The sequence below is a fragment of the Falco biarmicus genome, chromosome 8 (assembly GCF_023638135.1).
Source record: "Falco biarmicus isolate bFalBia1 chromosome 8, bFalBia1.pri, whole genome shotgun sequence".
In the NCBI taxonomy this organism is placed as follows: Eukaryota; Metazoa; Chordata; class Aves; order Falconiformes; family Falconidae; genus Falco; species Falco biarmicus.
The window spans coordinates 4,311,617-4,383,705 of NC_079295.1; the positions used below are offsets into that span (position 1 = coordinate 4,311,617).

The window sequence follows — 72,089 nt, forward strand, 5'->3', positions numbered from 1 at the left end:
GGTCAGATGTTTTCAAACAGCTGTTTTTGTAGGCAATTATTCCCATCTCCTTATAGCAGCACATGCAACTGACAGCTTTTTTCTTTCTTTTGAAGTTTTACTTGTCTTCCAGTTCACTTGGAAATCCCCCTGCTTGGTGGTATTAGTAATTAAGTAAACAAGCATTCTAATAACAGTGTATGTATGGTTTCATTTTTTTATTTTGGCCATCTAGAGTATTAGATCTTTGATATTTTTACTATAAGTGAAAAACATGGAGATTTTTTATTTGCTTAATTGGGAACAAAGGTTGGCTGATGCCATTCATATAGTCTGAGAACATCGTGTGAGAAAACTGTTTCTCCCCACACGGTATGATCCTGACCAGTCTCCTTTTCTATAAGAGAGGTATTCAGGATATTATTTTTCTAGAGGAACTATTTATATCTTATAGCAAATCTGAGGTCATCCATAACTCTTGAAAATCCCATTCCCTAACATTCAGACCTCTATCAATTAATTTCAATATAACTTTAAGCCTAGTGACTTTCAGGGAACAACTGTAGATTTTTAGGTCATGCTTGATATTTACAATCTGGAAGATGACAGGCTTTGTATTTGCATTTCAGATTGCATCCTGTCATGGGTATTTTTTAAAGTTCACCTTATGACTAAAACTGTAACTTGTTTTAATTGTGAAATAGAAAGCCTCTTGAGCTTATTTGTATTTCACTGTAAACTGCAATTCACTCAGTTCATGGAGCTCCAAAGGGGCCCTGTGAGGACTCATCTTGGTCCAGCTGGCAATGATTTAAAGCTGTGATGTGATGATAATGATAATGTCTCAATTAAGTGTTGCTTTGAGATATTGGGCTTGCTTGAACATGAAGCTTTGAAGGTGTCAGCCCACATGACTAAAATCCAGGAACGGTCCAGTCGACCATTCTTATAACTGAGTTTCTGAGATGATGCCGTTCCTGTAAAAGTTAGGAAAAACAATAACATAAGTCTTTATTGTACTGGAGAAAATAATGAAGGTGTCCTTTCAGAATGTTTTAATGAAAGGTGAAATCTATAAAGAAAATATCATACTCTAGAGCAAAATCTAAGACAGCTGGGATCTTGGGTAGACAGGGAAGGTCCTGGTTCATCTTTGGGGTCTGCATAACTGCCTTCTCATTTTTGCATGTGTTTTACAACACTGAGCCCTTAAAGCATGCCATGCAGAATAGGTAAGGAGATACCAAAACCTTTAAGGATTTTGCCCAAGCCAGTGCAGAAGGTGCATTTAAACCCAGATTATCCAAGATACTCCTTGTGCTTTAAGAACAGAAATGCCCTTTCTCTATTTTTCAGCAACCAATATAAATGGTGTACTGTAGGGGGAAAAATGGATTGTAATTTTGACACGCAATCAGCATAGAGGAACTTGGTAAACAAAAGAACATTGCTGGTGGCAGTCGAGGAAGCGGGAGGAAAGCCTCATTAAGTCTGATTGTTATGGCACACAGTGATAATGGTCCTGTACATCAGATAATGATTTACTTAGTGTCTCCAGTACATATTAGATAGATTATGTAAGTACATTATTTCTTATTGAAAGAACAGCTATCATTACCGGCCAGTGAAATAGTTGAGTAAATCTTCATGCTGCAGAGAGGAGAAAAAGTTAGCAACATTAAAATAATGCAATTTCATCCCAAAGCGAATCATAATTACTAATGTTGAACACGTGACCTTCACAATACCAAACTTTCAGACAACTGTATATTATCTTTCTGTGGCTTTGCAACTTCCAGTAATGTAAAATGATGGTAACATTTAGTGACTTGAGTATAATTCATGCTAATACAGAGCTTACGAGGCTGGAATAATTTCTTAATAAAATCATAGGGTTTGAGTTGGAAAGTAAAGAAGCAGGAGCAAGTCAATTTCAGTCATCCTCCAGTTCTGTATCTGAGTTCATTAAATGAAGACAGAAGTATGAAGGCTGCTGAGCCTACTTCCCTGTGCTTGATCTCCCCTTCAGACCACTTTTTCAAGTCTGGTGACTATCACCTGGTGCCTGTATTGGCTGCAGTAGCTGTGCTCAGTGCCTGCCTGAGGAGGAAGGAGCTGGCGTGAGCCGTTTGTGTCCTGTTTTGCCTGCAGGGTGGGGTGGTAGTTGGGTGTCTTGCTCTGCTTGTGTCTTCTGCTTGCAGGACCACTTTGAGTAGAAATATGGAGAAAAAAAAAAAAAAGTGATTGGAAGGGGTGTCAGATCTGGGCCGTCTGAGAAATGAGGTGGCGTGGCAGTGTCAGAAAGATCTCCTGTCCCTGCCAAGGCAAGGCCAGGCTTGATATGCCCCTTATCTGTAGCAGACTGGGACCTGCTGCCCTGGCAATGGGGCGAGGGGAGGGAGGACTTCATACTGGCTTCAGCAACTTGATCCCAAGTCCGTTCATCTCCCTCTTCACATCATCTTTTCAGAACCCTGCAAGATGTAGTGTTTGCCATTCTTCTCAGCCTACCAAAGGCAATCCCCTCAGTCTTTTGAAACAGCAGCAAATTAAAGCTCTTTTTGAAGCCTGCAGACAAGCTAATATATATTTTATACGTTCTGTATACATACATGCGCTCGCATATCCTTCAAAATTGATTCAAATGGGCTCCTTTCAGAGAAATGAAAATCTATGCAGATCAAAAGAAAAAAATAAACTTTTGTTTCTGGCTTTAAGGGGGAACTTTTAAAGAAATCTCAAATCCTTTAAGGTCTTTAAAGTATTTTCTAAATTGCTGGCAGCTTATCTGTGAAGTCCAGCTCTAAGAATTTGATATGAAATTCACTTATTACTCATCATTTAATCTGTCTGAAGATGCTGCAATTGTAATTAAACAATTGTTACGAATAACTCATCTACAACGCATTGTCAACATGTTTTCCCTTTTCAGATTTTTTTTAAATCTCTAAGTGCCAACAAGCATATTTCTGACTACTGTACATTATGTTGTATAGAGTTATGATTATTCATTTATCAGCCATACCGCCACTAACCATACCATGTGATGATACGAATCCTGCTGCAGTGGAGCCACCTCATGCTGATGAGGGCGCACGTGCTGAAAATGATGCGCGCTGTGCTTTGATCTCAGCGCGAAGACACTGGACAGGGATTTTCAAGGAAATTCCCCTTATTAGCAGTTAATCATCCCGTTGGTTGAACAGGCTTTAATTGACACTTCCACTGGGCAGCTGTTTCTTCTACTTAATTGCTTGGTAAAAATCTACTATTAGGTTTCATAATAGTAGTACCTGCAAACAACTCGGAAAACCCTTTACTGGCACCTCCACACAAAGGACTGATCAGATTTGCATTATAGGCTTAAGCAGAAGTTCCCTAAGCCTTGGGAGGTGAAAATGTATACGGTTAAGAAAGTATTGGAAAAAACTCCATTAAAGGGGGAAAATAAAATTAGCACTCACCTTGAATAAAAATGTAAAAGATAATCTCCTTTTTCTTTAAGATGCTGTCTTGATGTAGAGCACTGATAAATGGGTTTATCCATTCTCCAGAAGCCACCACCATGTAAATGAGCTCAGAATCACTGCTCTTTTATCTCTGAATTAAAAACTGTGGCTGTTAGCAATGCACTCACAGGAAATCTTGCTTAATTTACTGCCGGTTAGCACACTTCTGATCCCGGGGCTGGGTGTTGAGGAAAAAGCCCTGTCCAACCCCTTCCCCAGGCTCAGTGCTGGGTGCAGGCTGCTGCCTACCACACTTGGCTTCCAGCCTCTCCTCCTGCCTAGGTGGAGAGTTTCATTGATGTGCTTGGACTCATTCCTGCGCCGTGTGTATAGCTGCGAGGATGCAGGGTACATGCCTGTGGGCCAGGTCAGTGCATCATGTTGCTGCATTAAGCTGTTCTTTCTCCTCCGTGTGCATAGTCTGAGCAGAAAAAGCTCTTAGTTCCTACACAGAATCACAGCAATAAATAACATCAACAAACTCCAAAGCACATGCATTAATCGCAAATACTAATAGGTTTGCCTGTCTGTGCACAGTAGCCAAAGGCATTAATTGGCAAAAAAGGAGTGTGTGTGTGTGTGTGTGTTTTCACTCATGTCACAGTTGTCAAACTGCTTTGCCCCATACTGTTGTCGTCTTCCAGTTAAGCAGCGAGCTTTGATCCTTGCTTTGTCTCCTGGCTTCAGTAGCTTCTTGTTGGGGGGGGTGGGGTGGGAATACAACATTCTGCTTTCAAAATTATTTCTCTGAACCCACACTCTTTGGGTAATGAAATAGAAACTTTCTGTAAGATATTTGCTGCTGAGGAGAAACTTACATGTTGTCATTCATTTCTGCAACTCTGCCTACTTCAGCTATAGTCCTTTCTGTAGATAAAGGGGTTCAGTTGTGTATATATCTTTGTATGTATGAAATAATATATAGATCAGAGAGTGTTTGTACTTCTGATTCCAAATGGAATTCAAATAATTTGAGTATTGTGAACAAACTCCCACCTGTAAGTTTTTAACCAAACCTGAACTTCCACTTATTTCCAAGTTATATTTTTTTGTTGCATGAAAGGCTGCTCAGTCACCTTAACATAGCAAATTCCTAGTTTTAATCTGGATTGTAGTCTCTAGTGATCTATCACCAGGCAGTTAAGGGTATTATTTGGATAGGAATCAGGCCCTCTGTGTGTATGGCAAGGACAGGAAGCTTATTTTTTTCCAGTTTAGGGTGCTTCAGGTGTTTAATTTTGTTGTCATTCAGAAGACAGAGATTAGAAGTTTAAATTCACTGTATAATTAATGGAGAAAAAAACCCGAAGATTGTCCCTGGGAAGAGGAAGGGGTGAAACAACCTATTGAGATCCAAGACACTTTGGTGAGGACTCACCCAGGTTGTGCATGAAAACTCCTGTGATTCTGCTGGAGAGGACAGTGGTCAAACGGTTCAGGGCTGCCATGCAGCCTGGTGCCATCCTGCAGGCAGAGCCTCAGCCTGTGTTGATTCACATTCTGCTTTGGCAGCTTAAATTGGACTTGAAACACACTTTGTCATATATCTTTTCAAAGGAGTAAGTGGTGTTTGAAATAATGATGAACTTTCTCATGAATTTGTGACATTTAGGTTTCAAGTATATTGAGAAACAAATTGAACGTGTTGGAATAATGAAAAATAGAAAGGGAATGTAAGCATCTCCTAACTGCTAGTGACTGAGTCTGGGCCTGACACTAAAATTCAGAATTTGCTGTTAGTCTATCACCTAGTCCATAGGTAATGCAAGGAGAAGACCTTCCCAGGCTAAAAAAAAAAAAAAAATAAAATATCCAGGAGAAAGGATGAGATTATTTTTTTCCCCGCATCTTAAACAGCAGAAAATAAACATTGTTGTAACAGGAAAATCCATAACAGGGCCATAAAATAAAACATACTGCAAGGGGATAGTGTAAGTTTCTGAGGATCCAGAAGAAAAAAAGCTTTTACAGCTATCTCTGACTGAGGAAATGAAAGAAAAGCTTACATTATTTGCGTTCAACCTGGCATAAAGCTGAGAAAATTAACACACTGGGTGTTATGGAGAAAACTTTAATAATTTTTTTTCAGGATAATGTAAGAACCATCTTAACGTTCCATTGGTTGGAGATGTTCTTCCACTTGTAAGGGGTTAGACATGTTCTTCTGCTCGCAAGGGATTTCCCTGTTCCTACTTTAAGTAAAAACAAAGAAACAAGCCATGAAACTTATATCTTCTTTAAACTTGAGTAGTGGTTTTTTTTTTCTTTTTAATTGTGTGGCATGATAATAGTATCTGAAATTTTAATTAAAAAGCTTGCAGTTAACATCAAAAAGATCAGTACTCTACTGTAGAAAATGTGTCCTTTTCATACACCTCCTTCAGTATGTCATCATGTCCTATGGAGGAGTTTGATCTATATCTAGGTGTTTTCAATTATCTGTTTTTGTACCTTATGCTAAAAGATGCTAATCAGTAGGATTTTGCATGTGCTTGGATCAAAAAATCTTCATCAACCTTTTTAAATCCAGTTTGTATGCTATACGCTGCATTTCTGGGTTCAATAGAAAGGGTTTCAATGCCATTTATATGCAAAAAAACCTCCATTATCCAGTGTCAATTGGTAGTTGAGCTACTGTGAGCAGAGAATCAATGCTGGTAACAGGGATGCTGAGGATCCCTTTGGCAGCTGCTGAGGGGGCTCTGTGCTGTTTGGAGTCTGGCAGGAGGAAGCATTGAGCTGACTTGTTTTGACATGGCTGAGGTGAAATTGGTGCTAATAAGCAAAGACTTGTATTGGCTTCTGTAGAACAGGAGCTAATTACTCATGTGTCTGCATTGCAGGCATTCTTGCGGTGTCCCGGATGCCTCTGCACTACCCTGCCCAGCAGTGGTGTTACCAAGAGGCTTATTTGCTCGTGCCAGGACCCTCCTGGTCCGGCAGCCCTGCACTGTTACAGTCAAGCTGGCAAATCTCTTTGGAGTCTGGAGTACTGCAGAGCAGAGCACAGAAACGGGGAGGGAGTGACTCGGGGCGCAGGATACCCTGTAGAGAACAGACATGAGAAACACAGCACAGCTTCCAGGTGCTGGCTCAATGAAAAATGCCACAGCTTAACTCAAAATTAACTACATCTAGGTGCAGGATTCATGGATGGGGAATTAAATTCTCCCTTGCCAAAGTCATATAGAAAGAGATATGTGTGCTCTCACGAGAATGTTAGACAATGTGCCAACAAACCCTATTAAAATAATAACAATGTTGATGAAATTTTCTTCCAGATGTCACAAGACAATTTTTAATAAAGATTGAGATAAATTTGTACGCAGTCCTGTACTTTCAAAGTATAGGTGTTTTGCAATACCACACTGCTGTTCTCCATTCTTTTTGCTTCTATACAACAATGTAAACATATATCAAAGATCTATGGAGAATGCACACGACCACCACCCTGCTCCACTACATGTTCTCCAGAACCCTGCAACCGAGCTGGCTGTTAAGAGTGCCTTGGAACAGCAGAGTGAATTAAAAAATAAAAAATATTTATTGGATAATTCTGACTCAAAATGAAGAACAAAAACTGCTGATACAAGTAGTAAAACAGAAAAAAAGTCTTGACAAAAATGCATTCAGGTGAGAATTGCAGACATTGGTACTTGTCTCCATGTCAAAGTGATGTACACATCCTCTGTTTCCCCAGTGGAGTGAAATTTTGATGAAACCTTGATAGAAAGAGTTGACAAGTTTCAGAAATGATCTGGGAAGAAATGGGGAGAACAGGACGAGTCCTCTGAACTCAGGGGAGGCCTGAGTGAAGTTGAGGTCCTCAATATTATCACAGCTGGCTAATAACAGCAAACTGCAAGAGTAATATAGTAATTATTCAAACTCAGAATCGCTTTTTCCCATTGGAAAACAACACCAGCTTTAAGTCATGAATAAAAGATGCTGGCCCGAATCTGTTACCTTAAGCATCTCCAGCGGGTTTCTAAGAACTAGGGACATAATGTATATTTACTTGCTTGATGAAAACCTACTCATCACTGATAAATCCTCACCGCTTAATTAGGATGCCTGCTATATTTCAATGCTTGATATATTTCCGCTTGCATATGCTTAAACGGGCCAAATCTTGAACTCAGTTACACCAATATAAATGCATAATGAGATGGATGATTTCAACTGCTTACTCTAATCTATGGCAATGTAGGAAACCAAGCAATACAGCAGAAGCTTTATTGTTTTCTTAAGCAAAATAATATAAGGGAACATCTCTAGACATCTTTCTAAAAGTTCTTAATTGGCATTTCTCTCCTGCCAATAATCTTAAAGCTAAACTTACTTTACAATATAATGGTAAAGTGAATTTGACTTTTTTATTGATTATACAGCTATCTGTTTAGATTTTTGATTACTGAAATTCCTACCTAGTGTCTCTTCAGCAGCTTTAGCAAATTAATGTAATGTGAGTTTGACTTGTAGCAAGCAGATTTTATAGTTGCTTCATGTTCTTTCTTAATTTTGTGAATGAAGTGAGTTACTTGGCTTGCATTCAAATAAATACATTCATACAGTCACATACCTGTGACTATAAAATGAAGATGGTATTAGGTTAAATTAATGCAAATGGAGTAAAGATTATGATTTGGTTGAGCATTGCACACGAATTAATGTGACAGATCTGTTCCTAATCTATATTAGTAAACAAAGTTTCAAGTGTCTGCTTCCTGTGAGTTGTCACTTTTGCAGTATTAATGAACAGTTCATTCTGCCATTGTGTATCTCACTGAAAAATAGGAAAGTTAAATACTTGGTGATGTATAAGAAGTTAAACTATTGTTAGAGCTGGCTTTAAAATGATTTTGATTTTTCTGTTCTCACTAGTCCTAGATTATTCTACTTCCTTTTAAAATTATTCAGAGGATTTCTTTTGATGCTGCTAGTGTTATCTTGTGACAAAGAACGTCTCCACTAATGCCTGAGTTGCCAGTGACTGAGCTGCCTTCCAGCCCTGCCCAGCCAGAATCACCGTGCTGTGAAACCTCACCGGATGGGCCCCAGAACGCCTGCCTGAAAGATGTACGCAACGTATACAGGGACTGCTATGCTCCCAACAAATACAAGCATCTGTACATGGGAAAAGAGAATTCTGTATACCCTATTGGTGCAGTTTCTCAGCTATAAGTACTACATTCAAATTAATGCACTTTGTTCATTATAATTCATCCACACCAATATTAGGATAACACGTTAATGGGCAGTTGCAAATGTGTTGTACAGAAATTTAAGACAAAGTGTTAATCTTGATGGGATTAAGAAAAAACATTAAAATTAATGGAATGATTTCATCTCGATCTGCATATGCAAATTAGGATAAGTTGTATGCCCAACAATAGTCTAAGCAAAAGATTATGATAATTAATTGCGTTATCTGAATTAATGACTGGCTAGTCCTACTTGATAAGGTCATGGTAAGTCCCAGTGCACTTAGTACTAAAATTTATCATTCAAGCCTGTGTATGCAGTTAATTATTACAGCCTATTTTAATGAGCAGATAAACTGTGTGAGCAATGGAAAGTTTTCCTGTCCAGCACAAGTCCATAAAAGAACACTTTTCTTTGTTCAGAACACTTCAGATCTCAAGAACGGAAGATATGTAGAAAGGTAAATAGACATCTGTCCTTATAATTTTATTTAAGGATTAATAAATCAATTAACCCTAGGCTCTCACTACTTTACAGGGATAAAAATTTATGGCTTACGTGGAACACGCGAGAGAGTCAGGGCTAGAATAAGCATGATGAAAAAACTCATTGAGTTTATTTTATCCCTATATCTGTGTTTGTTGATTTCCCAGCAGCCTAGTCTAAAGCCAGGTCTACTCAAGGCAAAGATGTTTTTCTAGCTATCTGCTAATACAGTACCCAGTACAGTAAATAATAAAGTTCAGCATGGGCCTTTGAGAAGCATTGCATTGTAACTAATACTAATATTTTGTAATTTTTATCTAGATATCTCAGAAGGTATAAGAAGACATTATTATTCTGACACTGCTTTCTGGAAAGGGTAATACAATCTTGTTTGAGGTAGACAGTAAAAGATCTCTTTTTCCCTTAGCAAAATGTAATTTTGTGTTCTCTCTTGTTTCTGTGAACGGCAAGTACGCAGTCTGTGTAGGCATTCATACAGCTGGTAAGCAGCTGATTTCTCATATATGGACACTTCAATAGTATTTACTGATGATACGTCTGTTGTGAGTAGAAATATGTACATGACACCATGTTCCTGGAAGTCTGTAGGTGGGGTGTGCTAGCAGGTGAAGGAGACTGTCACAGCAGAAGATTGCTATCAAACTGGGACCAAATGAGCACAAAAACTTTGTGAAAAAAACCCATTGGTATTATCTAAGCTGGAGTTGTGTCTGGGCTTGTGAAGCCATTGTGGAGCATGTTCCTTTAGTAGCTACTGATTAGATGGAGGCCAGTGCCACCATTTCTCTAAACCTTTTAAGCAGAAGCAAATGTGGAGGAAAACTCATGTGTTGATTTGGCAGATTTAAAAAGGAATTGGAAAAACACTTGGTACACCAAGTCAGGTATTCCCATCACTTCAGAAGGACTGCTATGAATCAATAGCCACTGCCCCTACTCAGAGCACTGGGGAGTGATGGCTGTGCTGGCCACAAGCTGAACCACAGACTGGTCGGGGTCGAAGGTACCTCTGGAGCCCATCTGGTCCCTCCCCTGCCAAAGCAGCGTCACCCAGAGCAGGTCGCACAGAGTCACGTCCAGGCGGGATGTGAATGTCTGCAGGGAAGGAGACCCCACAGCCTCTCCGGGCAGCTGTGCCAGGGCTCTGCCACCCTCCAGGGAAAGAAGTTCTGCCTCACGTTCAGATGGAACTTCTTGTGCTGCAGTTTGGGCCTGGTGTCCCTTGTCCTGTTTCTGGGCACCACTGAGAAGAGCCTGGCCCTGTCCTCCTGACACTCACCCTTAAGATATTTGTAGACGTAATCAACAAGATCCCTGTTACATCCAGAGGAACAGATCATTTGAGGGAACTTTACAACGCAGAAATGTTGAGAGGCTTTGGTACATAATTTCTGGAGAAGCACAATAGCCAGTCAGCATTGTGATGCCTTGATTCAGAACTATCAAATTAACTTCAGTAAAAACACACTCTAATGAATTAATCATAGGAATACACAATTTTACTCCTGGAACAAAACATAGATGATCCAATTAACCAATTTCTACTAAGGCCTACGATTACTTTATTAAGGCTTTAAAAAATGGTTTCTGCAAAGCAGTATTTATTCCCAGTTTGCTTGAGTTATCAGACAGTGCTGTCTAAGACCCGCTGTTGAGGCCTCTGCTGTCCCTTATCTCATTAAGCGTGACATAAACACCTTTGATGAAATGAAATGGTGAAGTGCAGCAAGTGGAGTAAACTCTTTCTACACAGCAATGCCCTGCTACATGCTTGCAATCTGATTTGTTGGCCCTTATTGACAGATGATAACACATTTTGTACGGGTGCCAACCAAAGATAGCTATTTAGAGCATCTAAATAATTAAGTATTGATTAATCAACCTAGAAGTATATAGAACATTTTTTCCAAGCTTTTGTCCATTCTTAGAGGTGTTATTATTTCTGCCAGAGGAAGCAGGGGAAGCACAAGACTTCTGTAACTGTCAAGGGCTTAAAAAATTACAGGTCTGCGCTGCTGTCCCCGGAGAACACAGCGCGGCTGACAGACTGCCATGGAACTGCCGTGTGCCTCTGCTCTGCCACGCTTGTCCGCAGTGTCAGCTGTCGGTGAGGGAAAGTGTCTGAATTTCATAAGTCACAAAGCAATTAGCAAGGGGCTGAAACTCAGGATGTTGTAACCGTTGGGCAACTTGACTCTTAATGATAGAAACTTGTGGTGGCTTACCTGATTCGTGTCTCTCTTGGCACAATTGAATTGAAAAAGTCTTCACTTGACAGCTTTGGGGCAGAGTTGTTCAGGAAACAAGTCACCCTGCCCTAACAACTCAGAAACCTACATTAAAATACAGTTTAACTTGCAAGCCAGTAAACTAAGTGTAAATGGCTTGTGTGTGGTAGCAGTTCCAAGTGCCATGTGGCATGGCAGCCCTCCTTCCCCCCGCCGGCGAAAACAAGCAAGATTACCGTTCTGTTGCCATGTGGCAAGCCCTTCAGCAAAGCGAAACCCGAGTGTGTCTGTGCTGCTAGCGATAACCAGGCAATTTTTGTTGACAGGGTTTGTAGCTAACACTCTGTAAGGCAAAAAGCAAAACAAGTTTTCTGTGATACTGCGTGCAGAGACAGCCTTTTGTTAGCCACAAATGCCAGCTGAAGGTGTCCTTCTGCTAAAACCACAGGTCACCCTGTCTGGAGTTTAAGAGAATAATGGAAAATGTGCCAAGGTATAAAGCAGCGCTGACAGCAAAACAGTGCGGTATGCCTACCTTGCTGTCCGGCACGTATCGGCAAGCAATTGTCACAGTGTAAGGCTGGATCAAGATTTTTCATTTTTCCCAACACTTTTGGTAGTCAAGGAGAAGGAAGATTATCTGTTACAAGCATCAAACATATATAAGATTCTTTGTTATGCTATTTCTTGTCTGTTCTAGTTCAGAATGTATTTTATACTGATATTGCCTAAAAAGGCGTCCAAGTTGTCTGATAGAACACAGGTAGCAGATTTCAGAATATCAGAATAACTCTTGATAATCAGGCTTCTAGTCTGCTTCCTATGCTAGAAGCTACTCCTGGGGAGATTCCAACTGGATACAAAAGGAAAATTTTTCCCAGCGAGAACAATCAGCCTTCGGAATAATCTCCCCAGGGAAGCAGTGGATTCCCTGGCATTGGATGCCTTTAAGACTTGGCTGGACAGAGAGGGCTGGGCATCTTGTCTAGACCGTGCTTTTGCCAAGAAAGGTCGAACCAGAAGTTCCTTGAGGTCCCTTCCAACCTGGTATTCTGTGATTCTGTGAAATCTGATGATAAACATGCAACTGCTTGACAGTCTAAATTCAGCCTTGTTGCACACTGGCCACTTAGTCAAAAATCATGTCTACTCAAAAGTCACAAGTAATTGACAATTCCTTTTTTTTAAAAGAGATGATCATGAATTGCATTAATAAGCCACGTGAAGTATTGTGAAGAGTGAGGAAACAAAGTTCTTCAAATAAGCTAAGATGTTAATGCCCGGTAACATCTGACAAGGAAATCGGCAGTGTGTTAGAAATAAACTGAGTTTTGTTCTTAAATGGGTGAAATAGCAAGTGTATCAAAGGCTGCTTTTTTCCCAGGAGTTTTGTCATCCTTAAAGGACAGCATCAGCTCATTTTGCTCTAAGAGGGTCACGTGTTTTCAAATTATGATTGATTATGTAGGAAGTTAAGAAGGGTTGTGTCCCAGAGGTTTTTGTTTTGTTTTTTTCCCCCTCAGATTATAATCCATTATAAGATTGTTATCTTAATAAATATTCCTCACTTAGAGCATCATCAGTTTAGGGAACAAAAAACAGACTTTACGTTTTTTAAAAATCATACTCTTTATAGGATGAATGACTGAAGGTGATATCTGTCTTTCATCCAGTTTACTCTGCTTGGTGCCTGTAAATCTTATCCAGTTATGACTGTAAATCAAATTCTCCATGTAAATCTGAATTTTTTCCTAGTATCTGTAGTGCAAATGCTTTACCACCCTAAACTGAATTTTCTCTTCATTTTTTTAGGCTCAGTTTTTGTTTCTCTACTGCAGACATCCCTAGATTTTATTGATACTGCTTCAGTTTCTGATTTCTTTTTTCCCCTCTTAGTTAATTTTATTTATGTTCCTAATAACTAACTTGGTTTGCTGTAAACAACTGTAGTTGGTGATATTCAGGTTGGAGGTGGCTTGGAAAATAAGGCATTAGAGCAATTACAGGGTTATAACTTTGCATGAAGATTTTGATACTATATAAACAAAGCCATATTTAAGCAAAACTGTCTCCTGCTCCATCATGGGATTAAAGATCACGCTGTGTTCAGTAGCTGTCGTACCTTCTGAACCACTTACTGTTTGAGGGTAGCTGAGAAGAAAGATGCTCAGAATCAACTTGCTGTCACCGAGCTTTCTGTTTTCTGGTACCATAACGGAAGCTTCTGGGACCTAACAGGTTTTGTCTACACATCTAAAAACTGGCAAAGGTGCTTGATAAAGCAAAGGAGAATTGAAAAGCCACGTTCCTTTCTTTATAATATGATGGGAAAGTAAGCATGAGAAAGTAACCCTGCTTAAGATCTCACTGATTTGAGTTTTGCCCAGTGCAAGGATAGCAGAATTGTCATCTCTGTGCTCAGGTGCATTTCTGTTTGTGTCTTACATTTGATGTTTATAATTTTTATTATTCCTTGATGTTAAGAAACCTTATGGGAGTGAGTAACTGAGGAAGATTTCTAATGAGCAAGGAAAAGAAGCATCAAGCTTCAGATAAAGACTGCAGAATGTGTGTTAACAAATCAAATTCCTCCTTTGTCATGAGCTTCTCCTGCATCCTAAGTTTGGGGAAAAAGTCTTGGTTTTGAGGATTACTGGTTTCACCTTAGTTCTTAATCTGCAGTGACTGAAACTTGGGGTAGAACAGTCAAATTTCTGTGGCATGTAAGAAACTCAAAGTTGAGAAAACAATCATAATACTTCCAGAAAACTCAGTATATCCATGAGCCATTCACTTAATACTAGGAAGATTCATTTTGGACCAGTAGTGAGAAGGAGAGACCAGTTCCCGAAAAGTTCTTACTGACAGACGTTTTCCTTCTTTATTCTACTGTGAAGAAAAAATCTTTCTATGATGAAGCATTACGTGAATCTGCATAAGCTCTTTTTCCAACACTATTCTAAGGTGGTTCACTAGAAAGTTGTCATGAGTACGAGTCTAGGCTTGAATTTTCAAGAGCAGTCCATGCTGCTGAATTTGAGCTCGGTGCAAGGGTTTTCATTAATAAGGATGCAGCCTTGGTGAGCATGGGCACTGTGGGATAAATGCTGAGGCATTGATATTTTCCTTAGTGATCACAGATCCTTGGTAGAACAGGAAATGTGCTGCTTAAAATAAAGGGGGGGGGGGGGGGGGGGGGGCGGGGCGGGGGGAAGGAAATGCCAGCAGCCTTGTCTGGCAGCTCTTTGTAACATTCTTTACCACAGCATGATTTATTTGTGCTAAACTAAAGAATATGTAATTTTACTGGGTTGTAAAAATGAAATATGCAGCTCTGATCTGTTACCTGGTTATAGACTTCCTTATATTAAAATACTTGATACTCTTTCTTTTTTAAAGTATTTCACATACAAAACCAATAATGGTATTATAACCATTGCATAAAGAAAATTAACTCAAGATTAATAGAGAAATCCAAAGGAAAACTGAATAACATAGGTGTATAAAAAAATAATTGTATATTGATTTTATTTTTTTTTGCCTCTGATTTAAATATACCATTTTGCCACTGTAAAGCTTCAGCAGAGCTACGTGTGTGTTTAGTTTCGTTATTTGTAAGAAATAATTTTACAATGAATGTTGAGGATGTAGATAGGATTAAGAAAATTAAAAAAAAAAAAATTCAGCTCAGGATTTTATTCTAAGACTGTGATTTTCATAAACCTAACATATAAGGAATGGTGGGGGAGGGACACCTAACAAAGAACTAGTAATCTACCACTATTTTAAACTTATGGAGAGAAGCAAAAACATCCTCAAACTGTTCTTAGTGGCACTTCCAACTTAGACTGAGGTTGTGCTGAAATTTTCTCTGTGCCACTAGATGAGGGTTGTTTGAGAGCTGCCTGGCTGTTCACATCTGCCACAATGGTTTCAGTAGTTACAACCTGGTGAGCAAAGCCGTTAGAGATGTTACGCACGGAATAAGAAGAGGCTTGCTCTCATCTCAGCATTGGTTCAGCCAGGCTAAAAGAATGGAAAATATTGCAAGTTGACAGTTGTGCATGTAATAAAAATGATTTTCAAGTAAGAAATTTCTAACTTCAGAGAGAAAAGTACCTGGGGAGTTAGGTATGTCTCCTGAAATCGCATATAGTCTGCATCTTTCCTACCCTGGTTGGGTTTTTTTTCATGTAGAAACAGACTACACAATAGCAAAGAACATGTATTTCTGTGACAGTCTTAAAAGATTATAATGTACTTGTAAAGAGATTATACATTTAGAAGGTTTTTGCTGTTACGAACAGGCTCGAGTCACAGAGAGGACTGAAATCAATACTGAGGGCTGAGTCTCTGCTCTCTAATGTTAATTTTGTATCAGTGTGAGAATATTGATCTGGCAGAGTTGGAAGGCTATGTCACTGTAGCAGTGGAGAAGTACGTGTAATCTTTTAACTTTGGTTCTGAATTTTATTTGGTCAAATCTAGAGTGTAAAATTTGGTCTTGAATAGATACTCATGTGCCTGCTCAGTCTGATACTTTCTATATGTATGAACCAGTGAAAAAGAGATGTCATCTCTGAAAGATCTGTGGATCTTCTCCCCAAAGTGGCCACAAAATGTATTGTCCTTTTCAGTGAGCTTGGATCAATCAGGCAGCCCTCTCACTGAAAAGCAGCTGGTTTGGTGTGCCTCTTCCCGGCTCGTGTGGTGATGCCATGGCCGCTTCTCTTCTAGGCAGAAGTCCTGTTGAATTTCCAGACATTTATCAAGTAGGTCGACAGAGATAGACAGTCTGTTGTGTTTTTAAAATGTAATTGTTTACGTTTAAACAAAAACTAGTGGTTTGGTGGTCCATTTCTTGTATTACCTTCTTTTAAAAACACCCCTTGTAATTATAAGGTGCCCGTAAAGTTCCTATGTGACTCCAGTTTTACAAAAATGCTTTCATCGCACAACCCAGAAACTAGCTATTTATTATATGTTTAGAAAACACGTATACAGAACCAGATGTGGCTGTCCTTGTTAGTCAACTGAGACAAAGTCATAGCTAAAGAATGCTTATAAAATTGGGGTTTTTCTGTGTTTGGGTGAAGGGGGAGGTTCTGGTAACACTTTAATCAGTTGCACAGAATCAGCTTAATTTTCTTCAGCTTCATTTTCCTTTTGCTTAGTCTTCACTTCTCTGAATATCCTAGCAGGTATTTCATATTTACTGTCCAACCAAACAACTGGATTTATTCAAATCTTTCTACAGAGCAGACATAAAATGGAATTATTTTCATCCTTCAGCAGTTCCAGTCTTTCAATAGTGTCATAGCAATAGAAATGGGGCACTTGCACTTTACTATTCAGTAAAGGCTAACTAAGTGTGTTTGAAGTACTCTAAGGTTGAGTGACCTTCAATGACTTGTGAGTATAGATTATCCAACATCATAGCTGAACTAACAGACCATGAACAGTGTCCGATTCCTTTCAGGCTAAATAGTGCAGATAATCATAATTATTCTGGGTGCCAGGGTCAAAAGAACTGCTCATCACTTTTCTGGCTTGCTGAAGGATCTTTTAAAGTACTAAATGATACATCATCCCTGTCAGTGTGTTATAAAGGAATTAAGTGAAGCAAGTTCTAGAAGAGATTTTTGACAGCATATATCTGATATGTCTTCGTCCTTTCATTCATATCTCCTCCATTTTTTTTAATGCAGATTACAAGTCTGTCACTCATACGCTTTATTTTGTAGTTGAGCTAGTTTTCATCTCTAGTGGAATTTTGTCCATTAATCTAAACAGACAGTTTAAGAAGTGGTTAATTAATGCCTGAGGTCTGTGCACTGTAGGTGAACAACACTGTTCATTTTCCAATTCATCGGAAAAATGGGTACAACATGCTAATTATATTTTTACACCGGATTCTAGTTTCTAAAAGTATTACTAAGCAGCTTGTGTCAGGAGACTACCTTACCTACAGCCTGCTTTGCTTGCAATTTCATACTAGCTTACCGTAGCAAGAGGAATTGATATAATTTGTGATAACACATTGGGCAGACATTTTCTGGTGAATAGAATTAATCAGTGTGCCAGGAAAACAATACCTCCTAAGCTCTTATTTGTTATTTCTAATGTCTCATTAGTATGTTAATGAGATGCTTCAAAAGAATGTATATATAGTTTTATATACATAGGCATATATAGCTATATTTACACAGAAGACTGTCAGACCCCATGTAAATATATGAAGGAGCTGATGTTTTTAAGACCTTCCTAAGGTTCATACAGAAAGCTTAGAATGGATTCCGTAATTAAATGTACTACAGCACTGGTTTGGAAGAAGAGGGATGGCTATAAAATAAAGAAGGAAAAATGAAGTCTAGAGCAGCAGTAAAACATTACACTCCTGCCAAATGAAAATCTGAAAGTACGGGTGAAATCACAAAGTGGCTGGCCAATTCCTTTCACGTGCATTCTCTGCCTCCTGAGTTGTGGCATGGGTACGATGGGATAAAGGTATGTGAAATGGAGCAAAAACCTCTCTGGCAAACCAAAACCAAACACTCAAATCTACGTTTAGGTCCATGTGTATGTACTTAAATTTGTAGAACTAAGGACATTAAATCTGTAGGAACTAAAAGCATAAAAGTAATAATCATGAGCCTAAAGGCAGAGGTATAGTGGACAATAACAGCTATGTGTACAGAAGGAATCATTAGGTACTTTGTGCATCTGGACAAGGCATGACACAATCCTTGATAAAGTGACCGTGAAAGATTATGGTTCTTCTGAATTAATAAAATATGTCATGTTATGTTTACAGCTCTATTTTTAAGAAAATAACATGCCACCAATTGCTCTGATAGCATGAAGTGTACCCTGTATAAACCGTGAACTCTATTTGAAAATAAAGTTTATAATTAAAATTGGCATTGGTGGGCCTCCAGCTGGTGAACGCTGCTTTGCTGACGTGTGACTCCTGACACCCACAGTATGGTAGCTCATTGTCAGACTTTCTGCCAGGTCCTCGCTATTCCAACACCTCAGATGTTGCAGTCTCCGCAAAATGGTACCCGACAGCAGGAGGCTTGCAAAGGCTTCATTTCACTGTTTGTGTAGAAAAGGCCTTTCCTCACTCTGAGAGTAATCTTTTTATTTTATTAAGCAATGATCTTGACTTTTGTGTTCTCTGCAGATGTTAACTAGTCTCCTGCAGCAATATTGGTAGATATTTTTCTAGAAGGGCTTGCTCATCACCGCAGGGAGAGGTGCTTGGGCACTGCAGCATAATGAGTGCGGCATTAGAGTTGTCAATAGACAACACTAATAGCAATGACAGTGGGTCAGGTTCTCTTGTATGATCTGGCTTGTCATAAAGACCAGGCTATTTTGGCCTGATAAGTGTTGGATACACGCAAGGAAATGCTGTAAGCAAGAGAGAATTTGGTTCTGCATGTGTGTTTGGCTGCTAGTGGACAGACAAAAAGCTAAAAATGAGAGCCTAAAAAAGAGACCAAGCTTCCCAAGCAATATGAAATTTCATTTTGCCCAGTCTTAAATGGAAGAAAACCAATTTTTAAGTGATGTGACTTAATATTATGCTGTAACTTCAGCTTTACTCCAGCAAGATTTCAGAACAAATTTTAAGGGTTCTATTTCTAATATTCTTAATAACCTAGCATTAAGCTTATTTGTTTGGTGTGTGACACTGATACAGCCCCTCCCTAGTCCCTATTAAACTGGCATGAAGTAAGAGTTCATGCATCACCGTTCTCACAGTGTTGTTATTGATCAGCTCTGAACACAAAGGGTCATCTTGCTCTTTACAAAATATCTTTATGCTAAATTTTTCTAGCTTATATCGACAAACATTAAGTAAAAATATGAAATAGCAAGCTTTGGTTAATTATAATGTTGCTGTTTAAATAGTATGTCTGCACCCTTGGTGAACTTTTCTGGTTATGGAGTTTTTCACCTTCGTGAAACTGTCCTTGAAGCAGGTAACAATAAAATTACCCCCTAACACACACTGTAATATTAAGTGACAGTATAAGTCTCACCAGAAGGAGTGGGGGGAAAAGTTCTAGGAAAGGCCACCTATTGCAAGTTCTTTTATTGCCTGCAGTGGTGCCCTCATACAAATATGGAGAATGAACTAATTAACCAGCTTGAAGGCTCACCACACAAATAAATCTGTGTGATTAGCTGGGTTCTTAGAGTTAGAAAGAACGACAAGAGCTATTTTATAGGCTAATATATTTTAAGTAACTTATTTGTGTAAAGTAAGCACACAGCAGTAATCAATTCTGGCACATTAACTGTTTCAAAGTATTGTCTTATGATGTTGGGGAGAGGAAGGAAAATTGGTGAACTTCAGTTTTGAGGGATCAGAAATTTTTGATGGAAAGAAACATCTCCACTAGCTGCAGGCAGCACACATACCTGAACACAGTCGGATGCCTGGGTACCCGGGCTCATTGGGTGGGCTTTGCTGTGCCTGCTTAACTGACAGCTTGCAAATACACAAGGGGCTTAGCGACAGATAACGTCATCTTTGCTGAAGCAATTAGAAGAGGTAAGACGATGAAATGAAAAGCAGTGCTATGCAAACCGTTTCTTATTTACGTCTTGTTGAGTCAGATTAGAATTTCTTATGAAGACATAAGAGGGAAGGTAGGAATTTGAGACTAGAGGCAAGAGTCTTAAACGCCTTCCTGTTGAAGGGCCAAGGGAAAAAAAATCAATCACAATCTCCTAAGTGTTTCCCCTCCCTATACAAATGACCGCTTTGGCCCATGCTCTATATTGTAGAGTGAAATCATGGGACTAAAGCAAAGGATGTCAAGCAGAAATGAGTAGACCACCACCAGTGCAGAAAGGAGAGGTACGAAGGCCTGAAGGGAGGATAAGCTTGTCTTTTGGAACATTTTGTGCGGTTATTATTTATTCCTGCCAGTCGTGGCTCCTGATGCTTTAAGGATGTTGGAGAGATTCCTCAGGTTCTGCGGACAATCCTGCAGCCTGGCACAGTAGGAAAGGTTCGCTTTTTCAGCCAGCATCAGGAGCAATTGAGATTCACTGTTTAGATATACGGGTGAACACGTTTAGATAAATTGAGTCAGATCAGTGTGATATCTTCCTTGGTCTTCACTTCTGGTAGGCAGCACCTTCATCATCAAAATAACTAGTGTTTTCTGCAGAAAATAACTTGTTTTAAACAAATTCTGTTGAAGTTCAGAAACTTTTTGGAGAAGCCCTTTGCTGGAGAAAAGAGTATTTCTTCAAAACAAACCTTTAATTTTTTCTCCTTTCCTCAGCCAGAAAAAAAGTCTGAAATTAATAATTTCGTTCCCTTCCCTCCTTCAAATTGTATTACAGTCAGAATACATTGAAAAAAGTGAAGCATTTACCAGAACAAAGAAAAGCAAACCAGTATGCATGTCTCTTTATTTAAAAAAAAAAAAAAATTTACAAAATTTCTTGCTCTGCTCCTACTTCTCTGGGACATTTAATCTTAATAGTATTGACATAAGCCTTTTATATTTGAAATGAAAATCAGTGACCCCATTAGAATCAAAAATGCTGTATTCATTAGAAGTTTCATGTGTCAAATAAAAACGAAGCTTTCTCTCTGGACTGTTGTTTGTTTTCCATAACTATAAACAACGAATGGCATAAGGCCCTTTGTCTTTTGTTGATTTTTTGGAAAACTTACCCTGGTGACTATAATCATTAATTAGACTCCAATAAAAGGTACTTAAATTGTTTTAAAAAAGAAGTTGCACTTTGTTGACTTTAATTAAGCTTACATAAGCTTGTACACATGGGGACTTTCAAGAGAAAAGTGAATTTGCTAACCTGGCAATTTTTCTTCAAATTCACATAGCGCTAATCAAAATGACATTGATTTGCTCAGATTAGCAGCTGACACCTGAAACTTCCTTACTCAAGCTACCTGGGAGAATGAAGCTTTCTTGATGTAAAGCTAGCAACTGGTTTTTCATAGCCAAGGATCTGCATTACAGCAATATAAGTTCCTTTCCAAACCAGGCAAACTTTCAACTACTAGTCTGGCCTGCAGCAGTAATGCTTATTTTCCAAAACCCGATGCGGGGTAGAGTAATGACTGCTGGACCATTACACGTTTCAAATCAGTCCTGTTTCTTTAATCTGTCTTGCACTGTTTTAATTTCAGCTTCTTTCTCTATATTCCAAGTACCGTTATGTGCTTGAAAAGAGTGCAGCTGCAGTATAACTGGATTTCATTGTTTCCTGATATACAGAAAAGCAGGGAACAGAAATCTAGAAGTTTAAACCTGCCTGCAGAAAAGAAAATTCTGTGAAAGAGATTCCAACCTAAAGACCCTATGCTGCATCTCTTCTGTGTTATGCCAAACAACTGATTTTTAAATTAGTCCTCTGTAGAGGACTTTAGCTACTAAAATAGCCACTTGTAGTCACATGCAGCAGCAAGGTGTTCGTAACAGAGGCTGAACTAGAAGAAATGGAAGTATAAAACAGGCTAAAGAAGCCTTCTTGTCCTCTTGCTAACCACATCAGAAAACCTCCCATAGGTACATCTCTGAGGTATGTATTCCATACCCAGTATGCAGAAATATTCCCTTTGGTTGCTACTTTGTAAACTGAGAGCACTGAAAGATGTGGGAAGATGACATCTTAGCAAGGTACAAAGCTAATTCGCTGGCATTGCTTGGTTTGCATCAAGAGAAATGGCTTGGTAGCAGCAGAAGGCATAAATAATGCAGGTAAGAAACTGGCATCACTTGAGCTCAATGAGACTCAAAGAGCTGGTGAAGTATTCTTGAAACTTATGAGCTTTCTGTAAGCCCATAACCTTGCAAAACACTTGAACCTTTTGAATAACATTTCAAGTAAAACTTGCTCTTGCACAAAAAAACCAAAGGTGCTGCAAACTGATTCTTGTTTCAGCTGAAAGGGCTTTATCTTGTTCAGTTGCTGGCATGGCACGGCATTAGAAGCAATCTTCTCTTGGCATCTAATCAGCATATAATTCCAGTTGTCTGTCTGCTCTTCTGCTTGGCTTTGTGTGACAGTGTTTTCTGCTAGGAAGTTTGGGCTATTGGAATAGAGCAAGGAGCTTCTGCAGGACAAATCCATGGCAATTGCAGGGGTTTACACTGAGTAAGTTCAAAACCTGCCATGTGCCTTGTTTAATTAAATGAGGAACTTGCAGGAAACACATGGCTAGTGCCCCCAGAGGTGCCTTTTCAATTTCCCAATCAAAGCTGATGAAATTAGAATTGGTTATCAAATCCTTCTAGCAAACTTGCATCATTCTTTGCTAATTTCCTTCTAGTGGCCTCTTGAGAGATGCAGATAGTCTCGATGCTGCATATTAAACTTTAATTACTGATTTCTGTTATGAGGGTGAGATAACGCTTGGACACAGATAGCTGCATCATAAACTGCAAGCTCCTCATGCTGAAAACCACCCAGAAAATAAATGAAAAATGAGTCAGCAGCCTATCACCAATCTCTGTCAGTGCATGCCACACCTTCAGCTCCACAGTAGGATGCCAGCTGGTCTTCCATTAACAGTAAATTGTAGATTTTTATTTATTTATAAGTGTCATTAATCTGGTAGGTTGAATGCAGTTTGCTTTCCAAACCCGAGCATACGGGGCTTAGCATCATCCAGGCAAACACAATGGGTAGTTTGCAAAAAATATTACAATGTATGATCCACAACAGCAGTGCTGTTACATGGGGTTTGAAGCATTGTACTTATTATAGTGCATAAAGGAGGAATTCTTAAATCAACATTGCTTGACTTATTTACTTCTCTTAAAGAAAAATCCTGTGATTTCAGGCAACTGCTCATACCACTGCCTGCCTGATGGAAACACTTTTGATTCTGTGCAAAAATTACCACACAGGACTTTAGGGTTGTGATTGCTAAATTGAGACTAGAGATTTTACTTGGAACGACCATACATACATACATATACATATATATATATATATATATATATATATAAAAATTCTGCCAGACTGGAACAGGTATAGGTGGACTTACAGGAATGAGGCAGCATGTCTTAACTAGCAGATGAATGTAGGGAGTAAAGACAACATTTATGCCACTGTTTCTACTAGAATTCCATTAGTATTCCAACAGGGCACAGACAAGAGATTTGCACTTTTATAGAATTAGGGTGGTACAATATTTTATTTCTATAGTACCTTTTGTTTGCTGTTTGTGTTACCCATCTCCTCTGAATCTAACTGTACTGCTGCCTACTGCGCTGTCGTCCTGCTTTTCTACCAGACCTGCCTGGTCTGTCAGCAGGTTACGTTTGAATACTCTACAGTGTATTTTAGAACTTGAAAAGTGCTCTGAGATAATGAAGCCTTACAGTTCTCAGCATGGAGATTTTTCCATATACCCAATTAGCATCATTTTTCTTCTTGTCGTGCTGCTACGTCACTTTCTCCGCTTATCTAAATAAATGGGACTTCAGAGGAAAATCCTGTCCTTACAGGGAAACTCTGGCAGCCTGGCACTTACTCTGTATTGCAGGGAAATGGAAGGGTATTAACTTTAGATTGCAAGGCTGCTTTGGGCTGGTAAAGGGTCTGTTGGGCTGTAGAAACAATCAGGTATGTTAAAAACGGGTGTTACACCCTGTGCTTGGCTGGCATGGAAAACCAGAAAGGAAGCTGAAGGACCAGTGCTGTGCCAATATGCTCTGGTTTAAGACCTTTACTTATTTTGTTAGTTGTTAGGGCCTGCGTGTTTGCGGGAGTGTTAAAGCAAATGTGTCATTCGAGGAGTTAGGTTAGGGAGTCGTCTGTTTGCTTGGGCGCTTGCAAAGTCGATGCATGAGACCGTGAGACCGACTGGCACAACTTTTCACTAGATAACAGTCCAGTGTGTGTGATAAGTGGTAACAAGCAGATAAAAACAGCTGAAAGAATGATCACCTTTTGTAGTTATTATATTTTTAAAATATCAGCCACTTTGTTCTGATGGTCCAGTCCATGACAAACCAGCATCCTGCTGACCATCTACTTTGAAATTCCTTTGTTCTAACTTTCTATGCCGCCTTCTGTTCAATGGGATGATAGATTATGGGGAAGGGGGGCCTGTTTTTTCTGGATAAGGCTTGAATCTATTTCTAAATTGCTGATTATTTAGACTGTTTAATAAATTGTGGCATATTTTTTACATCTACATTTTTGGTGCTATGGTTACTGCTTAAATTTAGAAAAAAACAGGTTTAGAACTTTAATTAAAAGTAGATGTGGGTACATAGTTTAAAAATGACAAACTACTGCTAAAACAAATGTGTATTATATACAGCAAACAAGTAGGATTTCAATTTGCTAAATATGCTATATGTTTGCTTTTAATTGTATGAGCCCAAATATCAGACTTGACTTCATTAAAATGTATTAGTTCACTTACTCAAAGAAACTCTTCTAAGTATCCCCAGTAAATGTTCACTGTAGTGGACTATGAAACTAATTCTCTTCTTAAAGCTAATGCTTTCATCATTCATTGTATACTAAGCCGGCAAAGTGAATTTCAATATATTTCCTCACCTGCCTCTCAATTATTTTTTTTTCTTACTTTTAAGCCAATTCACGTTTACCCAGTTAAAGCATACCAGAAAAGCCTATGGTGGGCTAGTTTTATTTATGTACTGGGACGTAGGAAAGAAGCAGTTCAAAGCAGCCAAATACTTGTGGGGTTGAACAGCAGACTGTTCATAACTGCATCGTAAGACACCATAGAAGCAGGAGCCTGGGCTGTCCTCCGGGTTAGGGGACAGTGACAATCCAGCCGTCGATCCGGGCTGTGGCAGTGAGCCCCAGGCTGCTTCAGGCAGTGCTCCTGCCCAGCGGCTGCCCCTCTCTTCTCTTCGTCTCCTTCTTCCTGCTACTGTGTGAAGACTCACAAAATTAAAACAAAGACCCTGACTAAGGTTTTAAGTTCAGGAACAGACCGAAGCAATACGCCAGGTCTGATGTTCGTGTGTCCTACTGCCAGGCAGGTTCCAGTTTAATCCAGAAAATGGGCTAATGTGCCATTTCCTCCAGTTCTGCTGAATATACTTTTTTTTTTTTTCCACTACAACTGATAGCTATCTGGTCAGATTGTTTAGGTATTTTGCTTGAAATTTAGACCTGTTTTAAATCTACACGGGAGTTTAACTCATTCTACTCCACAGTGAAGAATGTACCCATACTTGAAAAGTGTCACCAATAGTACAGATCACTTTTAAAGCAAATGATTTTTTCAAGCCTTTTTAATGGGTCTTCATACCTAGAGATCACGTTGTTATGCTTATGCTAAATGAAAAAGAAAAAGACACAATAATATTACATAAGTCTATTTCATGAATAGATTTATATGTACTTGTTTCACGTATTTAGAAACTTCTGGGGTCTTAAATTATTTCCATTTTGAAATTCTGGGGTCTTGGGCAATTTGTTATTTGTGCATTCTCGTTGTGGTCAAGAGTGAATTTACTGTTTCTTGGCAGGTGTAAGAATAGATTTATTTTGGGTGTTCTTTTTACATGTATCAGAATCCATGAAACTCCTGACTGTTCATTTTGACATTTTCTAGATTTTTCTAACAAAGTGAATGGACACAATTCGCAGTAGTTTGGGGAATAACATGGCATTTTATTCATCTGTATTGGCATTCCACAACTTGTCACATTTTCATAAAATGGGCATCTTAAGCGGAACTTCAGGTGTTACGCATAACCATAATTGTATTTCACTTTGGAGGAAAGCCTACTGGGACTTAAAAACGAGGTGTATCTCACTGATCTCTCTTATTAGTAGCATTTGCCTATTGCAGCCTAACTTGGTGGTCTGTTTATCAGAAGTAGGATTTGGGGCTTGCTTTATCTGTGCCTCATTTACAGTCAGAGCCAAAAGGGGAACATTCATTGTTACTCTAGTTTTCCATTACGGATTCAAGAAGGGATTAAAAAGTAGAAAAAGTCCAGGGCAATAGTGAGAGTTTGTATTACTGTTAGCAGTAGTAGTCAGCCATAACAAAACTAACATTCTCCTCATTCATCTGTTTTGTGCTGACATCTTCCGAGGACAAGCCTGTAAGGGCATATGTAAGGAATGCTTTGTGATCAAAACAGTTCCGCTGGTTTTTCCGTTTAAAATTTCTGAAGTAATCGCTGGGTAGCGTAATATAACCATGGCATTATGATACCATGTGTTGTTACAACAACAAAAACAATCATGGGTTTTTTGCTGGATGGATTTAAAGACATTAAATTCAGGTTAAACCAGCTATTATGTTGTGTTCAGTATTCATTGAATGTTCGCATTTAATAGGTGATCTGGCCACTTTTATGTGCCATGAGATATACACGTAATGCTTATTGCTACATTCACCCATTTAAGGAATACTGAAGACATATACCACAGCTTTTCTTCTGTGGGATCTCTTCTGTGAAAGAAAAGACTTCATCATGAGGCAGGACAAGCCCAACCAACATTTGCTCAATGAGTCTTGCACTATGCCCTGAAGTTGATGAGACTATTAACATTAATTATTCATGTGCTGACAAAGGCCGCTGCAGGAGACACAGAATGAAGACTAATAGGCTGAAATAGAGAAAACTGGATGCACAGGAGAGCCTGGAGAATGGAATATCTTTCAATATTTTTCCTCATTAGTTTGGCTTATTTCCCACAGGGGCAGCAGCACAAATCTTTGACACCAGAACTTTTCCTTAACTGTGTCTGCAAATTCAGAGCCACATTCCCTTTGTGAGCAGTACTCTGCTCCTGAGCCTTGACCCTTTTGTCAGCTCAAATATGCCTGCTGATTGCGGATGTCTTTGAGCCTGACAGATGGACCTCATCCACCTAGGGCATGGTATAGGACAGGGAAGAACTCAATGGTGAATTCTGTGCTCTTAAAAAAAAAAAAAAAAACAAAAAAAAAAACAACCCGGCGTAAACACCAGTGAAAGTCATTGACTTTCTACTGTGCTTCTGACTCCAGACTTCTCACAAAGATGCTATGACAAGTGGGAACTTAATAAGAGGCCTGTCTGTAAACAGAAATGCTGTTTTGCTAGAAGTTCAGTGAATGTTGGGGCAGGCAGAGGTACAGCTACAGGTGGGATGCTCAGAGGCAATGTTTTTTTATAAGCTTTCTCTTCTCAGGGACTATAAAATACTGATATTTTTAAGTTCTTAGAGCTGTGAAACCAAAATACACCTTTATTTGTAAACTTTGCTCATTTATGGGTGCCAGCTAACAAAAGAAATTGCTCCTTTTCATAAAGTATCTTTAATTTGCATTGGCTTTTTTTTATTTTTAGGTATGCAGTTCTACAGAAAATTTAATTAGAATCTGATCAACATAGTGCTAGTAACTGTGTGAACTCTTGCTTTTCTCCAGCTCATATTACACTTCTCTTTCCAAAGAAGAGAGACACACACAATATCACAAGGGGTTTTGTTCTGGTTTTGGTTTGTTTGTTGCTTTTTTAAGTTTCAAGCTTTTGGCAACTTTTTGTCTTAGACAGTGCTGAAGAGGTTCAGAAACCAAACCCTCTCATTCAGCAAGCTGGTTGTGTTCTGCATCTATAAAGACTGGAGGAAGTGAACTCAAATGCCATTAGTGGTGTCAGAAGGCTGTCACTCAGCTTTTCACTATGGAAGAAGTCCATAATTTTGATAATCTTTGTAAGTGTGCTGGTAGCCACCTGCTTCAACCAGTTGTCTAAGAGGAAAAAGCCCGTAGTAGCATTATTACAAATAAGAGTTGCTGTGGCATGTAGTCATCCAAGGTTTTCCCATCAATATATGTACATTAGCTTTCGAATTGCATACATGTGTGGTGGAACAGTTATTCTTTCTTAAAAAAAAAAAGCAATACGCTTAATCAAATGTGTATTAAAAGGCCACTTGATGCTACTTGAGTGTAAGTTACAAGTACGTTTTTTCCGCTTAGTGAGCTTGCTGTGTAAAATTTTGCTTTAAAAAAAATCTTTGTATTTTTTGTTTACTACTATCTGTTGAGAAAAAAAATCTGTCCAAGATATAGGGCTGGAGTTGGAGTAGAATGAAAAAATGATTTTTTACAAAAGGATTGCTTAAATCAGCTTACTGTAGATGGTTTTCTCCCTCCACACATACATTTCTACCACCAATTTTAACATACCCTGTTTTGATATTTTCTTAAAAGCTATGGTATGGTCTACAGATACTCTGAGCTAAAGATAAGAAAGGGAAGAACAGAGGCAAGGGGAGACAGGCACCAAAACATCCCCACATATAGACATTAGTTTACAGAAACATTTATTATGAATAGAAATTGCTATTGCTCTGCACTAGGTCCTGTAGTAGGAGATATTACTCTGGGAAATAAATAAGCTTAAATTGGAGGCTGGTTTGCTGGTTACTGGTGCTACATTTATTGAAGCTTGCTGTGGCAGTTTGAAAATGTTAATTGCGTGAAACAAGAATAAAGTCTTACTAAGAAATGGAGGATAATAATGCCTCCAGAAAAGCTGTAGTGTGAGATGCCTTTTCCCCCCAACATTTAAACATCACGTTATTCTGACCTCAGTTTTTAACAACCTGCGTGTCTTTCCCCAAGAGCACACTAGGGTGCAAAGGAAACTTGATACTGCTGATGTACAGCTTTAAGGCAGAGAGATTAATGTCCTGCCCTGAGAAGCCTGACAGTGCCCCAAGCTCTTGCAATATATGTATAAAGTTAGACTACAAGAAGACATACCTCAGCTCTTGGCCCATAACTATTGCAGGGGCAAGCTCCTTTATTTCTGCTGGTGCTTTTCTTTCTCTACATGGAAACAATGATATTTGACTTTTCTAAAACTTGTTTCATCAGATATATTTTTTCCACTGCGCTCACTGCACTGTGAGTTGTAGGTTTGAAATATTAGTAGTTTACAGCTCTCCAAAGTTCAGTGGGAAGTGCATTTAGTTTTGTTTATAATGTAGAATTGGCAAAATGAGTATATCTTTCAAATTAATGGAAGAATAAATAGAGGATCTCTTCTTCCCTTCTCCCCCTTTTGCCTTTTGAATGTCCATCGCCGATGCCAGCGCTACAGGGCTCTGACACCAGCATGACAAGCAGCGCCGAGAGGAGCCAGGCGCTCCAGGGAAGCGCTGGTAGCTCTGTGCACCCCTCAGCGTGGGCTGCACCAGCCCTGCTTGGCTCTGACTTCACCCACCACAGCCAAGCCTAAGGATGTCTTCTTTCTTCATAGGCTCTGAGCTGAAGGTGTGGATGAGAAGAGATTCTTGCATTCTTACATGAGCGGGTATATAAGTTCAACAGTAACACGAGGAGAGAAACAGGTTTCTGCTGCTTCCGCCAAAAAATCTGATGAACTAACTACTTCATAGGGCTAAGCCTTAATTTTTATAGTAGGCATATCAGAACCTTGAATATGTTATTTTTTTACAAAAAATAAAATTAGAAACTTAAGTGACCTATGTTCCCAAACCGTGTTAGTTAATAATTAAAATGTGTGTTGAAACATGAACTATCGAGCTGGTTCTAGAGAAACTCAATTTTCTTATGCTGTACAGCTAAGCAATATTGTTGAAACCAGACATTCAAAATGCTGAGACTTGCTTAAAAATGCTGATTTTAAAGGAAGCCCCTTGTGACGCAGTTTCATAATTTTCCTTTGAGATTTTTAAAGCTAATTTTTTAAACTTTTCTCTGCAATTAAATTTCTAAATTAAAAAGAAACATAAGACATACAATCATAGGAACCCTAGGAAAGAAACTTTGAGATATTGTGGCACTCGGAATGTTAATAGTTGGTAACAAAGTGATTAGAAGACAGTCACCAGTTTAAAAGGTCTTGTGTACAGAAGTCTAAGTACCAGATTATGTACAGTAAGACTACTTAGTGGGAAAAAAATTTGTGAATACTGCTGGTTGCCATAGATAAGAACAGGGTAAATCTCACTTGTCTGTATTTAGTTACCCACAGTAAACCTGTTGTTATATCCTACTCCTGTCCACTTGACCAGTGTGAAGTTCAGTGTCATTAGTTTGGCAGAAAGGTGCCTGAGCAGAAGAGCCCAACTACACCGGCTGAGCTCTTCTAGCAAAGAGGGAACTCCTTTTCCTTCCCCTGTCCCAGTGGAATAGCGCCTAGAAGAACAGGTAAAACACCTGAAGAGCTGCTCTGTTGGAGGGGAGGGAAGGAAGCATGGTCTGGTAAGACTGGCGAGTACCTGAGCTCCGAGTTACTTCAAAGTGGCAAACATTGCCTACTGCATGCCAAATCTTAACCCAAAAAAAGACATTCAAATGAGAAGGGATTGTTATGGTTTCTTGGTTGACCAGCTATTGTTTCAGCCTGAACCTTTAAAACATTAACCTTTCAAAAATTACTTTTATTTGAGCAAAGATTCCAGTCTCATCCACAGAAGCATTTGCTCAGGCAGGAATCTGAAGTAAGCAGGCATCAGTTTGAATTTTAACATGGCAATTTTCTACCTCTTATTACTGTGGATATCCTCAACTTCCAGTGCTCCAACTAGAGATAGACCAGAGCAGCCAATTCTTAGAAGTTGTTCTGCTAAAAAGATGATGTGCCAAGGATGATGTTCTGAGAGAGCCTTTGTAAATTAGTACTTAGATGTTCAAAGAGAGAAATTACTGCAAATCCAGTGAATCTTGCAATAAAGTAGAAAGCTGCCTACTTCGTGACAGAAGAATATTACTGTAGTGAAAGGCTGTCTATTGCCGTGGAAAGCGTGAGGTTTAGCTACAGCTCCCCAGTATAATAAATGAGTGCTCCCATCTCTCCAGGGCCACGTATTCATACGAAGTATAACTAAGTACTCATGTCACACTAAGTAATATGACACACTGATACTTGGAGGCTACTTTAAACTTCTTTCCAGCTTTTTTTTTTTTTTTTTTAATTCATTTCAAATCCTGTCAGACTTAACGTTTAGCTCTTCTTATTGTGCAAAGATGCTTTTATGGCTTTCTCCTAGCTAGTTTGAGATATAAAAGTGGATTTGTTAGACCTGAAAGATTTCAATTAACTAAAGTGAATGCCAGAGCTCACAGATAAAGTTTCCTGATTAGCTTCTCACCAGTCAGCCTAGGTAGGTCCTAATGAAGATTTTTCAGGAAAGAAAACAGATAAAGGATTAGAGGAGAGAAAGGGAGATGGAATTCTGAACACAAAATGATTGTATGGATTAATATTTTCACAGGAGAAGAACAGAAAGAGAAGGGAGAGGAAAACATTTTTGGCTTTTTTATTGTTTGGGATTTTTCTCTTCGTTCTTTAGTGTTGAGAGATAGTAAATTTATTCTGCCTTTAACCATGCAGTGGCACATCACAGCAAATTTAGTAGCAAGAACTCTCATGTTTATGTGGATGCATGTATACTTCACTCTAAAGACCTTCTAACCCTCAGTTTCTTCTATTTTGCAAAGAAAAGCGTGATTTAGAGATTAAAATATAGGTAGTTTTGATCTCAGGCTTTTTAATTAAAGACATTTGTTCCAGCAAAAGGAGTTACTGTGTTTATTAATATCATGTGATGAAAACCAAAACAGGGCAGGGATCTCTGGAAACCTTCTAGTCTAACCTCCTGCTCAAGCAAGCCCAGCTAGAGCAGATTGCACAGGACTGCATCTGGTTGGGTTTTGAACATCCTCAAGGATGGAAAACCCACAGGCTCTGTGGGTAATTGCCATTGTTCAACCACCCTCTCAGTAAAGAAGTATTGTTTGAATAGAATGTCTTTTATTTCTCTATGTGCCCAGAAATGTCAACCACCCCTCAAGTCAGATGTTCTCATCCTTTCACCTTCATGGCCTTTTGCTAAGCTCACTGCAGCACATCTGTGCACCTGTCTCACCCTGGGGAGCCCAGAACTGAGCCCAGCACTCCAGATGTGTCTCACCAAGGCAGAGTAGAGGGGAAGGATCACCTCCCTTGTCTGCTTGCAATGCTTTTCCTAATGCAGCCAAAGATGGTTTCGACCTTCTTTGCCACAAGTATGCATCACTGGCCTGTGGTCAGCTTTCTGACCACCAGGACCTCCAGATCTTTTTCTGCAAAGCTGCTTTCAGGACAGTTAGCCTCCAGCCTGTACTGCTGCATGGGGTTATTCCTTCCCAGGTGCAGGGCTTTGCATTTCCCTTTGAACTTGGTTACATTCCTGTCTACTCATTTCTTCAGCCTGTTCAGGTCTCTCTGAATGACACCTCAATCCTCCACTGTATCAATCGCTCCTCCAAGTCATGTTTCTGCAAATTTGCTGAGGGTACATGCTGTCCTGTTGTCCACATCACTAGTGGAGATGTTAATTTAGCCTCAGCATCACGACCTGGGGCATACCACCAGTCACTGGCCTCCAGCTGGGATTTACACTGCTGGTCTCTACGCTTTGAACCCAGTAGTTCAGGTGGTTTCCAGACCATGCTACTGTCTTCTCCCACAGTAGTTGAGTCAATAGTAAATCTGAGTAAAGCCATGTTGGTACTGAGAGACAGGAAGCTTCTGAGTATCAGTGATGCTTTTAGCCCACTCCCCTTGGGGATATTTGAGGGGAAATGTTTAACTCTGTTGAATATAACTGTATAGATCCTTGAAACACTCAGATGAACTTTGCAAGATCTAAGCAATATCCTCTGTTTCTGAATAAGACAAACCACGAAGTGAAAAGTATGGTACTGTGTCCTAACATGAAAATTCTGTGCAACTTTATAAGCACAAGAAAGTTTAGCTGAGCTTTTCGAGGTTAACCCAAATGCAGATGACCTAGGAATCATGAAATGTTTGCTCACGGGTTATGGTCATAAATGATTACTTCCTTTGAATGTTTCAATTTGGCAAGATAACAACTTTTATCTCTGTGAAAATGTTCCTGCTATGGAATGTATCAGAAAAGAAGCAGCAGAGAAAATCACTAGCCAGAGAGAAAAACAACGGTGCCATGAACAAAGGATGTTAAATAAATGAGATTGTGCTCATTCAGGGCTACAGCTAAATCCACTAAAGCCAATGGGAGCTGTTGCTTTTGATGATCAGGTAGCTTTATAGCAAATCTTATGAGCTTTCACCTGCAATGCAATTTGGGAAACACTACTCTGCACTGCTGCCTTTGGTAAAGAGTCTCAAGGCTTTACATGTTAATCAAACCTCCCAGCATGCTGAGGTATATTATCCAGAAGTCAAGGATGCAGAAACTGAGAAAGTGGTTTTGCTTTGCACTGAGAAGCGAAAACTGCATCAGAGCAGTTACATTACACCAGCCATTGAGCAGCAGGCCACCATTCCTGCTTACTCTTGGTAGGATCTGGTCAGAGTCAGGAAGAGCAAAACTATTAAGAAGCAAGAAGAAAAGGTAGAGGAGGCTACCTTACCCCAGCCGGGAGAAGTCTTTTCACTTAAATTAAGACAGTGCTATTATAACTGAGTAAAATTAGCTGGAATCCTTTTGTATTGCTGTGCTTTAACCTGCTGGAAAATCAGAGATTAAAACAAATATTGGTGATTTCAAAGCCATTAGATGAAAAACATAAAGTTGCAGGTAATATGTTTAACTGATGTTTTTAATTTTGTACTTCTACTTAATTTGTAGTTTTACAGTGCTACTCATGAAAGATGGTGCATCTGTGTTGGTGTTAACTGGAAGATTTTGTTATGGTTTGGCTGGACTGCAGAGGGCTGGAAGGCTATAAAAAGTGTCAAAAATCCTCATTACTTACATAAACATCAAACCTTTCTTATTTAAAGTCTTATTTAATTTTACCAAAAAAGGCCAACCAACAAAAAAAAAAAAGGGGGGGGGGGGGGATGGGGGGTTTGAGAAAACCATAATTTGACTCTTCAGATCTATAGAATAGGAAGAATACCTGCAGGCTTTACAGGATGTCGAGATGTGAAGTTCATAAGCATCTGCATAAAAGTGTGAGTCACAGATGGAAAGGGGCACTGGAGTGGTATTTACATTACCTTTTTTCATTAATTGTCCACTTAAAACTTGCATTGGAAAAAATCTGTAGGTTGGTTCTATTGTATTCGCTTCATATAAACCAGCTGATTTTGAAAATTATTTTTTTATTTAATACATTGCATTTTGGAAGAGAGCAGAAATAGTATTGTGATTTAAAAAGAACTTTCTCCACATGTTTTTTTAATGCTCGGAGTTCCACTAAGACTTAAAAAATAAATAAGGGATGCTATATGCCATAGGCTTTTGAATTTGGTACAAGGACTCTTCCATCTTGGCTCTTTTGGTGCCAATAATTAGGCCATCTGGTTGGTTAGGGAAATTAATTTGAGACCATATTAATTCCTACTTTTAAATTTCTTTGTGGATAACACTTCAGGAGAAAATGATGGGTGCTGGATAATCAGATCTAAAATTAAGAGAATGTGTTGTTGATCATCCTATAGTGCTGGTTACAAAATTAAGCATAGATGCTTAGAAACTATTGTGATAAACTTGACATAAACATATAGATAGAAAAAAAAAAAGTAGAAAAAGCATGAAATCCTCACAGATTTGTTTAGGTTGGTGCATAGAATGAGAACAAGTGTCTGATTTGTTGAAGAATTCAGGCTGAGCCTTTTAAAAGGTACGGATAAAGTGGAATAATTTGGCTCTGTACAGCTTTTGATTGCATGTCTGTGCTCTTCGCTACAGAATGCTAGGCTGCTACAGCGCAAGGCTGACAGTGAAAGTCGGGAACACAAATTTAAGTGTTACCCAAACTACTTTTACAGTTGTGGTTTCTCAATAACATTGGAGGTTGGGGTTTGGGGGTTTTTATGTAATTGCTGAGAAAAATCCCCAGGCAATCCCTCGATATTCTGCTCTCCACTAAAAGAGGCCATGGCTGAGTAACCCAATGTTACGGCTGATTTTGTGCTGTTAGATGCTCAGACGGCCTCTCTTGGCTGTGGAAGACTCAAAGATGTTTGGTCATCCCCAAAGCCCAAAGGGTATGGGCAGTTTGAATCTGTCTGCACACTCTGAAGTTCTGACAAGCACTGCTGAGACTCTGGACCCACAACGCCTTGTTTAGCTTTCTCTGTTCTAGTCGCATCTGGGAATTTCTCTTCCCTGGGAAGCGCAGCCATCCTGTAACAGAAATTTTGGGGAAAGATGTTACCAAACAAAATATGAGAGTAACTATTTTTGGGTATAGTATTTTGCTTGAGACATATGGCGTGAAATAGTGCAGTAATGGTAATATAGTGACAGCAAAAAATTATATAAAGCAAAATGTCCAAAATACATTACTAAAGGCTGACACAGATTTTTGTGTTGTAATGTGGCTTTTTTCCTGCTACTTTTTTTTTTTTTTTTTTTTTAGTACAAAATAAGAGTTTGAGCTTGAATTAATCTTGCAATCTCAGTATTTAAGAAATTGTTCTAAGAGTCTCTAGGCATATCTGGAAGCTTTTAGAGGCAGAAGTGAGCAGAAATAAAAATCTAGTACAGGGAAAGTGAAGAAAATAATTGTGTGGTCTAGTATTATGCAGCTATTTCGAGCTCTAGTAGTGCATTTTGAGGACACAATAGCAAATCTTCATAATTTTTATGCTTTTCCAAAAAAGGTCTGTATTTTGAAAGTTCAAGAGGCCTCCTCTGTCTCATTACAAGCACCTTGCTTTAGAGTGAAATGCAAGACAAAAAGTGCACCTCCTCATACTGCTGACCTGTATTACTCCCCTTGCTCTTTAAGCTTGTGCCTAAACCACCTTCATTAATTTCTTTTTCATATCCCTAAAAAATCAATCCACTTGCAAAGAAGTTGGTTACTACAACAGCTTTCTTTGTAAATAAAAAAAATAATCACCATAAATTACGCTGTTAAACACAAATTTTTAATGTTTTGTAGCTACATGGAAATGATCTTCCAAATTTTACTTAATGCTGGGAAATTAAACAGAATAAACACTGTGGCTATTCTCACAACTACTGTGGGTTGCTAAGTATAAGTGTGGACAGCAATATTTTATTTTTTTTTCTCATTTCTTCAAGGTCACTCTGCCCCCACTAAGTTCCCCGTGCTGAAGCACGCCCTGCTACCTTCTTACAAAAAAAGCCTCTGTTCACACTTGACAGCATTTTGCTAATTGAGCAGAGGAACCTGTTTTTGAAGGCCAATGCACATGCCAGCCTCTCATAGCAGACACTTGACCAGCTCAGTTATTTGAGATGTGAGGAGTAGGCAGCAATGACGTGTCCGTCTATCCCTGATTCAACAGATTTGTGCTCTTCTTCAAACTCTTGCATGTTGGTTAATCTTCTAATGCCAGTGATTTTGCTATGTAGTTTATAGTGTCGCAAGGCAACTGTCAGTACTGTAGGTGTTAACAAGCAAAGTGGCTGTTTAATGAAACTGATTTGGAGGCATTAAGTAATGTATTTAGGACCCTGCACAGTGCTTTAGAAGACAAAGGAGGGCTATTAGGCTCAGTTTGTGCCTTGCCCACCCGGGTGAGCAGGTAATGATGCGTGCCAGATAGTGGTGCTTCCATTTGTTTTCCCTTCCATTTGTTTTCCTAATGCACCAGAAATTTTAAAATCTTCACATTCAGTTTTCTCCAAAGGGGAAAGCATTTGACTAAAGATCAAGTTATTATTCAGGGATTCCTGTTGTCTAGCATTGCAAGTTACAGTTTTGTTCTTCATTTCTGGGGAAAAAAGCTTTACTCTCCATAGTCCTGTGCACCATGCAGTCACTTACTTGAAGTTCTGCTAGGTCAGTGTGAAAATTAATTAAGAACATAATTTTGCTCTTCATGTTGAATGGGGCTCAGATGAGATTTCAATAGTCGTACCTGTACAAAGTGTTCTAGCTCAAAACTGAGTATCAAAAACTGTATTATTGTGCATAACTGATCCTTTTCTGATCATCTCCTCCCCATTGAACTGCTTTTAAAAGGATTAATCCTTGAGGCACAGCACTGCTGTAATCCTCACTGTGGAGGTGACAATGACTTCCATTCAGCAGCATCCCGGAGATACTTAAGTTTGTGTTTACAAAAAGCTGCTGTGAACCAAAAATCCTATTTTCAGAAATTATTACTCCTTCAGGATGGGTTCACGTAGTCCATTTTGGTTAGTTACATTAGAGCTAGCCTTTTACTACATGCCTGGGATTCAGGATGCAAAAAACTAGTTGCTGTGAAGCTGTGGTTACTTCAGGGTCATAGTGTGCAATTTTTAAAGAGATGTTGGTGCAGAAAACCTGGTAAGAATGTAGATTCTATGGATTCCTCTAAATCTTATGAGTATGAGGAGAAGCCAGTCAGCTTTCCTGCCTTAGCACACACAGAGCATGAAGAATCAGCAATAGTTTTAAAACCACAGATGAAAACTGCAAATCCGACCTAAAAACTTTGCAATGAAATTGTTGATTTTCCTGAGCAAGTTGTGTTTTACACCCAGTGGTGTCAGAATGAGTACCAAATGTGAAGCACAATGCATGCCCTCCTACACCCACAGTACTCCCTCATCCCACTCAACCAATTAACAGTAATTAGATAATTACAATCCATAAAAGTCTTTGAAAGATGAAGATCTTGCTGCTTGGGACTCATTAGCCCTTTTAACATATTTATTATGCTTTTTATTTCTGACCACAAAGGGAAAAAACTTAAAAAATTCTCTGTTATTTGCCATATTCTGCTCATGAAGCAGCGCCTGCAAAAGCAGCCTTTCTCCCAGATGTCCAATATTAGCTCTGTTTTGACTGAAAATGACAGATAATGATAGAGAAAGGAAGCTTCCATAAAACACCTTGCATTTGATCACAAAATTTTTACTAGCGTTCCAAAGCAAATGGCATGTTATTTTTATATCGCTGGTAAAAATCTAGTCACTTGTTCTGCGCAATAAAAAATGGTAGGCTTTAATTATGTATGCAGCACATAATGTGCAGGACCGAATGGTTAGGGGCGATTTTTCATACAAGGCAACCACAACTCAACTGGATTGTGGAACTGACCTTCTTTGTTGTAGTTTGGGTTTAATTTTTATTTTTAGTATAAAATTCTCTTTTTGCCTAAGAACATTCCTTCAGCTGTGTTCCTGGAGGATGCTCAGGTTTTCCTCCTGTCCCTTTTTACTGAATGACACGTAGGAGTTTCCACATCACCAAACATTCGGCAATGAAACAAGGAAGTTAATGTCTTTACAGTCCTGATAACGATACAGAAAGGATCCGCCAGAAGGTAAACCAGAGCCAAAGAGTTTTCCTTTTGGGGCAGAAGAAAATAATTTACCTGTATTACTTGTGGATGAAAGTGCTAGTTAAAGGGTAGCACAGCTGCCAGCGCACGTTTTGCCCTTATAATGTCCCTTAGGGTAGGAACCCTGTTATGAGTAATGCTGTGGCTGCTATTTTCCCAGTGAATAAAGAGCTAGTTTATGTGGAAGGGAATTCTTGTTGACTGTTTGAAGCAGCCTTCTTATCCCAGCCCTTGAATTTCAGAGGTACGCTAAGAGGCCGACTGGGACCAGGGATTTGAGCCTTGCTTTTGATATTTGTACTAAATCTGCTTTCCTGTGTCTACACCTTTATCACAGTGAGTGGGGTAGAACTAAACCACATGGAGATTAAGTGATTTTCTGTTGTGTATTCCTGCATTGCAGGCTGAATCAGTTGTCTTTCTTTTGATACACCGTGATTTACAAAGCACTCTCTAGCAGTTTTCTGTAGAGCTAAGATATAACAAATGACCATAATTAAAACAATGGTATATTAAGTAGTACAAAAAATAAAAGATTAATATGTATCTCCTTGTTTAATGCAGAGCTCTTATGTACTGATTTTCCAGCAGTATTAGAAGGACAGTCACATTACAGTTATATAATCCTTAAGTCACGAGCAGCAGTTGTCACATTTTTTGATAAGTGTATTTTGATAATGGATGCCATTGTTTAATGAGAATGTTGTCAATACAGCGACAGCCCCAGCTGTCATTGCTGCTGGGCAGGCGCTGGGGATGGGGGGTGGGGGGGGGGGGGTGGGGGTAAGGTTCTAATGATAAGTTGGTGCTAAGGGGGAGATTAGATTAACAACAATCAATAGAACAGTTCTGTTTTGCAATTTTGTTTATTATGCTCTCCACTGCCGGGACTGAGAGGTTGGTTTTGATTGATTCATTAGACCACTGAATGATCAAACATAGGTCACTTTACAGTATGTGCCAACAGAGTAAGTATTTTGTCACTTTGGGGGGGATCTGGGGTCGTGCTTTTGCCTCCATGAGATACCGTAACCTAAGAAGTGAATCCTGTGATTACTTCTTTTTTTTCCCCCCATAGCCAACAGCAGATGTAAATCATATGATTCCTTGTGTCAGAGAGAAAATGTTTGCATTCCAGGTTTGGTAACTGATGCTGAAATAAATCAGACTTGGTTGGGAGGATGAGGAAGCCAAAGAATTCTGCAGGTTTTGCAGAGGTGTGCTTAGAAAGTGACACCGTGCTGCAGAAACAGCAAGAGTAATGATGGGGGGAAAATAAAAATAGTAGCTGAAAGGAACTTCCCAAGGTGGATTGTCACGTTGCTTTAGTGCACGTTTATTTACCTGACTGTGTGTGCATGTGGAGAGGAAGACAGAAGCGTATCCGTGTTCATTATCAAAATGAATGAAGTTTGATCAGGATGGGAAAATCTGTGTTTGCCAAAAGGCAAATCATTTTTGGTGCTGGCAGTATTTAGTGGTTAGTTGTTTTTCACTAAGTAGCCGGTTCTTTTCTCTAGATTGAAAACTTTCCCAAAGATACTCTAATGGCATGCCGTGTAATGCACTCTATTCGATCATCTTCCTCTAGAAAGGGAGGTAGGAAAGATGCTGGTGACCACAGGCCTCTCTTCCTTCCTCCCTTCGGAAAGAGAGGGAAGGTGCTGCAGAGAGACCCCCGTCTGTGGCAGTTTCCTTGTGCTGTTCCCCAGGTCCTGCCCTGGGCCTCCTTCGAGCAGTTTTCATGTCACTAACCAACACACCTGTTCTTGTGGGAATAGTGAGTCCCATTTCCCAGTCCTTACTAAAGGAAAGGAAAGGAAGTTTTTCTCTGTTTGGAGTCAAAGGAAGGGGAGTTGTTCCAACCTCCCGGAGCAATCTTAAACCTTTTTCTCCTCAAGAGCCTCACTTCAGCACCAGAAACTGTATGCTGCCTTCCCAAACCACAAGCTACTTGCTTGAAAGTGGTTCACGGAATCAGATGAAGAGGACTTAGTTAAAGCCTTTTAAACACACAGCGAAAAGATCCCAGTGTCTTAGGGTCCCACTAGGCACATGCTGGAGATTCCCTCCTCCTTTACTCAAGCTCACCTGAGACAAGGAGAAGGTTACCAACACTGCTACTCCACCTCTCTCTCTTAACCCTCCTCTCTGAGCCTGCTATAATTCAAGCCCTTAACAAATCGAGATTCATAAACAGGACTACTCTAGGGTTTCTTTCCCCAACCCTCTCAAAACTAATGAGGTGAGGTAGCAGCCTGCTCTGGGTGACCCTGCTTCAGCAAGGGGCTGGACTAGATGATCTCCAGAGGTCCCTTCAACCCTGACCAGTCTGTGACTCTGTGAAGTTTGAAGACTTTGTTGTCTTTGTTGGTTGGGATAGTATCACTATGTTGTGAGACACGACCAGTATGATAGTATTTCAAAGTTTTTCTGGGAGCTATGCCTCGAGTGTTTCAAAACACCTGTCTTGTAACCCCACCCCTCCAAAACGGGAGCAGAGGAACGCACTGACTTGCAGATGGTCAGCTGTGTTACCATGTGCCATTCACCCGCGGTGCCAAGGGGAACAGCTTGCACAGCTAGGATTGTGCTCCTGGTCCTGTGTGGTTTAAAGTTTATAATGGAACCAAACTGGGAATCGTTTCTGAACCTCTCGGCTCATTTTCAGGTAGGTTCTTGGAAAGCTCTGGAGACCACAACGGGGTCAGACTGGGTTTTTTTGTAAAACAGGCCTATTTTGAGCAGATGTAGTAAACGCAGTTGTTGCTGAAATGTTAGAACAGCTCAGAAAGTATCTAGTCTTGTAACCACTGGTGTTCATAAGGTGGTGGTGTTCGCCCTTCACTTGTAAACAAGTACAAGTAAACACACATTAGAAAAAGAATCATCTTCCTGATGTTTCATGCAGATAGTGTCTTCTATTAAGATCTGTCTGGCTCTTTTAATGAGAACTAGAAGCAAATTTATTTACATATCATTCTAGGTTTTTCTGTTTCAAAGTGCAGAGCAACAAAAATTGTGTGTAGGTCTTGGACTGCGAGACTTAGCTCAGTTTTGCAGTCCTGTGGGTTAAGAAATCCCCTGATTCCTGTGAATAGTAACTGGCTCCACATTGAGATCTATCCAGTAGTCACTTCTTAATCCATTTAAAATGTGTTCCACTGATACAGCACGATGCTAATCTTTTAATCAGAATGTCATGGTATGCTCAGTCAAGTGACTTAAAAAAGTCTATATTACATCTACATAGTGAATTTCATCAAATGAATATAATCTCAAAAAGAAAAAAACAACCTCATGGTTAAGTTTAAACACTCGGATAGTTTGTATTTAAATGAAGATGCTTACACTGCAGGTGACGTTTAAAACTTTTAATTCAATTGTTTTGATGGATTGGGTTTTGTTAGTGTAGCTTTCAGGAAAACAGAAAACGTGCAGACATTTCTTTCAAATTGTGTTTGGGAAATTGCTGGAATGTTTTATTTTCACCTTTATACAAAAAAGCTAGTCTCAACAAAATGTTTCTGGCTTATCAAGATGGAGGATTTGAATAAGATCAAAACAATATTTTTGGAAGAGATAATATCATAAAAATTCACATTTCTCTGCTTCATTTGGTATCAAGACTAAATAACTGAAATGGAACTAGATTCTAAATTATAACCATGAAACTGTCTAGCTCTTTTCTGTACTAAAGACTATTTATATGACCTTTGTGCTCTTGAAAGATAAAACAGTCTCCTTTACATGTGAGATGATAATTAAAAGGAAAGAAGCCAATATCTAGACCTCTTAGCTCTGTATTCAGCAGCCAGCTCAGCATTCCCAGCAGAGGTGTACAAAGCATTACTTTTGACAAACCAGGCAAAAGCAGCTCTTGAAGATTATCTCTCCGATGGTAAAAACACATTCACATGCTCTGTAGCACAGCGTAAAGATGGCAGGTACAAGAGAAAACATGGTGAACTCATTAAGAGGTTGTTGCAAATCATAAATACGTAGTGATATGACACCTTTGTTCCAGCTCTGTTTATTTTTCATGCAGAATATAGACATAACCTGGTTGTAATAGGAAGCTTACAACAGATTTAACTTTCCCTCTAGATTTTAGAGCTCAGCACCTCAAGTAATGACATGTGTTGACTGAATGGCATCATCTTGAGGTCACCATTTGCCCTGAGTTAACAAACTGTAGTGCAGAGGACATCGTCTTTCTCCTTGCTGTACTATGGGAACTGTTATATTCTTTAAGCCATGTTCAGTTGGCTTCATGAGCAGTCTTCCTCTAGCTTTTCCAAGGTAAGCTAACAGCTCTCCTGCCCTGCCAGCTCATCTAAAATATATAACAAGTTGACATCACAGTATATTCTGAAATCCTAATTCCCAGGAAATCCTAAATCCCTTCAGGTCTGTGACTGTATCTGGCTCTGTTGCTGTCACCTGCCCTGACAGCATGGATTGTCAGGAAGGTTTGAGTGCTCAGGATTGCAGTTAACGTGCGCAGTTAACATTAATCTGAATATTTCTGAACAGATTCTTAGAGCAGGACTGCTTAACACAATCAAGAGCAGTTTGGTTAACTGAGGTAGAGAAAAGTGAAACTATGCAGCCAGGATTTCTGCTTGGTTTGGCACCAGGACTCCTACACACAAAAACATCTCAGCATCTGTTACTGTTCCAAGAAAGAGCAAGTTATAGCTTAGTCATGTACTAAGAGTGTGGCTTAAGGAGGAGGGCAAAACAATTTGGGTGCTGCTGGTGGGATTCACCCCTTGGAATTAGTTTATCAGGGCATGTGGCTGAGCTCCTGCCCTAGGACTTGCCTAGGGGTTAAGGTTAGGATTAAGGTTAGAGCTCTGAGAATGAGAAGTCCAAGACACCTCATGGAAATGGGGCTCAGGAAGCTTGCCAAAGCAAAGGATAGCCAGCTACGGGAACTGGCCCCTGTGCAGCCCTTAGCCATGGATATCAGGGTGTCCCAAGGCGTAAGTTGCAGCCTAGGGCTAGAGTCAGGTAGGGCTGGCTCTGGTGCTGGTGACAGCGGGGTCTTTCCCTGCCAGAACTTTGTAATTCTCAGCAGAATCACTTTTTTCCTTGCCCTGCTTCATATGCAGCAAGCACACCTGCCAGCACTAAGCCTGGCTCTGCCCAACAGGGGCAGGAACAATATATGAGATGTAAATAAGCACCGTAAATACACCATGCCTACGTTGTTGCCTTTAATGCTGAGGGAAGGTTCCTGCCAGTTAAAAAACACTAAAGCTGCCATTGATCCCAGCGAGTCCCCCCAACAGCTCGTGTTTTCTGGCCTTTCAGTGCAGACTAAGCTCATAAAGGAATCGGAGAAAAGTATTTTGGGGAGAAGAGGAATAGCATTTAAAATGCAACTGAATTTTGTTAAGAATTATATAGGTATAAATTTGTGATAACAAGAAGCGTACCAAAGTCAGGTGTTAGGAGTTGTACAATTTTCCCAAAGCTTAAAAAATAAATACTGTAGTATTGTACTATCACAGCAGAATTTTGGTTTCTGACTATCAATCTGTATTCTTAAAAAGCAGTAACTTGTGCTTAGCACAATTCCATGTCTGTAATTAGCACCAGATAGCTTGTGAAAATAGTAAGTTAGATCTAATGTTAATGATAAAAGTATATGCATTGCAACTTTATTGAAACATTTCCCTGCATTATCAGAATGATATAATGCTGTGAGCCTATGAAGAAACCACAAGTTTGTAATTGTGTTGTAATTATGTCCAAGATGGCTGTGAATGCATTGGAAGTAGTTTTAGTTTTACTGATATGAAGATGATATATTCTAGGCTGAGAAGTTAGGGACACTCAGGTCTCTGCTGCTGTCAGTGCAGTCTAGATCAGTACAAAGGTTGTCAGCACATAGAGGTTTATAAGAACAGAAACTGAATGTAACAATATTTGGGAAGAAAATAAAATCTGGAATCACCACAACCAAATTGGAGGGGTTTTATGAAGTTCAGCAGAGATCTTAAAACTCATGATTTTTTAATATTACATGGTGTTGTGCTAGGTAAGAAAATCTTGCAATATATCTCCACCTTTCTGTAACTGCCTTTGTACTCTATCTCTCTTAAAACAAATTGCAAAGCACTTATTTCCATAATGATTATGCAGCATACTGCATAAAACCCTAGAGTTACAGTGAAGTAGAAAGACTTCCACTATAAAAGAGAAGAAAAATAGGAGACTTTATTAATAGAGGATGATGGACTGTGTTATGTTTCCTCTTCTGTAAAGTTTCAAAGCCTCTTTAAAATAAATGTAGAGCTTAATCATACAGCATCAACGTTATTTATTGAGCATCACATAAAAAATGTTCATACCTTTGGGATTACGTTGTGAAGTAGTCAGAGGAAATGTTCTCTCCAAGAAGCTCTAGAGATGGGGAACATAATGAGTGGTGAGAAGAATTCATTGAATAGTCCACAGTCAAGAACAGCAATGTATGCAGGTGCATGGCTTCTAACCTTTAGTTTCTGTTTAATTTCTCTTTCTCAAAGAAAAAGTATCACTTACATAGTAACTAATCACTTGGGCATGAGTGTTTCCTGTTTACGGAAGTCTCACATAAAATGAAAGCGCTCTGTGCTGCGCTACTTTGCACAGCCTTCATCACTCATACTGAATACTTAATAAAGCATTTCACAGAAAAGCTTTACATTTCATATATGTTATAAAGTAAATGTTTAAAAACTGTGATTGGGACTATGGAAAAAGGGAGAGATGGTCTTTAAGACATTTAAAGCTTTTAAAAACATATATTTATCCTGAATAGAGCTGCATCTGCAGCTTACAACATTATGTGCTGCCCACTCATGAGAGCCTACAGTCTCTGTGGAGGATATAGACTGTTGCAAAAACAACCTTGAGACCATTTTACAAAGAGTTCTCTTCTCTGTTGCAAGAATCTTTTTGGTGGTGGGGGTCTGTTTGTTTGTTTGTTTGCTTGTGTGTGTGTGTGTGAGGTTCGTTGTTGTCGGTTTTAATTGTTTACATCTAAAAATCTCTTTCCTCTTTCTCCTGTGGGGTATGAAACAAAAAAGGTGGAATAGGAAAGGAAGAGTTGAGGGTAAATATTAACAGGCCCAGAAGCCACCACATTATTCTTCCATTCACATCTAGTCAAGTTTACAAACTCACTGATAGCAAGATTGCCTGTATATTTCTTTGACTAGGTACAATTTTGTAGACTTTCATTTGCGCAGTGATCCAACTGCTAGTGAAGAGGTCCACTGCAAGAATGTCTTGCTCTTGCAGAAGGTCCTTACAGGAGACTGGGTGCTATGCACACTCATGATTCATATCTAGACCCTTAATTAGCATCTTCTACCTTTGCCATGGCTCACAAAAGGACAGCTTATGCTGATGTTAATGCCCTGTTTCTTCTGGGATTAGCCTGGAACAGAGCACACTTGGTGTCGGAGTAGGACAGGCATGAAGAGGCAAAAGAGAACCTGTTTGCTGTCTAGCAGATCCATGCCTTTCCTGGTGATTGATGCCCCCTCCCGCAGCCTAGCAAAGCTTCCCAGGCAGTCCCTTCTTGCCCCTCTGCTGTTGCATGGGTCTGTCAGCAGCCCTGACAGCAGGTCCTTGGGGTAAATCCTTCTGCCTTCTACTGCTGGAGGAAGGAAATTACACAAACAGCATAAGGATGAGAAACAACTCGGTTTGCAGGGATTTCATTCAGAAAAGAAGCTGAGAAGCTTGCCTAAATGGGAGAGAGATTGTGAGTTAACGAACGTATCTCTTCTGTGATGCTGAGTGACATTTACCCATGAGCCTCACTATTAAAATTAGTAAAATTAAAATACTATTCTTATTCACAGCACTGTAGAATGAATTGGAAGTCTGTGGGGGGAAAAGCTAAATAACCTCATATAAAGTTAAGTGAAACCATATCTGAGAATTCAGTTGCATGGCAGAGAGAATTGATTCATAGCTGTAATTTAATCAGATGAGAAGAGTATGGTAAGCACATAACCTAAAAATGACATCCAAAGTTAAGCCAGTTGAGAAGGCATCAGAATAATCAATATAGCCAAATCAGTAAGGAATAAATCAATTCCCAGCCATGTGAATTAATCTTTACAACTTTGCAAATGCTAGTGTTTTAGAATTGTTGATTCAAAGGCTTTGTTCAAGGATAACAACCACTCTGCAATTACATAGAATCAGGTGTGGTTTTAGTCTACAATTGGTGGGTAATTGTTCTTAAGCTTCCAATTTATCTAAACAAAAAAGAGCAAAGGAGCAAGAGGAGGATGATCCAGCAAGTTACTGACCATCCTCACCCTCCTCTGACAAAGGACCAAGAATGTGTTTTATTTCAGGCAACGAAAGGATTCTGCTAAAATTGTTGATACTTTAACCTGTGAGAGAGTCTGTGTAGTAAGAAACTCACTTACAGCTGTTATTCAGAGCATCCTAGCATTCCTGTCGGTAAGATCACCCACAGTTTCAGTGGAATTACTCCTGGGTATGAAGTCACTTAGACTAAATGCTGAGAAAGTTGCTGAGTTTTATCCAGTATTTTCTAAACTGTAAGTTTGTAATGAACCCTTTCAAATTGGAATACTGTGGCCTCATAGCCTGTTAGTTAATTAGCTGATTTTTGGAGTCTATATTTGTGCAAGAAATCCATGACAAAAAAAGCATTAACAACTAACTCAACTCTTGTACCTGTATCATACTGACCAAGTTCCTAGCCTAATGCAAGAGGATCCCCAAAAGTTTAGAATTATCAACAGCAAGATAGCTTCATGTTGTTTATGACTGACAGGTGAAGACAACTTCACTCCTTGCGAAGTAGAAATACCTTGTAATTCATCACTGAAAAACAGCTGAAAACCTTATGTATGTTAAGATAAAGAAGCTCACATAGCCTGTGTAAATCAGATTTTTGCCAGAAATCATCAGGAGATGCAGAAATAACCTGGGAAAGTCAAGCTTTGAGGCTGCCCTGGTTGGCTTTATAAATAATGAGGCTTATAGGCGTGTGCAAAAAAGGTTGGACGTGAAACTAAACAGCATGCATAAAAAGCAAATAGTTGGCACTGGAATCTGGTATCCAAATTGCACATGAATTCCTGTTACACTTGAGTTAAGGGGAAGCTCTTAAATTGGACCTTCTGACAAATGGGTGCTGTGTATCCTGCTGCCTGTCTTTCTGAGCAATTTTTTGAAGGTGAGTTTGGCCCATGGCTTTCAGTGCTCTTAGCCTAATTTTTTGCAAAAAACAAAAATTATTTCTAAGTGATTCTCTTGTGATACCTGCAGGTGTTTTTACAATATTTGGAAGCTAGACAAGAAACAGCCAATAACGTAAAAAGGTTGCAATGCTGTGGTTTCCCCAACACGTTGTATATCTCCCTGGCAAAGCCAGTCTGTTTGCCATTATTTCAACTATTTAAATCATCTGAGCTCATTTCTATTTTGAACACAATTGAATGCCCCAAAGAAGATATTTCTGAAGAGCAAACTGGGTTGTTTAGTAACTTTGCTAGAATATAGGTGTTGTATGTGGTAGATGAGTGCAGCCTATCTAAGGAGTCAAGTGTTGCAGGGAATTGCCACTGTATAACAGCTGTACTATGTACAGAATTGGCCAAGTATCTCAGTAGTTTGATTCTTTAAAGTTAACCCCTTTGCAATGTGTAAAAGCACCTCATAAACTATAGCTACAGCAAATTAAAATCTGCTATGTTAACAAAGATGTGGGAGGGTAACTGAACTAACTCCTCCATAAGACATATTTCTTACTGTAGCCATCGATTATAATGTCGTAATTCAATTTGCTGTATCTCTGCCTCTGTGCTGGGCGGTCATTCCTCTCTCTGTCTCCGTCATGCAGAATACTTACATTTCTAGATTTTTTCCAGCTTTATAAGGTTGAGCAGCAGCCATTCAAGCTTTCAAATACCAGAAGTCAGAGCTTGTTTTTCAGCATACCAATGAACTTATTTCAAGGAATGAGGTTATTTGATGTAGGCAAGTAAACGTCAGAAAAATCAATTACCTTTTTTTGGTCAACTATGAGTCATTGTTTAGATGTGCTTGATCAAGGCAGAAGGGGCAACACTACTAATGTTAATTTGGACAGCTCAAAGCATTTTTCTATGCTTTTCACAGATACTAGTGAACCTAGAAAGCAGCTACGTTATGTTGGGGGGCACCCCCACTTCAGACAAACAAATTATTATGTTTGTAATTAGGTAATGTAGTCTACAAATATTTAGAATAGCTTCTTTTAAAGTTGCAAACTCACTGTTGCTTTAAGGATAAATTTGCTATATAATGTGCCATTATAGGTAGTGCACTGTTTTCCATAGGCACATGATTCCTCCTGTGTAAGCAATGCCATGGATGCAGCCAGCCAGGATATTTTTGTATTGGCTCACCAATCAGTCTGGGTCTGGCAGGTGCAACGCGATACAAATATGGTTAAGTGGTTTTCAGATCCAACTGAGGCCCAGAAGCAGGCTGTGTGTTTTCCCAACCAAGCCTGGCATTGCGCAGAGCTTGCTCAGGTGGGTCTGGGCTGTGTTCCCAGAACCAGGAGTGAGAGGAGCACGGTGGGGAGACAGTCAGCCTCTCCACAGAGCTTGCCCAGGTTCAACAGGGCTCGTTGGCCTCAGTTTGGTGCCAGCCTTCCTGGATGTGCACCAAGTCATGCTTTCGTGCCTCTGCAAATAAACCCTCCTGGAGAAGGGAGCGTAGCATAAAGGCTTCCGAGCTGGCTGAAGCCCAACTCAGTAGTACATGAATTTCCTGCCATTACTCTGTGTCCCAGTCCCTTATTCCCTTGGATAGTACAGCTGACTATACATTCAAGTAAGCAGAATATCTACAGGACAGTAACACTGACAATCCTTCTGTAAGGATATGAAATGTTAATAATATACAGGAAATAAATCCAGGCATAATAAAGACCGCTAAAAAGTCCTAGAATCAAGGAGGTTTGTGATGGCAGCGCACCATCTATGTGTGCTTTGAAGCCTTTGTAAGAGGACTGTAGGTTATAACAGAACTATTAATTTTTCTTTATCAAGGCAGAAAAGTGTACATCGGCAATGCTGGAAGACTGCTGGTTGATAATAGTATCATGAACAAGTCCCTGAGCCATCTCCTCTGACTGGGCATGCTTTGACCAAGATGCTAAACTAGATGGCTTCTTGAGGGTCCCTTAATCCAACATGATTTCATTGCCAAATCACAAAGTCTGATAGCAATGCCTCCATTCATACGTGACATTTATTCTATGTATTTCATATGCAGCATATTCTACTGATTACTTGCACCAACTGCTGTTCTCATATTTCAAAACAGGTGGCTGCTAGTTAGTGCAGTGGATGTTACCAGCCCTCTCCTTTTGTCAGATTCTGTCTTTTGCTCAGGGGCATCAATATTGCTGGTGTTTAGTTCACATGCAATTTATCTAATCAGGTTACACAACTTTCCTGATTTTCACCACTGGCAAGTTATGTTCTGTAATTCCGACTCAGGCTCATAGATGGCATGCAAAAATGTGGTGGGTTAGTTTGGCAAGGGACAAAGTTTCTCTCTTGGGAAGTGATTGAATGATGTTTTAAGTGGTCCCCAGCAAAGAAAGCAAAATACTGATTGGTCACAAGTTCTGTATGACAGCTGACAGCAAAAGTAGCTTGCCAGGGTAGAAATGATGTATTTTGATCAGTGATGACATGTTGAGTTGGAACATAAGGCAAATAGAATAACAACAGATTGATTGAGAGGGTGAGTGGAAATGTGAAATTTGTGAGAGAGGATGAGTGTTGTAAAGTGGCCTTGATCGCACGCCCGATATGTTTGATTGCTGTCTCTGTAGGCCTGGTGCCTTATCTTCAGGTAGTAAAAAAATACGCATAAAAGATACTCAGCTTTTTCTTCTAGCAGTCATGTTAGCACTGCAGTTGCAACACTAGCAAGTAAAGAACCAAAATGTTTGAAAATGGAAAACTTCCCGTAAGAAGTGCACTGAGGTGGGGGAGGGAAGTTTTCCTAAATCAGAGATTAAAAAAGAAAGAAACCTGAAGTCAGGGATTTGCTTTTTGCTTGTAAGCAATCCCATCTGGGCCAAAGCAATGCAATATACCAGTGTTCTCTATTGCTATGGAACACAGCTTTCCACGGGGGGGGCTTTTCCCTCTGTATCAAACTGTTCGCATGACGTCAGGTGTTTGAGCCAGGCTGCAGTTTAAGGGAATAATGACCATCGTGATGACACGATGGGGCAGAAGGCTCATGACCTCCCAAGATTAGGATGACTTTGATAACCTAGTGTGAGCATTATCAGAATTAGTCAGGCATTTCCCAAGCACATATTTGCTTTTAGGTAACAAACTTAATGGATCTATACATTTCCAGGTTTGACTTGCTCTTCAGAGGTTTCTTATGCTTTATGCTCAAGGTCAGGTCAAAACCTTGATGGGCCATGACAGATTGGCAGTGATGACAACTTTGATTTGAATGAATGGTTATAAGTGTGATGCCTTTGAATCCAAAGTCTTGCTGACTGCATAGTACGCGAGCAATGTCTTTATCTATTTATGGTATGCACACGGGACAAAATTAAGCAGCGGTAGTTTATCAGAGAAAGAAACTTGGGAACTTACTATATCCTTAAATGAGAGGTTTATATAGAAATGTCCCCTGCTGTTTTTTGATCCTGCCTTTCTTGCGGAGCTCGAAACAAAGCAGTAATGCTCCTTTAGTATACTCTTCCACTGATTTTTATTAGGCTGTTTCCCTAACAGCTTTCAATCTCTTGGCTATTTCCTTTTGACAGACCCTGTCAGAAGCTGTCATTGCAGAATGCGGTTCTCAATAGCATGCAATTAACATTGGGTTTTGCAAGTAGTGAATGAGGTCACATTTACCTGTCAAAATAGTGCCCTGTTTTAAAAGCCACCTGGGAGACATGAGGGGCCGGTGGCTCTGCAGCCCATCTGTCTCCTGTCAAGCACCACGTGCCTGATCATCACTGCAGAGGTGGCCCCACCTTGCACAGTGCTGGAGGGCATCAGGTCTTACATCCATACATGAAGTCTTCATAAAGCAGAGACCAGCCCAAACCACCAACGCTGGAGTTGAATTCGATCCACAGAAAAGGTCAAAGTATCAGAAGAAATTATCATGAATCTTGTTTACATGTTGAAAACCAAGGCACAGACAACTGCCCGTTCCCTGTCATCTGACAGGCAAGTCATAGTACGGAATTAAGAGACACGGTTTGGTGTTCCATCTTCACTGGGAATATAAGTGTTAAGATCTCATGTCTGTGTGTGTATCTGTGCCTAGATACATGCATATATCTCCCTATATAGACAAGGATGCTGTGGTATGTCCTTTAGGTTTCACAGGAAGGAATCCCTGCTGAAATGTCCTGGCTTTGGGTCAGGTTCCAAATGAGCCAGCAGAGAAACAGTGGTGTCAGCTAGGGAAAGCATTTCATACTTAACAAGTGCTTAACACATAACTTGGTATTAATCATGGTACAGCAAAATCTACCATGTGCTGTAGTGTACTGGATAGATCTCATAAAAAATTAATCTGCAGGCATTCTTAGGCTCTGCAGAAAGATAGCCCAAAACCCATGTTTCTCATGAGAAAATTATCTAGTTTGAGAATTTAAAAAAATATTACCCACTGCTGTTACCTAATTCCATGACGACTGTGAAACAAATGAAGACCAGGTATGAAGAAAGTAACTGTGAGCATCCAAAATGCAGTTTTCCATGGGAAATAATGGTACTGTGCAGAACGATCGGGGCAAAGGTACCTGCTGTGCTGCCACTACAAACCCCGTTTCCAGTGTGCTTAAGATGCAAATATGTGTTACGCTGGGTGGTACATGCTTCACAGTGATTTGTTATTTATCACATTTTGCATAGTACCTTTAATTATACCTTACCAAAAACATCAATTTACTATAAACTGAAGTATATTTCTTATTACAATTTTGCTGTTTTCATGACTCCTGAGTATAAATACAGTGAAATGTTTTTTAGGAGGTATTGAATACTATAAGAATGTCTTGGTTCTGCTTTTGAAAGCTGTCAATTAACAAGCATTCTAATTAAGAAAAGGGGAAAATAAAAAATGCAATTAAAACCGAGGCTCTCCATAAATTGTCTTTTTTGCTTTTCAAATAATATGTACCATTCTGTAATATAGCGGAACAATGTAAATGAAGCTCTAAAAAGACAGCATGCCAGAAACAGATTCCAAAACCTATCTAGAAAATTATAAACATGTAATTAAAATAAGAAACTGAGAAAATAACTATTTGTGGACTTAGTCATAAAACAACTATACACAATTTAATCAAAACAATCTGTGCTATTCTCCCTGTTTCATTGAATTTCATATTTTACTAATTCAATTACCTGATCAAGCTTACTGGTGTCCACTATAACCAGGTACCAAATTCAGCAAAGATAGACTAGGTATAGCTTGGCCAAACCAAGGAAAGTATTTGATACATTTTGTAAGAAACAGCGCTTTTTGACAGAGAATATTTTTAAGGTTTTATGGGATCTTTGAGCAGTACGAACTGACCTAGATCAAATTGGTGATGCTGGGTTTTTTACCAATCAAGATTGTGAGGAGGGAGTATTCCCAAATAATTAATTTTTTTAATTGTCACATGCAGAAGACAAAAAATGTTCTTATGAGCTCTCCATCAGTCCCAAGTTTTCTAGTAAAAGATATGCTTGAAGAAGACCAACTCCACAACGGAGGCTTAGTTTATAAGATATTTGAATTAGATAAGAAGCCTGGAACTCAGATAGTGCATCTCCTTAATGTGCTAATCATCAAGTCTTGTTTATTTTAGGATCTATATCCCTCAGGCCCTTTCCTTGTAGATGCCTCATTTTCAATAAACAGCAGTATGTTAGGAAGGCTTTATGGGTTGAACTCCCTCGGTTAATAAGGTGCCTGCGTAACAACTGCCTGTAACTCAGGCTTGTTGTCATTCAGATATGAACAGGACAACAAAAATTAACTTCTACTGCAAAGGGGTGATTTCCCCTGAGTACATAAAATGAGTAATTACCCTGGCAAAGAGATTTCTAACTCTGTTTCTTCATTAAAGAGTAAACCCAGCTCTTCCATGCCAAACAAAAAAAAGCCTTTGAAGAAGTTTGAGGGTGTCCCAATACAGATCAGAATAGATTTTATTTTTTATAAACTGAAATTTTTATAACTCGAGAGAGCTATTTCTGACCAGGTCCAGTCCGAATCAGTATTTTCTCCAGCTGTTCACTCTCTGCTTCCTTCTCTCCATGCAGTTTAACTTACATTGAGCTCGATCAGTCTCTCCCTACGTGATAAGTAACATGCCCATTTTCTCAGTTCATTGATACCCATGTCTGTGGGTGTACCCAGCTTGGATTTAGTTCTTTTGCTTTTATGGGCAGATAGATACATACACACACATATATATGTGTATGCATATGTAAATTTTGCACCATCTACTAAGCAGTTATGCAGCTTGGTGGGAGGGGCACATATGTGGTGAGTTCTAAAGCTGATTTAGGAGCAGGGAAATTGCTTCTGTGTCTTCAGAAGGCATTTAAAAGTCTACACCTACAGGAAAATAAAGCAATTCCATAGTCACAGAGAAGGAAATTAAAGGAGAGGGATATGATGAGATTATCCAGATTTAAAAAACAAAAACAAACAAAAAAAACCCACACAAAAAAGAAAAAAAAACCCTAACAAAAAAAACCCAAGAGAATATCATTGTTTTGCAGCAAGTGTAGGTACAAAGACCCAGATCAGCTAAGAGAGAGTAAGAAATTGAGAGCTGGGAACAAGGATACAGGTGAAGGAGTCAGCAGGCAGGAAAATCAGACACTTCTGAACTGAAGGTGGAAGCAAAGAAGGAAAGAAAATGAATACAAAGTGTTAAAGCTGCAGTTAAGACAACAAAACTGTGAGCGAGGATAAAAGCAGTCATGCAAGGGAATTTAAGAGATAATTATATATTGCAGGCCTGAGACAAAAGGGATTTTAATGGAGAAGCAAGAGAAGGGGGTAAAATGGGACTAAGAGAACAACGCACTGAATGATTCTCCTTTCTCTTCCTTTGATAGGACTCTGGGAAACCTTGTCCTCACCCATCTGTAGCGTTGCCATTGATGAAGGCTGTGCCTTGCCTAATAACACTTTATTCTTCCTCTGAGCATCAGATGTAATTTGGCCTTTAGTGTGTTTCTGGCTGGGTGTTTTCAGGAAATATATGGTTACAGATTAAAGGTAACTAGAAAAAGAGATTTTCCTCAATTCACCGTATCAAAACATCACAACAAGCACTTGGACAAATTCTGTTGTTTTATGGCTTGTGAGAGTCCACAGTCTGTTACTGCTGCAGAGGATATAAACTGGCAGGTTTTTTGCTTGTGTGGATTATTAGGTACTCTGTGAAAATCTCATTGCGTCCATAGTGAGGACAGCAAAGTAGGAGAGATGGAGCAAAGGCTTATGGATGTTAATGAATTGGGACGGGCTCCAGGGAAGCAGTGGGGAGGTACAGTAAAATCTGGAAATGTCAGAACTGAAAAGCAGAAGGAAAGGAGAAAGACCAAGACGTAGAATAATATTTCGGAAACATAACAGATACTGGTAAAAAGATGGCACAGCACAGACTTGAAGCTATGTGTAATTGTTTTAGGGGAGGGAAATGTAAAAGCACCAAAGAAGGTAATAAGCAATTACTGGGAATTTAATTCCATTCTGTGTTTCTTCTACACTTTGAAATGATAAAACACACAAGGCAAATCAGTGGAGGAGAAAGTCAATTACAGTAGCAAATCAATTAGGGTAAAGAGTCAAACCAATCAAAATTGCAAGGTAACTAATGAAGGACAATTAACAACAATAAGTGGATCCAGCACTGCTCAGATTCAGAAATGAAAGGAAGACACAGAAGTGACATCAGGCTTTAGAGGCTACAGAAAGCGATCTACTCAGAGGGAGAATATGCTGTGGGCCTGAACTCTTTGTATTCAGTGGGCTTTCATAACCAAATTCAGGATGTACCAGGGTGAGGGAAAATGACTTTATAAGCTTCTGGTTTTCTACTAACATATACTGAATATATACTGCTAGTGTAGTAGTGAGAGCTCAGTGCCCCGGTCTGTCTGTCACCAATCTGTGGGCTCTAGTTATGCCCCTAACCTCTCTGAGCCAGCTGTATTTAAAAAATTTAAGACTAGATGTCCACACTGGAAGTTACTTCTAAAGATAGGGAACATACATGATACATAACATAACTCTGTGCCTAAAATTCTGCATTACAAACACTCTTCAGGAAGGTGTCCATGTGCCATTGTCAGTCTTAAGTCATCTAATCATTCCTTGAGTAATATCTCAATGTAAGGTAGGGACAGCTTAGCTTAAATCTGCCTGTGATGATTCTTCTATAAACATTTTTACATTACAGATCCTTCTTAATATCTGTGAAGGACCAATGACCTTTTTGGTAGAGGTCAAAAAAAAAAAAAAAAAAAAAATGTTTGCTGTGGAAGAGCAGAGATTAGTAATCCAAACCATGCTCCTAATGGTGTTGACATCTTTTATAGATTTCTATTCAGTCTTGGCTAATAGTTGACATTCTTCCTTATACTGAAGCACACTTTATCCTAAATTGTCCCCACAGAGAACAGCACTGCTTGATATATTCAGAATTAGATTGGCTAGATGATCTTAATTCAAGAAAGTACTGAATTTGTCTGTGGTTCATCTATAATGCACTAAAAGGAAAATTCCCCAGCTAGACAAGTAAATTATTAACTCATAAGTTCTATGTGTTGTAATTTGTGTATAGTAATAACTTATCTTTGAGTAGGATTGAAAACGAGTATGGAGAATAGAGTCAGAAATAATTGGTTATTTCCAAACACAGGGACAAATAGTGAAGCTGGGCTCAACAGGAGAGGTCCGCCTTTTGCCTACCTGAAGTGTGCTCTGCCAGTCATGGACATGCTGAGGCTGTTCCTACTGGTGCAGCAGCTGCTAGGAAACAAATTTTGACGTTAATGCTTATGATAAGATAAATCCAGATGTCTTTCTGCCAGCAGATACAGTCAAAAATAGAGACAAGGTGATGGACACTGTAAAGGAAACATTTTTTTATTATTATTATGTTTAATTGAGTTTCCAGTGTTACAAACAGCTGTATTCTTGCTTCACAGAACTTTGAAGTCTGACACAAAACTGTTTCATTAGTTGGTCTGTCCCTACAACTGGTGTGGAAATACTCAGCAGCTTTTAAGTAGGAGCTAGTTATTTTTACCACTCATCCAATTTACTTCTCAGAAACCCTTGACTTTTTTGATTGAAGAATACCTGTTTTATCCGTAAGCCCCAAAACAAATCAGTTAAAGCTGTAATCAATAATTATACTCTATCTTTAGGCTTCTAAATCTGTACATCATGCCCATCGCAAGCACGTTCAGGTGGTTACTCTGCTGTAATAAGCCTCATAGCTCTGGTCTTTGCAGTTCCTTGTCATGCATATTGTTTTGGTCTCTCAGAAACGCTTTGCTCTTGTGAAGGGGATGCTGGTTTTTTTGGAGTGTTTTACCTGTCCAAAGCAGCCAGCAGTCCCATTTTTTTGTACAGAAATTGTGATGTCTTGATGTTGAGGTTCTTTTTCCTCATGGTCCTGCTGGACAGAGTCTGCTCTGGTGGATCAGGACTGTTCTTGATTACCTGTCTGCTTACTTAGCTAATTAAAATAACAAATCTTCACAGCTGTCTGCTTTGGATTCATCCTTATCACCATAAACTAATTAAAATAATGCAACTGGTTGCAAGTCATTAGATATCAACTATACTTTTCATACAATTATAAACCTTAAGGAAAAAAAAAAAAACAAACCACAAAATAAAACAAAAACCTAGTTCCTCTGCTCTTTCATCCTTAGCTAATTGCAACTGTTTTCTTAAGATGCCTACACGTTAACTTACGCTTTCATCTGTGGTTTTTTCTCCGATATGTTCTTGCAATTGTATTGTTGTAGCTTCCCACTGCATATTTTCTCCTGTCACTCATAAATTTTCTCAAGAGTGAACATCAAAATACTCAGGGTTTCTATTGGGTTTAGTTGGGCACCCTACAGAATGCGTGTTTGTCCGAAGATTTTAAGTCAACTGAGTGGACTGGGGAAATTTCAGATAGGCACTATTATTCAAGAAAGCATTTAAGTGCTGGCTTAATTTTGTTTCCCACTGGTACATTTGTTCATGTGTTTTAATAGGATCCTGAGTCAAGACTGGTTTGTATAAAAAATTACTTATGAAATGAAAGAGATGGAGTTTTCTTACTGGAAAGAGGAGTGATCCTCAAAATGGATATACTAAACTTAGTTTTATTCATTTTTTTTTTTGTATCCAAACTAATATACGTGTCGCCTAAAAGCCATGGGGATCCTAATGTAACTGATTAGGCAGGCATCTCTGTGCATTGATGCTCTGTTTATAAAACAGTAGGAATTCAGCACTACTCTCTATTAAAAAAAAAAATAATAAATAGAATCTCCCACTAATTTTACTGGGGATTTTTCCTATGCTGTAACTTAGTATTCTTCTCAGGGAATAATGCTTCTACACACTTTTGAAGCGAGTTTAATCATTTATTTACTGCAAGACCTTCATTTTTAATTAGGTCTTTCCTGTCTTTCTTTTCTTTCTTTTTCCCCAAGAGAAATTTTCGTTACACTGTTCTGTGCTGAACTCTACTTCTGTTTTGGAAGACCTACTTTTAAAGGGCTTTCTTACCCCTTCAGCACCTGACAGACATGTTTCCAATATAAACAATTAATACCTTTCTGTTTTCTTTATTCTGTTTTTGCCCATTCACTGTTTTCCGGTTCTAAAATGGTGTCGGGCCAAAAATGGACAGCAAACCTAAAAGAAATTCAGGTTCTAGTTTGTTCATCCCCAGTGTCTGCCTACAGAACTGAAACTGTTTTAAAATTGTTTTAAAAGCCTGAAGACAAAGAAGGCTGTGTGGTAACACCTCTGCATGGCAAAAGCAGTAAGAAGGGATCAGTTTGTTTACCTCGATAACATCCCTTGCTGCAGCTGCTGGCACATGATAATTGTATACAGAGTTACTCCGTAATGTTGTAAAATGCTTCTTCAAGGAAGACACCTTAACAGGTACCCCAGCTTCCTTCCGAACAAGGACCACCCTCTGACCTGAGGTCTGTGGTTTGTGGTTCAGCTCTTTGCTCTGTGCCGGTTCAATGGCATGCAGGGTGCTGGGACGGGAACTGTGCTTGCGAATGGCCGGTTCTACAGGCACCTGCCCGTTCTGTAGTATAAATACCTGCTTTACAGCCTGCGTTATGGCAGTTTGGCAGGTGGTTTCCCCTTTACAGGTGTAATTGCCTGTTCCTGATCACGTAAGCATCCTGCTATTTTGACACCCTTTGTGCACGTGCATTATCAGATTCCAACACTTTTAGCCAGACACTGTTGGAAACGCAAGACAAAATTAGATATTCTGCTTTTTCCCCTTCTGGTTATTAAATGTGCGATGAAAGAGCTGAAGTGAGTCATAAAGGATAAGGAATATGTTCTAAAGGAGCGGTTCCCAAACTTTCTTGCTTTGTTCTGTATTCTTAAAACTAGTCTCTCATTTTGTTCCACTTACGCCTTTAGCAGACTTGCGTTTCCATGCCCTCTACTGAAATAAATGCCAGCCAAAGCTTAAACGGTTCAATTTATAACATCCTTTTTAAACACTGCAGGTATGAAGACAATATATCAAAAGGCAACGCAATGAAGCAAGCATTATTATTAATGTTTTCCATGTTGCTTAAATTGTAAGAAACAATCCAAATGCTATAAATGACTTGCTCTCTGCACTATGCTGCTGAGCTACAGCAGTGGTTTGCCTTTTTAAGTTATTTAATTTGTTTGAGCTTCCTGCCCATTCTTCAGTACGATATTAGTGAGCGGACATCAAAGTTCACCTTGCTCTCTCTCAACAAAATTCAAATGAAGAGAAAAACTGCGATTTAAAGTAGCACCTGGGGAAATCAAAGCCTGGAACTAGCAGGAAGCGTGCGCTTGCTCCACAGTTGCTTTTTGTCAGTTGAGATATTGGTAAGCTTCAGTTAAAAGTCTGGTTTACTTATTTTCAGTGGTGAATAGGGCAGAGAAAGCCAGTCTTGAAGAGAAATGTGGAGCTTAACGGTTCAGTCACACACCAGGCTTAACTCATTCTTTCACCACAAAAAAGTTGCTAAGCTACACTTTGTTGGATTTGAACTTGAGTTCATCATCACCTGACAGTTCAATCAAAAGCTTTTTTTCCTTTGTTGTGAAGCCAGGTGGCAAAATACCTTCTGTGAGAATTGGACCCCCGATCCAGCTCTGATTTTTTTCACTGCCAGTACAGCATTCGTTGAATTCTGTGCCCAAATTCAGACAGTGCTTTTATTTGTTGGTACACATATGTATATATATGTGATACATCAATATCTATAGTTACGTTGGGATGAACCTTCAGTTTATTTTTAGAGACAGATTTAGTATGTGGCATATTTTCCCTATTTCCTTTGCGTTTTATAAATTACTCTGTCTTTAATGCTGTCCTTGTTTTGTCAGAAATATTAAAAGGTATAGCTTTCAGTTTGGTTTTCTTGCCTACTCAGTTCATTGAGATGTGCAAGAAAGTTATTAGGCTAGTCTTCATGGCCACAAGTCATTCTCAAAGCATTCTGCACATTCAAAACTGAAATCACCATGAAAAGCTTTACCTTCAAAAAAGATAAAGCAGAACTGCCAGAGACAAGTCAACACTTTTCCACATGAGAGCTATCTCACTCATGCTTGGAGAAGATTGTGATCACTTCCCATTTCACTGAACAAAACCGAAAACAAAAGTGAGCGTGTCACTTGTGGTTTAATTACATTTTCCACCTTTTCACCCTGATCTAGAATGACTTTCAGATTGATGGGCAATCTGGGGCAACCTGCTGTTTATGAAGGATGCTATAGAGAGGGAGCAAACTTAGTACTGGCACTGCCAGTCAAGTTTTTATCAGAAATTCATTGTGTTTCCCGAGCACTGTTCATGCTCTGTCACAGGAGGCACCTATCCACCTATGCCATTCATCAACTACCCCAGTAAACTAATGAATATTGCTTTTTCCCCCTCATCTTTGTACATCTTGATATGCCTTCAAAAATCAGAAAGTCTTCAATTGAAACACTACATACACAAGAGGCAGAGTATTAGTGGTATTGCTATTTCTGCATCATTATGATGAATAGTTACTTGGCTTCCCATGTCCCACATGGTTTTATTTGAGAAGCTACATTTTGATATCTCCTTCATGAATACTTTAAGCAATAATACAACAAATAATTTAAGGAATAGCAACTGTGTCTCAGGAGCTGACAAACATGGTGTCCTTTTGTGCAGATCTTCAAATTTGCAAGCTTTGGCAATTTCAACAATATCAAGCTTGCGTTTCAGGTTGTTTCAAAGAGCTTTTTAAAAATGCAGGTAAGAGCTGATTTTTACTTTTTGTTTCAATTTGCTTCTCAAAAGCAATCCTGTCTCTCTCTGTTTTGTTATTTATTTTTTTAAAGACCTTTACTCTGTATGAAGATGCTCCCAAATCAGGAAATGCTCCTTTAGGTAACAGCCCATGACAAATAATTCCCCAAGGCACTGATTTGCTTTCTTCACCACTACAACTAAATCCAGATGATAGACAGCTGGGAACATATATTCTTACAATTTCCTCCTGTCTCTTGTACCAAGAAGCTACAGACAACACCAGATCTCTTCAGCCTTCTCATGAAGGCTATGATTCACACAATCGCCTTTTTCATCAATAACCTTTCGTGGGTTCTTTTGTCGTTTTCTATCGAAGGTACTGCTGTCAGCTGAAAATTACAATTATGAACACAAATATGGAGTAGCTTTCATCCAGAGCATATATAAATCAATGCAGTCATTTGAACAGAAGACCTGAAGATGAAAAAGGTGTTTTAAATGTGTGGGAATTCCCTACCTTGAGCTGCAACTTCAAAATGAATCCAGAACCAGCCGAAGTACTTTCTTTACCTTTGTTTTTAATGTGAATGATCAACATTTCAATGAATAACTGCCTTGGAGAAGACATGGAATGCTCAAGTTTACTGGAATATTTTTAGTATTCTATGACTTCTGAAATACAGGTTTAAAATAATAGTGACTAAATCTAGTAAGTAAGTAAATAAGATTAAGTAAATCTCATAATCAATCTTGGATGAAAGTCACATCAAAATCAACAGGGTTTTTGCTTGATCCACTGCCATAACATCTGTATCCCTCTTAAATATTTTTTATATTGCTGCAAACACTTCTGACATCATTTATTGCCTCAGATTTGTGCTGGGGTGGGGGGGAAATATGCAGGGTTAAGAAAATTATAGCATCAGTGAAGCAATTGTTTATAATGGTTATGTTTAATGCTACAAAACCTTGCTAGTTAATGTAAGTTTGTATGCATGTATTGTAGTAAATGGCCACCTCAGATGGAAGGTTATATGTAGAGAGAAATAATTACATCATTAAAATGCTTCCTTTCTCTACACAATGCAAGGGACAGATTTCCTTGGGAAGCTGGGGGACATTCAGTCACTGAGAGCTATGGGGGTCTCAGAGTCCAAAGGTTCTCTCTCTGATGGCCCCAGAGCTCTTCTTGGGACCATCCCTTGGATGTCCCATCTGTTACAACAACTGTTAGGACTGGCAGTGCTTCAGATCGACACATGATTTCCCAAGCCCAATATTTGTTTAAGACTTGATAGGAGCAAGACTACCCACAGCATTGTCTTTTGCCACCCAGGATTTCAGCATGGTGGCATTTTAAATGCTTTATACCTAATTTCAGAAGAGAGATTGACAGTGTATTAAATTTTTTGATAAGCAGATATATTTCTCACAATGGGCAAAGAAGTTACCTCTAAGCCCTAATGTCTTTCTGTGGAGTTACTGCTGCTGGGAACTACATTGGTGGTATGACACAGTCATGTCCTACAGGCAATCACTAGGAAAAATGTGGGCCTTTCATATTTCAAGCATTTCTTTTTCATAACTTTTCTTACAGTGGGTTGGTTTAGGTTTGGGGTTTTTTGGGGGTTTTTTGTAAATAAGCTCTGTCTGTGCAGGAGATAAGGCATACATACATCCCTGTACAAAGTCTCATTGTCAGGATTTTGCAGTCAGATTGTGCTGCAACAGAAAAAAAACAAAAAAAAAAAAAAAAAAAAAAGAAGGGATGAGGTGAGATGGTTTGTGGGAGCAGTTTTAGCAAATCAATTTTACATACCGAAGCAAGGCGCCTAAGGCAGAAGACAATACCTTAGGTTCATATAGCATCCATGTAAAGGGAGAATCACAGCTGAGGGGGCAGCTCCACAGTAACGGAGTCAGTTGCGCAGTACATCTTCCCTGAGCTGTGTTACTGCGTGAACACGTTGTTGACACAAGAGAGATGACAGAAAGGGAACGGTGAGGGATATGTTGTGTCACATGTCCTTGGGTTTCTCTGAAAAAGAGGTTCAAGTGCTGCCTTCTACTGATTTTGTTGAAAGCTCATTCTGACAGATGCCAGCCCTAAAATCTTCTCTGTATGTCCCCAAAGGGTGAATCAATAGGCTGCTGAGACATAATTACTTACCTACTGTTCCTAAATTGTTAACAAATCATGCAATTGTTCGCTTCCACCAGACGCAAAAAAAAAGGGAATAGAAACCTTTTGGCTGAACCTAGTAACTCGCATTATAATGCCCAATTATGATTCACAATTGCATAAAATTTCATAGCAAAACATTTTCACAGCTCTAAAATCTCAGTATACTTTGTTAGTATGCTTTGTATACTAACACTGAATACTCCTGCTTGCTAAGGCAATTTCCATTTTTCCGCTCAATTTATATAAATATTTTTTATCTCTATTGCAAATGTATTCTTTGCTTTCTTTCACAATTCCACTGGTGCATTTGACATATAGGAGCATTCTCAATGTGAAAAACTTACAGCTCTAATCCTACTCTCCTAATGCACAGAATTTCACAAGTCGTTTTTGAAGGTGCTCGTGCAAGTCAATAGGCTGATTTGGCCCAGTTGGATTCTCTACCCTTGCAGATCCTGGCAATATATCTTCCTTTCTTTGTGGTGTGATCACAAAACTAATCTGCAATGGATCTGTGGGAAGTATTAAGTCTTTATACAAGGAGGGGGGAAAAAAGAAAAAAGCAAATGCTTTGTGGTTGTGCAACAGAAACTTTGGGTTGCCAGAGGTGAAATTATTCCACCTCCCTTTTCTCTCAGGGATCAAACCAAAAGGCATCAGACACCTCAAATTAATAAAATTAAGTTTTAGTAGACTAAACAAAACATAAATTTGGGTAAGATAACTAAAAAAGAGTAAGTAGAGAAAAACCAGATTCTGTTCTTTGTATATTAAATAAGTCTTAAAAATGAGCATGTTCTTTCCCCATCACATCATAGCCCATCAGATCCTTTCCTCTAGCCCTGTTCTGTAGCCAATCAACTTCCTAAGGTTTTGAATCACTTTGGGCAACTTTTACCATGAACAACAGTAAGCAATGTACTAGTTAAAAATACAAAAGAAATATTTACTGGCTAATATACCCAATGGGTAGGTAGTAGGTGGGCATTAATTTGCTCACCACTTCTGATGGTGACAGCTTCGCTTGTGGCCATGAAGTTGTCAGGCAAGCAACGGTCAGCCTCCATGGCTCCCTGCAAGGGCCGGGGGGATCTTCAGCATCAGTAAATTGCCATCCTTCAACTGTTTTTTCTATAGGACTTTATACTTTTTCACATCAGTGTTTTTCTGTCTTGAATTGCTTTCTGTCCCCATCTCAGCTATCTAATCTCTGGAGTTTTGCCTTTACCTGACCTTTCATGGCTCTTCCCTACATACTTTCTAACAGCTGGCTCCTCAGAAGTTTGAGCCAAGGTTATGCAAGTTGTGTGTTGTGTCACACACAGCTGAACCCCTGCAGGGGAGGTTAAGTTTTCTGGATGCCAAGAAAGCATCTTCCCATTGTTTCTCAGTGGTGGTTTGGCACGTTTCTGTCTTCCCTCGGTGCAATCCCATTCTGCATTGTCACTGCAAGTCACTTGGCTCATCCCTGCCTAGCTTTTCCCACTGTGTTCACGTGCTGCTCACAGGTGAGACAGTCTCTCCTCCCTCTAGAAGTCATTGATGGGCCCAGAGTGTCCGAGATAAACAGGCAGCCTTCCTCTCTACTGCCTAGCTGTACCTTTTCCTATATTAAAGCGAGACATGCAGTATGTGCCATTAACAGTGGAAAAAAAATGAATCAAACAGTTCTGCGATTTGCCAGAGGTAATAAGATTTTTGACTGAGCTGTCTGCAAATGGATCTTCAAGTTAGATATACGCTTTGGCTCCTTGATGTTGCACTGCCAGGCACCCCGGCAGCCATCCAGTAGGAGGTTGTATTACAGTTACATACAAAATGACTTCATCGTCAGGGGCTTTTTCATGGCTGTTGAGATCTTTGAGTAAATCAGTAGGGAGCAGAGACCCTGTTGGCAATTCTGATTCACAGGCTGTATGGCTGTAGGAAGGGGGAATGCTGAAATCTCCGCCAGCAAAAAAAAAGATGTATTGAGTTAAAAAAAAGGTATCTCAATGACCTTGCATAGAAAAGAATACATTTGACTTGCTAGCATCAAGAACAGGTGTACTTGAAAACAAGGTTTTCCCTGAGTGGAAATCACAGGCATGGACATTCTGGCAAAGAAAAGCTTAAGTCTTCACTGGCAAAAATGGATGCTGAAAGCATTGTCTTTTTTACACTGTAATAAGATACAGACAAAGATGCTGGAGCCAAGGCAGCATTTATTAACAAGAGGGCTTGGGGCTGACCAGGAGCATGCTGCTGGGAATGCATTCCACAGACAGCCACGCTTCTGATGATTTTCCAAAAGCTCATTTGAGAAATAAGGTAGAGGTGGTCAAAGCTCAGAAAAGGAATTTTTGGGCTTGGAGCTTTAGGTTTGGTAAAATAGATGAAGGGACAATAGGTATGACATTTACCTGGCCTTTAAAATAGATTAGTTATAGGAGTTTTAAATAAATAAATAAAGCATTAATATAAAGGTTCATCTTTTCAGTGAGTTTTCTAAGACTTGATTTCAAGGGAGAAGGATTTTGTAAGCTTGCTACTTGACATATTTGGCAGAAACCAATAAGAATAGATAAGCACTCTACATCTAGTCAGGGAAATATTAGTCACTTGGTTAATAATTAAGCCAGTTCATTTCATTTTAATCTCTTTTATTTTTCTGGGGTGTAGGGAAACAACTTTCAACTTTTGCTTTCTAAAGATGTGGCTCTGTGGCATTGTTTAATGAGCTTCGTTCATGTGTGTTGAAATTTTTTGGAGAGAAATCTAAGCATTCAAACATGTGTTTTCCCTGCCTCCAGGTTTTTCTGGTTATTTGATATTTTTCTTTAGTTTAAAGACTTTAGATAATAGAGCTGGCTGAGTACTATCAAACACAACAAATAAACAGAATTCATATAAAAATGCCATTATGTTGAGCCCCAAATGTTTCATTCATAATGTCCCTGGCTTGCCAAGCCCAGAGCAGAGTGCCAGGTGAAGAGCGCCTGGATTCCTGACGGGTCGTCCTAGGGGATATGGATGCAGGGAGCTGCCAGGGATTCAGACTTTGGTCAGTCTTCTGCTGCTGGAGCCCAAGAACCAGCATTTCCCCTTGCTTCTCAGTGAAATTGTCATCTTTGCTCTGGTCATGAAAGCTGACAGGAACATCAATATCACTAAGTGGCTGCAGGGCCTGGGGAATTTAGCACATGTTAGTTTTTGGTCTGATTTGACTGTAACTTAGAAGAGTAAAACAAAATCAGCCATGAATGGAAACCCTGCTTTCCAGCCAGCTCTTCTGTAGCCCTCACCTGGTGCTAATGAGGAAAAGAAAACTGGAGTCTCTTGTGCTGGAGGCATTTACACCCACTTCTATTTGATTTTCTAAAAGGCCAGTCTAAGTTTCATTACCATTAATGCATTTAAGACTTAATGCAAATATGTTTGTGACTGGTATCCACCAAAAAAAAATCCCACAGAAAAATGATAACCAGTAGATCCAACTCTATCACATTATTGTACAAACATCAACGTTGTGAAAATTACGTATTTCCTCTACTTTAGCTGAGTACAGGTTTTCAGGCTTTTCACGTGTCCAGGTTTTAACTGTCTAAACCCCGCCATCCAGCTCAGCAACTGGTTGTACAAACTAGCACAGGTATCACAGCGTTATTGGTCTTTTGCAGGTAATGTGGTGAGCGTTAGAGTCCTGCCTTTTCCAAGCAGAGTGAGGTGGGATTCCTTCCCGTAGGACAAGGAAAAGAACATATTCTTGTTTCAGTGCTGAACAGCTTATGCTCCTCCTGTCCCAAACAGGCATGAGTCTTTTATCTTGCATTTATATTCTTAATTTGCCCATAATTGCTTTCAGGCATCACATCTGAGGCCAGCCTTCATTAATATGTTAATTGTGCAGTCCTTCCCAGTGGATTTTTCCAAAGCTAAGAGTAAACAGAAAGGTTTATTCCCCCACCCTTCCCCCAAGCCCTCTAAACAGAGAAATATTATTTACATGAGATGCTTCATGAGGCTTGGATCTCTGTAATGATGGAGCACATTTATTTCATGTTTCTGGATCTGCCCAAAACAGCTGATCAGAATCCCTCTGCCAGAACAGATCAGAGGTACATAAGGTCAGAACAAAACTGCACATTTTTTTTGTTTAGGTACAGTTTAGAACTGCTATACACATTCTCCCCCATCCTATTCTACATGGATATGCTAAATGGATATTAAAAAAAAAAAAAAAAAAAGAAAAGCTGACATTATCAAAGTACTACAGGGACTTACCCACACACTTGCTGTTAATTAATGTGAGATGTGCAGCGGATTTGCCCACACTGCTTTGAAAATCTCAGCTAAAACATTTTAATGGTGAGTATTTTCAGGGAATGGAACATACAGAGTGCCCTGTAAAATGGGCTCCTTAACTGTTTATTGCCTCTCTTGGATCTTAAGTTGGATTTATAGAAAGGTCATTTACAGAAAAATCTCAGAGTTCATTTTAGAGTTGTCCTGAAGGCAGCCCTCAAAGCTTTCCAGTTAGGAAGGATGGAGGATAACACGAATTGATTATTTATTTATTTTAAATAATTTAAATTATTTGTTGGAATTAAGATTCTTCCAGCAACCTATCTCTGTAAGGACTGATGATAAATTGTGCACAGAAAGGCCAGCAGCAACAAGGTCCAAATGTAATTCACTGCCAACTCCTTTATTTCTCTCTTCCTTTCATCGTGCCACAGGTGGGGGCATCTTGTGAAATTACCGTAGGCTGGCTGGCTGGCTGAGTAGGGGTGTTAATTGTCAGCTATAATTGATGTGCTAAAGGCTTCCTGAGAAAAGTTTGTGCTTCTGTATCCATTGATAGCCTTCTCATCTTTTCCATAATTTTAACCCTTTCGGTTCCCCCTGTTGCTGACTGCGGTCTTCCCCAGTTCTCTCAGCCCTGCCCGTAGCCTGTAACCAGCCTCTCCACCGCTCCCTGCACCCTGCTTTGGCCAGAGGCTCAGAGAGCCCCTGACATACCGTGCATCATTCATTTTGTAGGTACAGAAGGCAGAAACTAAATCATGCCAAAAGGGATGCTGGTTGTTTTAGAATCCATTCCAGTAAAACCCAAGGTGCACATGTGAGCAGAAATACAGCGTGCAGATACTTCCAACAGATACAGAAAACTCTTACATGGCTGCTTTGCCTTCTGTTTAAACACAGCTTCAAATGCATCCTCATCCCCAGTCTTTACACGTTCATGCTTCTATTGCTTAGCCTTGCAGGTTACACGGATGCAGGATGATCACAACAGGCATATGAGAAAACCAACTTGGCAGCCAGAAAACAAAAAAACTCAGATGCTTACCTCTGCTAGTTCCCTAAGCTCTTACAAACTCACTCAGTCCATCAGATTCTTTATTACAAGTCAGAATTCAATCCACAGCTGAAATTGTGACTCAGGTGCCTCATCTTTCCTTCTCTGAAACTTGCTGACTTGTGCTTTCTGTCAATCTGCCCTTTTGGATGCATATACTTTTTACCCTGTGCATGATGAGTATCTGCTCCTTATACATAATGGCATGTGCATTCAGTGTGACTGCGCTGCCTGCCTTTGTATTTTAGGCACTGTCAATGAGATGCGAAGCCTTTATTTTTCATCTGAATATTTCTCCTGCTTCTGGTTACCTGGACCTTTCATGTATCTGTATTATCTCCTTTCCAGTCCATGTGCCCGTTTGCAGAGTATTGATAAAAATCGATTTTTGGCCTGTGAGTAAATTGTACTCAAATGAAAGGAATTGCTCCTACAGGATGTATGAAGGATTTTTGTGGAAAGCACCAGAGGACCAGAGAGAGGTATTTTTCATAGCTCTGAAGGCGTTCATATAGGTTTGCTGAAGATAAACCAGATGAGAAGGTGCTGTGGACTCCATTAATAGGGACTCAGGGAGTTTACATCAGTGTGGAACTTCTTCTATAAGCTGGCATAGCAGTAGTCTGCAGCTAAATCCTTTTTTGAGGTAGCATTTATTTCTCAGTCTTCTCTCCATCCCCAGCCATCCCCCACAAATTAACCTTCAGGGACCCTGAGTGAGTCTTTAATCAAAGCTTTATGGAATGGGTGTATTTCTGTTTCAGTCCGCCCTTTGCATAGGGTAACAGCTTTGCTTTTATTAGTGGGGCAATGAGTGTATCTCTTCACATTTTTATGAATGCATATAATGCCGAGTCCATTTTTAGTAATTTTCCTAGTAAAGTTGATTTTACTATGCTTTCCCCATTTACATTTTCAAGCACACAGAGTCACACGCTAGTACCCATTATAATAAATAGGGGTCAGGTTGCACAGAGGATCTCAAACACAGTGTCTGCGAAGCCGGTCAGGTGAGATAGTCTTTTTCCACCAGGATCCATTTAATTACCAGTTCTCCCTTACGTAAGGATATATGCCATGTAACTGGTCTGATTTAACAGTTTGTGTTCCTGAAATCAGCAGAAGTATCTCTATGTGTGGTTTCCAGCATTGCCCATCTAAGTCATGTCGAGGAGTTCACCTGCAAAATAGCTATTAACATAGAAAATCAGGCAGGGAGAGCTGGAATTGTTCAGCCTGGAGAAGAAAATGCTTTTGGGGAGACCTTGTAGCAGCCTTCCAATACCTAAAGGAGCTGACAAGAAAGCTGAAGAGGGATTTTTTACAAGGACATGTAGTGATAGAACAAGGGGGGAGGGCTCTAAGCTGAAACAGGATAGGTATCGGGGAGAAACTCTTTACTGTGAGGGCATGAGGCGCTGGGGCAGGCTGCCCCGAGCAGCCCCAGCTGCCCCGGCCATGGGGGGGGTCAAGGTGGGATGGGGCCGGGAGCAACCTGCTCTGGTGGCAGGTGGCCCTGCCCAGGGCAGGGGTTGAGACTACATGGTCTACAAGGTCTTTTTCAACCCAACCTATTCTATGATAAATATGCATCCAATTTGAGAACAAGGAAGCCCTGTAGCTAGTGCTGCATTGCCCTACTTTTGACTAAATCCCATGGTCGAGTTGCACATGCCCCTTGCTTCGCAGTCCACTGGTCGAGGCTCAAGGAAAGGGCTGTCGTGCTCTGACACAGACATGGCAATCATAGCTTCAAAGAAATCTTAATTTCTTAATTTCTATTCAGTGCATTAATCATTTCCAGTTTTAAAGAAAACAATTTAAAACAATCTGGAAGGCATATAAAAAGTATTTTAAATAAGTGATATTTATAGCTGCCTCATTATTTTTTTTTTAAGTCCCTATTCTTAACCAATAATAGCAATTCAGTAGCAATACAGTTCCTGCCAGTAACCTTCTCCTAGGAAAAAGGATTTCAGTAAGCTTTATCACTCAGCGTAGCCAACAGAAATATTTGATGCTAAGAGCAGTGGAACCAGAAATCCACTTCAGATGTCCTTCAAACAGCTAGATGTAGAATTCAAGGGGATGTGGAATAGGAAGCTCAGAAAATGGAGCTTGACTTTGATACTTACTTGGTGTGATAGAGTAATTTACTCTCCATATAGATCTTACTGTATAAGAAAAAGGAGGAAAAAGGAAGCAGTAATGTGTCACCTTATCTAAATAAGGTACCTGTCATTCCTGAAATTCTGTTTAAACTATGATGGATGTTCTTATTCACCAAGAGAGATTTTTCCCCCACAGTGAAAGCCAATCCCTTCAAACAGAAAAGGACTACGATGAGACTGAATTTCCTGCTTATGGACGACACTGAAACAATACCAAAATAGCCGCAGAGCAGATGCCCTGGGATTCCTTTCTGACCACTTGCAATGTGTATAGACATAGTAAAGGACAGTGATTTGAATGGAAAAACAGCTGTGTGAATTGTCTGGCCAGAAACACCTGTATTCTTTGAAGTGGTAACACACTCTCATGATGATGTGTTTATTTACTGAGAAAATTTTGTTTTCTTTTCAGTTAATTTTGATCGACTGGTGTCTCATTCCAGAGCTCAATATTTTTGCTACTTGTCCAAGGTTCTGATGTTAATGTTTTGCTAATTTAACCAAAGACATTAGCTGGAAATAGATCTGTGGTATTTACTCTTTTTTTCTCTTTTTTTCTTCCCCCATCCAAAGCAAATGCTTTTTCTTTTTGAATGCTGTTTTTAAAACAATTAATCTGGCCAGTGAATTTATCTATTCCTCAGTAATCTAGAGTACAATTCTCCAAAATGCGTGGTGCACCTCTTCAGCATTACAATCGTGCTATGCTATACATATCACACAGTAAATTCAGTGCTCCCTACCCTAGATTGATATAAGTAGGTATAGCAAGAAAAAAATGCTTCTGCTATGGTGTTGTCAATTAAAACCTACTTCAGCGCAGTAAACAATGTAAATTAGTCCACTTCATGCAAATAGGGCTATCTGAGAAGGCTTGATGTTACAGCAGTATGCGCGGGTGTTTTGGGAAGACGGGGAAACAGGACTGATAGTGACTGCCTGTATCGCAAGTTGCTATTATTTTCTGTGCTGTTTGTAACCTCAGCTGGGAAGCCAGGGACTAACTCAGCCCACTGCAAAGCTGCAAAATAACTTAAAATCTATAACTTATTAGATATGTGAAGTCACTGAAGCCAGGAGGGATGCTCCCATGCACACTTACTAGCTGATCAACCTGTTGTCATCCTT

The 72,089-nt window shown here is 39.4% G+C and overlaps 1 long non-coding RNA gene across 1 annotated transcript; it reads right to left on the reverse strand.

Moving 5' to 3' along the window:
* Positions 1-27,736: 27,736 nt before the first annotated feature.
* LOC130154258 (uncharacterized) lies at positions 27,737-45,221 on the reverse strand. The gene is made up of 2 exons (XR_008823660.1): positions 45,045-45,221; positions 27,737-35,560 (listed from the first exon to the last, which is right to left on the reverse strand). It is a non-coding gene; the product is annotated as an uncharacterized LOC130154258 (long non-coding RNA).
* Positions 45,222-72,089: the final 26,868 nt, after the last annotated feature.